This window comes from Cornus florida, unplaced genomic scaffold, assembly GCF_030987335.1.
Source record: "Cornus florida cultivar Cherokee Brave unplaced genomic scaffold, ASM3098733v1 CherokeeBrave_3.0.0_Hap2_Chr05, whole genome shotgun sequence".
Classification (NCBI taxonomy): Eukaryota; Viridiplantae; Streptophyta; class Magnoliopsida; order Cornales; family Cornaceae; genus Cornus; species Cornus florida.
In genome coordinates this window covers 41,380,314-41,452,402 of record NW_026775575.1, presented here as the reverse complement: position 1 = coordinate 41,452,402, position 72,089 = coordinate 41,380,314, and the positions used below count along the sequence as shown (strand labels likewise).

Below are 72,089 nucleotides of genomic sequence, written 5' to 3'. Positions count from 1 at the left end.
ATGAATTTTTTATTGTACTAACGAGCGACCGATGGAGAAGGAGAACCGACTGAAACCATACAGGCTTTTGTCGGTTAGGCTTCTACTTCGAAACCCTAATTTCGTCACTTACCTAAAAAAAAAATTTAATTTTAAATTTTTTAAAAAAATTCCCTAGTTTACCAAGTATAGCACCATAGAAAAAAAAAAAAAAAAAAAAAAAAAAAAAAAAAAAAAAAAAAAGGTAAGTTGATGCTCGAAAAAATGTTAAAATTCGGTTTAAATAAAATAAAAATAAAAAATTTAAATTTAAATACACTGACCTTATATTAAGTAGTTGAATTATTTGACTTCTGTTTTTTTTTTTTTTCTCGCAAGACCATTTTTATGAGATTTGGTTGCTTTTTGAAGTGATTTTACTCATCCACCTTTATTAATATATTGTTAAAAAAATGATGAAAATAACAAAGGATCATTTTGCCCAACACATAATTACACTTGCACTTTGATTCATTTCATTCGCTCTTTTTTTTTTTTTTTTTTTTAAAGTTAAAGTAATTACGGACACACCTTATTTCTACAGAGGTTCGAACCCCGACCTCTCTTTGGGGACGAAGGGTTGATACCGTGGGGCCAATTGGTACTTTGGTCATTTCATTAGCTTTTCGTGTAAGAAGACTTGGACACCTTTCAACTAGGTTTTCTTTAGCCCTTCCTTTCACGGTCATGATCATCATTTGCAGAGGCCCTCTCTTGTACGATCATGTTATTTTTCTTTGTGATATCCCTAATTTCGAAATGCAGGTTGTTCAAGTCATTGCCCAAGAATCGGGAATATCAAAATAATTAGTAATAAACAAACATACAAATCGGATAATAAATATCGCTGCAAAGAAAACTAAATAATAAATAATTATCCTCTGATACCAATACTCCAAATATAAATCATAAACATCCAAAGTACAACTCGGAAATCCATATATCAAGGACCCTAATAAAAATCCCATAACTAAAGATAACGTCTACTGAAATAATAAATAACTACTAAGTGATAACGTTCTACATCAATGATACGGAAGAGTGAAGATGCACGATCTCTAATCTGCACGAATAACTCTAAATCTGGTACTGTAGAGCACGTGAAAAATAAATAGTGGGTTAAACTCACAAACAAGTTCCCTCTACTACGACCCGATCAAAGAATCGACAATCAATACATCCCTAGCTAAACGCATGCACTATCTATATAGTCAATACATACAAATATACACATTAAGACTCCTACTAAACAATAGAGCAGTCTCAACCAGATATTGGGTATCTCATAAAAAATCGCACATGAGATGGTACAAAGTCCCTTCTACCAGGGTACACACATCTTCTATATCTAATTACCCATCTAAACTGTTAATATACACCTCAGTCATAACCACTGAACCCAAGACGTCAAACCTGTATCATGGCTCACATATACATACATATACATACATATATATGCATACACACACACACACACACATATATATATAATATATCATCAATAAACAACGCCATATCTAAAAATGGCACAAGTAGAGTGTCTTGACTTATTAGTCAGCCCACCTACACATCAATCCAACAAGACCATATCTAGCAATGGTGTAAAATATCAAGAAGTCTAACTTATTAGTTATCTCAATAATCTCATTATATACAGGAATAAATCTCATCATAGCTACATCTAATAATGACACAACAATTATAAGTCATAATAGTTCGAATCTATAACAATAAATATGATAGAAGCATGATTAAAATCATAATACCATTTACTCATATCTAACTATGGTAAAACAGATTACTACAACCATGTATCATGCTCATAAATCAAAAGTGATACGGAATATTTGACTAGATAAGAATTCCAAGTGACATGGAGACTCAAAAGGCATAGATAAACGTAAGGAGATCAGGTGACCATCTCATAAGGTAATTAAATAATAAGATTTAATTAATTCAAAGGTTGCACTAAAAATACGATTAACTAATTCCTTCTCTCCCGGAGGCCAATCAGCATAAAAAGGTACGCCATAAATCCCATCGCAGGGGGAATCCTTTCTCGTATATTCAATCGTCAAGTACTAACTTGACCGTCGGAGTGCACTCGGCCGGTACCACGTCGGTCATCACTTTTATTTTATCTTGCAAGAATCGTCACCGACTCCGGAGCATGTAGATTTTTGCATCAACAGTTGGCGCCGTCTATAGGAACTTATGTTTCGGGTCGTACCAAACTCTTATATGCAAACATGTTTGATGAGACTGTCGATGCAACTCAAACACTTCGCCTAAAAATTTGACACTCACGAATTCGATCACCTCCATCGAATTGAGCTTTCAATGAGGTTGAAATTGTTCAGCTGGGTCGCTGTAACACTTCTTGCCGATTTTAAGTAGCGAATGGTTGAAGCTCTTAATGGAACTAATACACAGTGCTCTCATCGGTGCTCATAGTTACCGAAGTTCTGCCTCTCGCTGAAGTCCATGATCACTACAGTTCCGTCTCTCCCCGAAGTTCATGATCACTCAAGTTCTGTACCCTGAGATGACCAGAGAAACGAAGTAAACTTTCTGGTTGGACACTGTTTTAAACCTCACTGGTTGATCATTGTTCTGAGGCTCACTGGGTTTTTATCACACTGAAGATCTCCTCTTTGCCGGCGTGAAGCTCACACACTGTTGCACCAAGATAATAAGTACAAGATGCTCTCAACATACACATATATGTGTCCGGTCAAATGCATTTTTCACAATTTCTTCTAAAAAAGCACTACCCCACTGTCCACTTCAACAATCAAATTGACTTCTCCATTTGAAGCCGTTAGATCAAGATAATTGATTGGCCACATACTTTCAGGCTGTTGGATCTACACACTCAGTCAATTTACACTGAGCACCAATATGAGGGAAGGACTTATCAGACATCAGGTTTTCCTTCATACTCAACTATCAATTTAATATATATATATATTTCTTTGCAAACAAAAATTTCATTGATATTGACCATTGTCATCTCAATTAGTGTATGGATATTAACAATGATAATGCTGTTAAATGGCGACCTTACCTTAGCCCAGGCTATGAATGGTAATATTCATATTACTAATGATAGTGTGCCATTCTTTATTGATTTTGTTATAATATTCTTGGAATATTCAAAAATTAAATTAAGTGCTAATTGTTTTGCCATTATTGATATGATATCTCATATAAAATTTACAATATTGTGAAATAGTCAAAATCTAAAAAATAAATAAATATGAGTAGCTAAAAGAATTCATTTTTCATAGCCATTATCGGCCTTGTTTGTATATTGTAGTTTGTCCATTCTACAATGTGCCATTCTTGGTAATCAAGAACTTGGAAACCAAGTCATGAAAAGTGTTCTTTGCAATTTGAATATTTGAAATTGGAACTTTATCGAAAATAATTTTGCTTATCAGCAAGAATAAAACTTAAAAATTTGCATATACATGAGAAATTGAATACACTAAAATTTTAGTAAAATATGTGCATTTAGTTAATTCTAATTCTGGTTCATTGTTGTTCTTATCATTTAGCAACTATATTTCATTTATGAGAATGAGATATGAATTTTGATTAGATTGAGAAGAAATGCAGTATGTTTCATTACTTTCTTTCCTCCTTTGAATGAATTAAGACAATGTTCTTATTTAAGAGGGCAAGTTACTCATTTGCTTTAAGTCTGATTAATTTTTCTTCAACCGAAAAAGATAATAGAGTCAACAAAATAATAATAGGGTCCATAAAAAAGATTAAGTGCTGAAACGCTCATCTAACACCTTTTGATCTCCAAATTTGATTGGATTAGATTGTTGGGCTCATTCCCTAACATCTTTAGTCTTCGGAAGACCCAAAATTCTATTGTGGTATTAGAGCTTTTGCTTATTGAGGCTGCACCTGTGAAAAAAGTTGTGGAGATCTCTATTTGTTTATTTACTTTGAAGTTTGAAGTTTGTTGGTCAAGCAATCTCATTAGGACATCAAGATCTATCTTTGCAGATCATTATACGCACCACCATTGAAGGTGCTTCTTCTCACAAGAGCCAATATTGTTATAGTAATATGGGCTTTATTTTTGTCGGTCTTCTATGATATTTACAGTAATAATTCATATTTCAATTGACATACTAATGTGATTACTCTAGTACAACCATTTATTAAGAGATTGATTTATGCCAAAGAGAGGTCCGTCAAAAAGCACTTTGAAATTCTCGATGCTTGACAAGCAAGCACGAGAATGGGGGGCGACATGATAAGGATAAAAATAATAGGCAGTTTGAATGTGGATAATGAGCAACTCAAATTCAAATGAGAAATGAGATAAGGATAAGGGATTTATCCTCCCCAAAATCTCTATGGAATCACAAAAAATCTCTCTGACGGTTACCATACGTAACGACAGTTACCATCTCCCATAAGAAGGTAAAGAATCGACTTGAAAGGTATGAGATAATTAATATATTAAATCTTGCTATTATTTCAGAGCTCTAGTGACTAGCTTGAAAGTCGGAGAGCTCTTGGCAGGCACCACACTGGTGTTGTCAAGGTTCATTGTTTCTCTTTGCAAGAAACGATGTCATTCTGGATCGTACAGAATCTCGCTTCAACAGTAAAGTATTCCCTACTTGGATATGTTGTTTCAAATAATTCATTATCATTTTGATATGTTAAGATATTCATGTTAAATAGATGAGCTGAGTGAAGCTCGTATTAATCTACTTACCTTATTAAAGAGACGAGCTGAGTGAAACTCGTTTTAATTTACTTTCCTTATTAAAGGGACGAGAGGCCGACTATACCTTATTAAAGGTTTCCTTATTAAAAGGATGAAAGGCCAACTACACCCCTATTCCTTCATTAAAAGAATGAGAGACCGACCACACCTTCTTCCCTTATTAAAGAGACGAGAGGTTGACAACACCGTCATTCCTTCATTAAAAGGACGAGAGATGGACTACACCTCATTTATTCATTAAAAGGCGAGAGGCCGACTACATCTCATTCCTTCATTAAAAGGACAAGAGACCAACTACACCTCATTCCTTCATTAAAAGGAATGATAAAACGACTACTCCCTCTACACAGAAGAGTGAGATAATTAAAGTTTCCTTCATTTACTAGAGAGATGAGACGACTACCTCTTATATTAAACAGGTCACCCTCATTAAGACTACACATCTTTCCCCCGTAAATGAACGAACGGTCAACTTCATTTTCTTCCCTCAATAAAGAGACGAGGGGTTAACTACTCCCTTATTAAAGGGTGAGCTCACAAAGCTCGAGCAAATCCACTCCCTTATTAAAAGGGGCAAGAAAGTAATCATCAAGCATGCTTAACTTGGACGGACTTGGCATTCTCGAATCTTGACAAGCAAGATTTCGGGAATGGAGGGCTACTGATACAGAATATTCGACTAGATAAGAATTCCAAGTGATATGGAGACTCAAATGGCATAGATAAACTTAAGGAGATAAGGTGACCATCTCATAAGGTAATTAAAGGATAAGATTTGATTAATTCAAAGGTTGCACTAAAGATACGATTAACTAATTCCTCCTCTCTCGGAAGAAAATACGGAAACGACAACTTTAAATTACTATAAAAGTGAGGCCAATCAACATGAAAAGGTACGCCATAAATCCCATCGCAGGGGGAATCCTTTCTCGTATATTCAATCGTTAAATATTAACATGACCGTCGGAGTGCACTCGACCGGTACCACACCAATCATCACTTTTCTCTTGTCTTGCAGGAATTATCACCGACTCCGAAGCGTGTAGATTTTTGCATCAACAATAAGTATATCAGCAATAATGATTATAATAATGAATCTAATAATTACATTTAATTACACAAATTAAATATCACGAAAGATTAAATTATACTTCTTAATTAATTCAATCATTTTCATCCAACATCAAAACACGAGGGTGTATTACAAATTTATATATATTAGACTTACGTTACTGTCCCCAATACTTATAAACATTTTCGGGATCATTTATACTCAAACAGGGGTCATTCGGAGTACTTTTAAAGAAAACAGGTTCCTAGAACTTGAGCACAACCTCCATGTACTCAAACGCAACCCTGTGCTAGAGTCTAACCCCTAGTGCTTGAGCACTGGGTGTCGGAACGGTGTTGTGCTCTAGCACAAAGTCGCGGAAATAGATCATAAGGTCTGTTTTAGGTATGTAAATCCATCGTTCAGGTCCTAAAATATGATTTCTAAGTCCCATATGATCACCAATGATATAAACAACGAAAATACACAAGATTCAAATTTTAAAACAAGTTTTAGGCATTAAATCAAATAACCCAACAAGTTGAAGAACGAACACATGTGAACACGAAAACAGTTCATGCATAGCAATTAATTATCTGATTTAAACCCTAAAGTCTAGCATGTTGTGATACCCCTGGATTTCAGATGCGGGTTGACCAGACCTACGCCCGAATACCTGAGGATATAAAAACAAATCGGTACTAATCGAACACAGAGTACAAAATAGATAAATAAGAATAAATAAATTACTGAAAGAAAACTAAAATGATAATCCTTTAATTGAAACCTCAGAATAAAATTTCATTAAATAATAAACTATTCTGATACAATTAATCCTCCAAACAATACAACTTAGAAATCCATACCGTGTGGAACTCTAGAAAATCTCAAAACAAAAATCAATAGTAAACAACTATCTACTATTAGATACTGAATCATTAAGGAAACTCCTATGTAGACAATCCAGAAGAATGAAGTAGATGATCCCTGCTCAGTACGAACAATCCATACTCCCGACGAATACATGAAAAATAATGGTGGGTCAGGCCCACAAATAAGTTTTACTCTACTACAGTCCAAGCAGAGATCCGATACACGTATACATCATAATCAATCCAACAATAACTAGTAGTTCGTATATATATATATACACACACACACACACTATAGGAATCTTACTAGACTATAAGGTTGTCTCAACCTGAATATTAGACAACATGCAAAAACGCACATGTAGTGAGCATGAGTATCTAGACCTACCAGGGTATACAACTACACTATATCTAGCTACACATCCCTAACAATATACACGCCCTAACCACTGATACTGAGACTCAAGCTCATATCATAGCACATAATTATATATATATATATATATATATATATATAATCCATCTTATCCATCCATAAGTAATCCAGATAGGTCATTCAACTTGTTCAGTTGAACTGATACGAATATAAGTATGACTTAACATTTTAATTAATCCATTCCCTTATACAAAAATATGTAGGACTTAACTTCTTTGGTTAATCTGTCCCTAAAATGCCATCGTCCCATACCGGTGCATTTAATATATCATCCTTGTATATACTTAAGAAAAATAACAACTCTAAGTAACATGCATTTAATTTTTACAATATAATAAATTAACATGCATCTTAAATAGATTGTTTTAACCTCCAGGACGTAATTAAACTTTTTAAATCCGATTAATTAATTAAATTAGTTTAATGCCAATATTCATCCATTTAAATTGCTAAATTAATATTAAGCAATTAAATACTTAGTTAACAATATGCACATTTATTTAAAACTTCATATTGTTCAAATCCATAGCATATAGTCATAGATTATACATTCCGGTTATTAGTCCAATTTATTTAACTTATATAAATCACCTAAACTGAATTAAATATCATTAGAACCACCCTAACAGTCAAACAGAACCTTTAAAAACCAAAATCTACTAGTTCTCAGTAATGGAGTATGCTCTCATTTTGAGAGAGCAGGCTCTGTCCTCAATGAAGCTGGCTCCCTCCAAGAAGGAGCATGCTCTCGGCCTGAGGGAGCCGGCTCCCTCTTCCACTCATCTTTTTCGTCTCCGGCAGCCTCTGATCACTCCGACCACCTCCGTTAAGGGTCCTAAACATTTGTTCTAAGTCCCAAATCAATCCCAATAATTATAAGAACTCTTTATGCATCTTTTACACAAATTAAAACAAGTTTCTATGCAATAAATTTCAAGATCAAACAATAACACATATCCATAACTAAAATTAGTTTTAATTTAATTCAAGCATGCATACAATGTCAATTTAATATTTGATTAATCCTGGAATTAACCTAGGCATGTATAGAACACGAAATCTAAGGGAAAGAGTTAGAAGAAGAACTTGCCTTAAGGTTTCGGATTGAAACCTTCTCTTCTTCTTCTTTGGTTTTCCGGCGACCTTGGTTGCCGTCGAACCCTCTCTGTTGCTCTTGGTTTTACCTGCGAACAAACCCTCTTCTTTCTTCCTTGGTTCGGCCTTCAATCCTTGGCTAAAAACCCTAGCTTTCTCTCTCAATTTTATCTCATGTCTCTAAAAAGTGGTGTGAATAGGGTTTCTAAACCCTTTAACAGACTATCACACTGTATATATAAACTTATATCAAATCATTTTCCAAGTCTAAGTCTGCTAAATAAAAAGGAAAAAGGAAAAATACAATATATACATATACATCTTAAGTATGATACGTGATATACATGTATATAAATATAACATATAATTAACTTATAACTATAAATATAAACCGACTATTATAACTATTATTACTAAGTAATAATAATTATTATTATAATTATAATCCCCTTATATACATATATACCCATATATATATTTACCTCCATCCATCAGTAAATAATTGTACTCATTAGCCTCCTATCTAAGTAGTCCATGCTACCCATTGGGTTGGTCCATTACTACTATCTAAATCCATCATTTAAAATAAAAATAAAATAAAATAAAACATAAAACAATTATATTATTTAATCCTAATAATTAATTGCAATTAAATCACACATCATTTAAGCAAGCAAAACACCCAATTAATTCATCACAAAGCACCCAATTTAAATCAAATAAATTACATAAGCAATTAAGACAAATAAACATATAATCATGTAACCACATAAGCACATAACCACGTAAGCACATAAAATACAATAAAATAAATAATTAAATCCCTTTTATATTCTTTTGAAAATTAGGAGTATTACACATGTGATGGAGAGATTATAGATTCGAAGGAGAAGAGATAGATAAAGAACTTGACTAATGACTTTCAGATTGAAAATCAACTACACAAGCTCTTCGAATTACTATATATATACAGATATATATATAAATTAACATACACATATTTGTATATATTTATATATACACCTTCTCATGGGCCATAATTCTATATAACTTATCTAGGCCTTTTTCAATTAGCCTAAATCCATTTTTTTTGGGTCAAATAAGTTAAAGTCTAAACTATAGTTAATTAAAATAAAATAAACCAATTAATTAAACGGGCAAATTAAACATAAACAAATAATGACAAGTAATGCACATTAAATAATTTAAAATAATATAATTAACCAAATTAATCAAATAACCACTTAATCATTTAATAACAATTAGCCAAATTAAATAATTAAAAATGCAATTAAAATAATAAATGAAATTCTTTAAAAATTAGAGGTATTACATTCTCCCCCTTCACCCCAACCCCCAACAAAGGAATTCCGTCCCCGAAATTCACCACGTACCTTATTTAAATAATTCTGAAAATTTTGAACAAATTTCATCTTCCGATTTCCAAGTGGACTCGGCCTCATTATGATGGCTCCACTGAACACGCACAAGAGATATAACTTTAGTGTGAAGCACCTGATTCCTACGATCTAGAATACGATAAGGTGGCTCTACATATATCGTATTCGACTGCAATTCTATTTCACCAACATCTATACACTGATAACGATCATCATCTCGCAAAATTTTTCGCAACATAATACCAACATGGATCATAAATGGGCCTACGAAAACTTATTGACAACATCATTTTCTTCTCAAAGCGCACCACTCCCTTCATGGGAGAAACTTTGAGCAAAATTTAATCCCTAACCTGAAATTATAATGAACGAGTACAATAGTCAGCATAACTCTTCTGTCTACGCTGAGTAGTGCGCATACGATCTCGAATAAGAATAATCTTGTCAGAGGTATCTTTAATGAACTCAGGACCCAAAAATTTACTATCACCAACCTCTAACCAAGAAAATGGAGATTTACACGGTCTACCTTACAATACCTCAAAAGGTGCCATACCAATAGTCTTCTGGTAACTATTATTATAAGCAAACTCTGCAAGTGGCAAGTAATTCTCCCAATTGCCCTTAAAATCAAAGACACAAGCACGAAACATATCCTCCATGATCTGATTGAATCTCTCAGTCTGTCCATCTGTCTGAGGATGATAAACAGTGCTAAGATGCAAATCTGTACCCAAAGCATGCTAAAAGCTTCCCCAAAATCCTGATATGAAACTCGAATCTCTATCTAAAATGATGGACAATGGTATGCTATGTAACTTCACAATCTCTGCAATATAAAGCCTCACCAATTGTTCTGAATTGAAATCAATGCGAATAGGTAAGAACTGAGTGGACTTAGTTAATCTATCAACAATGACCCAAATAGAATTGTGGTTCCTGTTGAAATTAGGCAATCCTTCAACAAATCATGGAAATACTCTCTCATTTGCACTCCGGTATAAGAAGTGGCTGCAAAGCACCTGATAGTCTCTGATGTTAAAAATTAACCATCTGACAAATACTACACTTGGAGACAAAAATAGCTATGTCCCTCTTCGTACCTGCCCACCAAAACTAGCGCTTCATGTCTTGATACATCTTATCTCTACCTGGATGGATAGAGAACTCAGTTTTGTGAACCTCAACCATCATATCCTTTCTCAAATCGTCAGCAGAAGATACTACTAAGCGTCCCTTATACCTCAAGACTCCATCTGTCCCAACAAAATAAAATAGAACATCCCCATAAGCTAACTCTGCAATTCTATCAATGCACTGATGATTTGTAAACTGTGCCTTAAGTACGTTGTGGATGATAACAGGTGTAACTAGACAACTCATCCATTGTCTTCGAAGCATCCCGTTTTGTAGCGAACGATGTGGAAAGACAAGCATAAGGTCGACGGCTGAGTGCACCCGCCACTACATTCGCTTTCCCTGGATGGTACTGTATAGAGAAGTGGTAGTCTTTCACAAACTCCAACCACCGATGCTGTCTTATATTCAGCTCTCTCTGTATGAACAAATATTGTAGACTCTTGTGGTCACTAAACAGTCTAAAGGACTATCCCAACAAATAACGCCTCTGATCGCCTCCCTCGGTGTTGAGCAAACTTTAATATTTATAAACTTAACAAAATGAGATATTTTTGGCAAAGTAATAAAATGATGCAACCAACAATCTCAATGTCAAGTATCCTACTACAACTACATAGAGTAGTGTGCGTGAGGGTTGAAAATAAGGACTATGGGCTTGAATTAAACTTAATATCAATGAGCATTTGATTGTTTAAATGATGGTTTGGTTGAATTGATTTCAATACTATAATTAAGGTAAGTGTAATAATAACTAGAGATGTGCATGAGTTAAGTAAAATGGAATCAAAAGAGAAAAGGACTTGGGGGACTTTATTTATGAGGTGCACTTGTATAATTGTATGTGTATGTATGTTGTGCAAGTGGGGTTGAATGGAGAGAGATATTTTGTGGCATTGCTGTGATTGAAATGAAAATTGATGGGCATTTTAGTCAATTGGGTTTCCTTGACTAATGACTTTGGATTATTCTAGAAGCCAATGACTTGGCTTAATCTTGGTCCTCTCATTTTGCTTCCCTCAATTTCGAATCTCTTTCTCTCTCCACACTTCTCATTCTCTCTCTATATTTCTCTCTTACTTATTTCTAGATTTTCTTCATGTAAGAAGAAGAATTGGTTTAAGCCGGAGTTTGCAAAGTTATAGATCGTTGCAAAGGCTTCATTTTAGTACCGATCTTGCATACCTTTGGAGGATTTCGAATTTGGAGTGCTTGAGCTTAGTTTGCTATCTTGAGGTAGGGGAAGTTTAAATTACAAGTCCTATGGTTTTAGTGAGTTTTTATTTACTTTCTTACATGAAAATCTTAATGTTATGAAGCATGCTTAGTTTGTAAATTTTTTGTTGTGATGTTAAGCATGAGATAGTGTTGATCTAATTGTTTGGGTTGAGAATATGATGGTTTCTTTTACTTGTGCCAAGCATGCTATTTTTCTATGATGAAATGTGAAAGTATGATTTGTATGATTGATTTCATGTTTTGGATGTTTTGATATGATGATTATGATGTATATCATGGATATTATGTAAATGAATGGTTGTATGACTTGCATATTCTTGGCATGGGATGAGTTGAGAGGATGAATGTTTGATATGGAAGAGAAAGTTAGAAGTAAGATGATGGTTTTTGTTACAATTATTTTCAGGTGTTCGTCAGGTGTAGAGATTGTTCGTTCTGAGCAGGGATCAGTCTACTCTACTCTTTCGGATTATCTACATATGAGTTCCTTTATGATCCAGTATTTAGTTATTGATCGTTGATTATTCAGTTTTGGATTTTTTTGGGGTCCATATGGTATGGATTCCCGAGTTGTATAAATTGGAGGATTATTTGTATCACAAGAATTTATTAATGGAAATTTATTATGAGGAATTATTGGATTATCATTTTAGTTTCTTTTCAGCATTTTATTTATTCTTATTTATCATATTTGTATTCTGTATTCGATTATTGCCGATTTGTTTTTTATATCTCCAGGTGTTCGGGCGCGGGCCTAGCCAACCCGCATTCGGAAATCCGGGGGTATCACATATTATGTCTCAGAAAATTGTATAGTCATTTACAGTAAAATGTACAAAAGGTCAATATAAGTTAATCATGCACAAAAAGACAAAATATGAACATTTGCATGTAATATATGTGTGTGTGTGAGTGTGTGTGTGTGTGTATCATACTAAAATCAAAGGCACATGATTATTTAAATAACTTATAATTTATCTTTCCATTATTTGCAAAAATTCAGGTTTGTAAGGGGTACTCAATGTAAATGACTTCAGGTCAAAGAACTTCGGATTCATTTGAACTTCAGGGCAACAAGTTTTGCGAAACTTCATATTTGCAAATAATACCAAGTATTCGTGAAACTTTAGGCTTACGAAGAGTATATTAATATATGTAAAATTTTGGGTTTGTAAAGATCATTAAATATAAATAATTTAGTATTTGCGAGACTTCGAGATCAATAATTTATTTTTTTGTAAAGAATGAACAAAAATATTATAATATAAATAAATAAATAAATAAGCATTTGTGAGACTTCAGGCTCAACAATTTTAATTATTAGTAAAGTATGAAAATAGCAGTTTAATATAAATAATTATTTTTCTTACTATTTGAAGTGAGAAAGAAAAATAAATTTTTTTTCTCAGTTGGCAGAGTCTCGTGCTCGTGCGTCTTATAACTATAGAGCTAAATAAATATGTGAGCTACAAAGTACACAACAAGGGAGAGAGAGATAAGATTAGTTTTTATATATTACATTTGTTTAACACCCTTCACGTATTTACATACAAATTCACTACTTCACATTTCAAAGTCTTCTTTCTATTTCCACAAAGTTCTAACATAAACAAGAGATGATTCACATATATACATTGCATTTGTATGGAATTTTTGTTGGAAACGGGGTATACAAATAGAAACTTTGGATGAAATTTGGAATAGATTCCGCTAAGAATTTTATACGAATCTATAGATAGAAGTGTTCTGTATATTTATTTTCTCAAATCCGTTTCCGGGTGAATGAGAAATTAGCTCCAAAGTGTGGTGTTTTGATAAGCCTAAATGGGTATGCAAAATGTGGGAAGTGCTTGTTCCACATAGAAAAAATTGTTGAAACCAATTGAAATTTAAATAAGCTAAGTTTAGGATTTGGGCTTGGGCTTGGGCCTAATTGTAAAGTCCAGATTATTCTTTTTTGGATTTTGGATTGGGCCTAATTTTGGGCTGGGCTTATTTAAATGGGTTTCACAAATGGGTGGGTTTTTTGGATGGTTGGTTTTTTGAATTTAAATTAAAAAAAAAAAACCACTTTTTAGTTTTTCGAAAGGGTTACACCTTTTAAATTAAAAAAACCCACTTTTAGTTTTTCCAAAAGGTTACACCTTTTAAATTAAAAAACCACTTTTTAGTTTTTTCAAAGGGTTACACCTTTTTTCGAACCATCACAACACATGGTTGCACCCACCCAAAAAGGCACCTTGCTACCTATAAATACCCCTATTTGGATCATTTGTAAAACACACCAAATTTAGAGAATTCTTCTCTTCTTCTGAATTTTCTTCTTCCTCCTCTTTTTACTCTGTGGGTTCGAGCCTTAGTATTTGGATTCGAGCCTTAGTCAGTCACTCCGAGTTCGAGTTCGAGTCAAAGAGTACTACACTGAGTCGGTTCGCCTATTCCTTTGGTTTGCGATGCTACTACCGAAGGAAGACAAGTTGTTGTATCCTGGGAGATAGACGCCATTGAGTCCGTTAGCACCATAGCGGGGCGAATCTGTCTTAAGGATATAGAATCAAATTCTAGCCTCGACTTTTAATCGGGTTCTTTTATTTTATAGGTTTTATTTTATTATATTAAACTATATATTATAACAAATTATATATATATGTATGTATGTATATATATATACATTATATTTTTAGATAATATTTAAATAAATAATACTATAGTATATTGTATAGTTAAACCATATTTTTGGACAACAATCTTAAGACAGATTCTGTTTATACTATAGTTTAATTATTTAAATATTGTTGTTGTTTTATTTCTTTAATTTTGACTGTGGTCTGTATATTTAATATATATCAGACGAATGGCAAGTACGAGTACTACTATGCCTAATGTTCCCGTCAGTCATGGGGAGAAGCTCGAAAAATTCAATGGGGCGGAGTTTAAAAGGTGGCAACAAAAAATGATGTTTTACCTTACAACTCTGAATCTAAGCAAGTACCTAATTGAGACTACTCCAATACTAGAAGAGGATGAGACTGACATTACAAAGTTAGGAGCTGTTAAAGCATGGAAGCATGGAGACTTCCTATGCAAAAACTACATCCTTAATGGATTGGACAACACTTTATATAATGTGTACAGTCCAATGAATACTGCTAAAGAGCTCTGGGAGTCACTAGACAAAAAGTATAAAACAGAGGATGCTGGCTTGAAGAAGTTTGTGGTCGGACGATTTCTGGACTTTAAAATGATAGACTCCAAGACAATCATGAGCCAGGTGCAGGAGCTCCAGCTGATCCTACATGAGATACATGCTGAGAAGATGACCTTGAGTGAATCCTTTCAAGTAGCTTCAATCATTGAAAAGCTGCTTCCTACTTGGAAAGATTTCAAAAACTACTTGAAGCATAAGCGCAAGGAAATGGGGATCGAAGACCTGATTGTCAGGCTAAAAATTGAAGAAGATAACTGCACATCTGAAAAGAAAGCCGTGAATTCTTCAATGGTATCAAAGGCAAATGTAGTGGAAGCTGGACAGAAGAATAAGAAGAGGAAGTACTTTGGCGAAGGTCCCAGCCAAGGAAACTACAAGAGGTTCACTGGGAAGTGCTTCACATGTGGCAAGCTAGGATACCGAGCTAAAGACTGTCGTAGCCGCAAAACACAACACAGCCCCAAGAAAAAAGACCACTGAGGTGCACATTGCTGAGGAAGATAAGTTGATAACTGATGTATTAGAGCTAAATCTTTCAGCTGTGGTTTCTGAAATCAACCTCGTGAGCAACAATAGAGAATGGTGGGTGGACACAAGAGCTACTCGTCATGTTTGCTCTGAAAAGAGGATGTTCACTACCTATGAAGTTATAGATAATGAAGAACAACTCTACATGGGGAACTCTTCTACTGCAAAGGTTGAAGGACAAGGAAAGATCAAGCTACTAATGACCTCAGGGAAAGAGCTCACTCTTAATAATGTGTTGTATGTACCAGACATCAGGAAGAACTTGGTCTCTAGGTCACTTCTAAGCAAGAATGGGTTCAAGCTGGTCTTTGTATCTGACAAGTTTGTGCTGACTAAGAATGAGGTGTATGTAGGCAAAGGGTATCTAAGTAATGGACTATTTAAGTTTAATGTAATGACTGTTGTACCCAAAGCTATTAATAATAATAATAAAGCTTATGTTTCTTCTGCTTATATGATTGAATCATCTGATGTGTGGCATGGTAGGTTAGGTCATGTTAATTATGATACGATTCGTAGATTAATTAACATGGAATCTATACCTAAATTTAGTATTGATTTAAATCAAAAATGTCAAACATGTGTAGAAGCAAAATTGACTAGAACCTCATTTCACTCTATAGAGCGAAGTATTGAACCTCTAGCATTAATTCACAGTGATATATGTGACTTTAAATCTGTGCCAACTAGAGGTGGGAAAAAGTATTTCATTACTTTTATTGATGATTGCACAAGATACTGCTATCTATACTTGTTAGGAAGTAAAGATGAAGCCTTGAAAATGTTTAAACATTACAAGAATGAGGTTGAGAATCAACTTGGCAAAAAGATAAAGGTGTTTTAAAATGATAGAGGTGGTGAATACGAAGTACCATTCGCTGACATTTGCTCAGAACATGGTATTATTCACCAAACTACCGCTCCTTATTCACCGCAACAGAACGGTGTTATTGAACGCAAAAAGCATACCTTAAAAGAAATGATGAATGCTATGTTGATAAGTTCTGGTTTAACCCAAAATTTGTAGGGGGAAGCTTTGCTCTCTGCTAATTATGTTCTCAACAAAATACCTCAAAAGAAAACAAGTGTGACACCTTATGAATTATGGAAAGGTCAAAAACCTTCCTATAAATTCTTAAAAGTGTGGGGGTGTTTAGCTAAGGTTGCGGTTCCTATTCTTACGAAAGTTAAGATATGACCAAAAACCTTTGATGGTATTTTCATAGGCTATGCACAGAATAGCAGTGCATATCGTTTCCTTGTGTATAAATCAGACATTTCTGACATCCATGTCAATACAATTATTGAGTCATTTGGTCCTGATTTTTTGACATATATATTGGAGAATGAGCCACAAAGCTATAAGGAAGCTATGTCTTCTCCTGAAGCTCCTTTATAGAAAGAAGCCATAAATAGTGAAATTGAATCCATCATGCAAAATCATACTTGGGAGCTGGTGGATCTTCCTCCTGGTACTAAACCTTTAGGGTACAAGTGGATTTTCAAGAGGAAGATGAAGCCTGATGGTTCAATTGATAAATATAAAGCCCGACTTGTTGCTAAGGGATACAGGCAAAAGGAAGGCTTGGATTATTTTGATACATATTCACCAGTCACAAGAATAACATCCATTAGATTGTTACTAGCTATTGCAGTATTGCAAAATTTAGAAATACATTAAATGGATGTTAAGACTGCCTTCTTGAATGGTGAATTAGAGGAGGAAATCTATATGGAACAACCTGAAGGTTTTATAGTTTCAGGAAAAGAAAAGAAAGTGTGCAAGCTTGTAAAATCCTTATATGGATTGAAACAAGCACCTAAACAATGGCATGAAAAATTTGACAAAGTGATGTTGTCAAATGGTTTTAAAATTAATGAGTGTGATAAATGTGTTTATGTGAAAAACACTCAAATTGGATATGTCATTGTGTGCCTATATGTGGATGATATGCTAATAATGGGTAGTAATGATGTTATAATCAAAACTACTAAAAAGATGTTGACTAAAAATTTCGATATGAAAGATTTAGGTAAAGCTGATGTCATTCTGGGAATCAAGATTTCTAGAATATCAGATGGTCTAGTATTATCTCAATCTCATTATATTGAGAAAATATTAGAAAAGTTTAATAAAGAAGACAGTAGTCTAGTAAAGACTCCTGTTGATGTAAATATTTATTTATCGAAAAATACTAGTCCTAGCATATCACAACTTGAGTATTCTCGTATTATAGGAAGCTTAATGTATTTGATGAATTACACACGACCAGACATAGCATCCTCAGTTAATAAATTGAGTAGATATACAAGTAATCCAGGAAAGAACCATTAGACTGCAATAATTAGGGTTCTAAGGTATTTAAGATATACTATAAGTTATGGATTATATTATTCTAGATATCCAGCAGTACTTGAAGGATACAGTGATGCTAATTGGATATCAGATACGAAGGATTCTAAATCCACAAATGGCTATGTCTTTACTATTGGAGGAGGTGTCATATCTTGGAAATTTTCAAAACAAACTTGTATTGCCAGATCCACTATGGAATCTGAATTTATTGCTTTGGATAAAGCTGGTGAAGAAGCTGAGTGGCTTCGTAATTTCTTAGAAGATATTCCAAATTGGCTTAAACCTGTGCCCGCTATATGTATATATTGCGATAGTCAATCAGCAATTGGAAGGGCACAAAGTAATACGTATAACGGTAAGTCTCGACATATACGTTGACGACATAATACTGTTAGGCAATTGCTCTCAAATGGGATAATCTCAATAGATTATATCAGGTCAAGAGATAATTTAGCAGATCCGTTTACAAAAGTTTTGACAAGAGAGCAAATGTATAGTTCATCGAGGGGAATGGGATTAAAACCGAAAGCTAATGAGTCATTTTAATGGAAACCCAACCTAATTGACTAGAGATCCCAAGATCTGGGTTCAAAGGGACAACAGAAATTCTGAATGGCTCACCAGAAGCACTGGGAAGATTTAATCTTCTACTCATTTCTATGATGAGACAGTGCTACCTACAGCGTTGAGTAGGATAAACTATGCTTTTAATGACTCTTATACCTTGAAAAATTCAAGTGGGGTATAGTAGGATACTCTTAATAAGAAGTCACCTATATGAGTGTGAAGTGGGGCCGCTTCTATGTGAACTTCTAAGGCTAAGTTTTCTAAAAGCGCTCATGAAATACTAGGAGTTGTTCAGGGCCATATGAACACAACTGTGAGAACCGACTTTGTGCGGGAAGGAACTGTGTGTTTGCTATTGTCTTGGTTTACATCAACGGCTGAACAGTTCAAGACATCATGTTCACTGGTTAGCTAGTAAATCCGATAATAATACACTATGGAAGGCTCAAGGCCAAAAACTTCCTATCGTGATGCAGTTACTTTCTAATAGTACTCTCTCTAGTGTCTGTATCTTCGTCATTTACAATTGACGCCAATTTCCATTCATGTGGGGGATTGTTGGAAACGGGGTATACAAACAGAAACTTTGGATGAAATTTGGAATAGATTTTGCTAAGAATTTTATGCGAATCTATAGACAGAAGCGTTCTGTATATTTATTTTCTCAACTTCGTTTCCGGGTGAATGAGAAATTAGCTCCAAAGTGTGGTGTTTTGATAAGTATAAATGTGTATGCAAAATGTGGGAAGTGCTTGTTTCACATAGAAAAAATTGTTGAAACCAATTGAAATTTAAATAAGCTAAGTTTAGGATTTGGACTTGGGCTTGGGCTTAATTGTAAAGTTTAGATTATTCTTTTTTGGAATTTTGGACTGGGCCTAATTTTGGGCTGGGCTTATTTAAATGGGTTTCACAAATGGATAGGTTTTTTGGATGGTTGGTTTTTTGAATTTAAATTAAAAAAAAAAATCACTTTTTAGTTTTTCCAAAGGGTTACACCTTTTAAATTAAAAAAAAAAAACCACTTTTTAGTTTTTCCAAAGGGTTACACCTTTTTTCGAACCATTATAACTTATGGTTGCACCCACCCGAAAAGGCACCTTGCTACCTATAAATACCTCTCTTTGGATCATTTGCAAAACACACCAAATTCAGAGAATTCTTCTCTTCTTCTGAATTTTTGACTTCCTCTTTCTCTTTTTACTTTGTGAGTTCGAGCCTTAGTATTTAGGTTCGAGCCTTAGTCAGTCACTCCGAGTCCGAGTTCGAGTCAGAGAGTACTACACCGAGCCGGTTCGCCTATTCCTTTGGTTTGCGGTGCTACTACCGAAAGAAGACAAGTCATTGTATCCTGGGAGATAGACGCCACTGAGTCCGTTAGCACTATAGCGGTGCGAATCTGTCTTAAGGACATAGAATTAAATTCTAGCCTCGACTTTTAATCAGGTTCTTTTATTTTATAGGTTTTATTTTATTATATTAAACTATATATTATAACAAATTATATATATATATATATAATTATTATTTTCAGATAATATTTAAATAAATAATACTATAGTATATTGTATAGTTAAACCATATTTTGGACAATAATTTCTTTAAGGCATTTAAGGTGCAATGAGTAAGTGAACTCATTTTCTTTATATTAGTTATGGAGTGGACCCCACCTTTATAATAATTGTTAACATCTATGGTGGAATGGTAGAGGTATAGTGTAACGGGTGGGCATTTGCCCATTTACCTAAAAGTTTAAGCTATTAGGTAATGCTGCATACCCACATATTTATACACATTTTACTTTCCATTCGAATCCGATGTGGAACAAGTCTTACCTTGTAACATTCTCCCCCACCCAAACTCGCAACGCTCTCGTTGCGGTTGGGCTACTCTGCATACCCTAATGGCACACCTGAACGCCTTCCGGGCTAGGCGGTTGGTGTGGCACCAGATGAAGGACTGGGTCTGGCGCTGATACCAACTGTAACGGGTGGACGCTTGTCTATTTACCCAAAAGGTTAATCTATTGGGTAATACTGCATACCCACCCATTTATATCCATTTCACTTTCCATCCGAATCTGATGTAGGACAACTCCCCCTTGTAACATATGGACACTAGTTGTTATATCTTGACAATGCTTTTAGTCAATAAATTATTGGTTACAATGATGTACCACGTCATTGGTACAACCAATCAATACAAATACACTATTAAAATAAAATGATTGATTTTTTAATAATTTACTAAAACGGTTGTGGGACCACTTGACTTTAATAATGTTTCTATTAGTTAGTGGTAGCAATGCCGTGTGTATTTGTTCATTTGTTGTAACCAATAATTTCTTATTTTATTCACCATTTTCTTATGGCCTATTCTTGCAAATTAATACTATGTTCGGTAGGAAGGAAAGAAGAGGGGTGGAAGGAAAATAGGAAGGAAGAAACAATTTTCCTTCGTTCTGTAGAGAAGATATAAGGAAAGAAATGATAATAGGAAAGATGAGTCATCCTTCATCATTCACAAATTTTTATCCGCCTAAATATAGGCGGAAGATAGGAAAAAAGACAAGTGAACATATTGTAGAAGTTTTAAATTACTGCATCATCCTTCATAAATAAAATTATCTTTCTTTTTATCCAGATCAAATTAAATTGTCAGTTTTTTTTTTTCATTTTTTTTTCATCCAACCGAATAAAAAAAGAGAAACACTTAATCTCTTCCCCTCTCCGTCATTCCTTCTTCTCTCCCTTCCATTCCATTTTTTTCTTTCCTATCGAACTGGACATAAATGTTTTAAAACACCTAAGATGGCTCAGGTATTAGTTTGGCGCACACAATTTGTTGAGTTGCTTTGAATTTATATACAAATATTTCAAACGTAAGATTTATAAATCGGATTGAAAATTGTTATATACAACTTATTTTTTAAAAAAGGAAAAGGAAAGTTTTGACTGTAATTTTTATAATATTTTGGGTAAAGTACAAAACCCCCCCTTGATCTATTAGCTAATTGCATGAAACCCCCTTGAATTAATAATTACCCCCCAAACTATCAAAATAGTGCACTTTAAGGACAAAACCAAAAATTGCTATCATTAGAGACCACCGGAAATGTTTGATTACGAAATTACCCTTTAGTGAAACTCTGTCGTTTTATTGTTTTAGTTCTGATGTTGCTGATGTGGCAAATGCAATCTAAATAGCCAATAGTATTGTAATAGCACATCACCTTATCGCAATAACCCACTTAACACTTAAAAAAAAAATAATAACCCACTTTACATTAGCGCCAAACACGGCCTAACTAGATTACACTACATATTTTAGGGCCAAACATGGTCTTACGCATAACTCTTTCTCTCTTTAGGCTCTCTTACGAGCTTGTTCTCCCACAGCTAAAGATATTGTCGACCAATCACATCAAACCCCCCTGATCTATCTAACTCCCGCAATGATAAAAATTGAAGAAGACAACAATGATCAGTGAACAAGGTGAAGAGGTGAAATTTTTGTTCGGAACCCCAAATTATTCAACACAAAATGAACAAGAACGATTAAGAGGACGAAGATGAAGCCGACAATCAGATTCAATCTATTTTCTGATCTTCAACTGTGATTGGCTTAAAGGTTATGCTGGAAGTGAAAAGTCTACTCCTTCCGCAGCCATTCGATTCTTCTCCACATTAAATTGTTCCAATTCCAATAGTTAATTCAACCATTGGTTTTTTTTTTTTTCGGTGATAAATTTGATTGTTTGTTTCATGGAGTTTGTATTGAAATAAATAAGTTAGGGTTTTGGCTCTTTACATATTACACGAAATTATCGAATTAGATTCTTGATTTTTTCTATTGAAATTAGGGTTTTGATTTTGTTTGAATGGTGGTGGCAGAAAGAATTGTAGAGGGAGAGAATTGTCAAGGTTACCAGATTGAACGAAGGTTGGTGGTAGGATATTAATTAAAAACGGGTAAATCCAATGAGTATGGGTTAACCAATTATATATGGGTATGTCCTAAATGTCATAAAGGGGCAAAATTGTCTATTTTAAAAAAATTGGTTGATCACCTGACCGGAGCCATAGCAGCTTGGGGTATTTTGCAAAAAAAAAAAAAAATAGTTTAGGGAGTTATCTGGCAAAATAGTAGTTCTGGGTATGTCCTAAATGTCATAAAGGGGCAAAATTGTCTATTTTAAAAAAATTGGTTGATCACCTGACCGGAGCCATAGCAGCTTGGGGTATTTTGCAAAAAAAAAAAAAAAAAAAAAATTGTTTAGGGAGTTATCTGTCAAAATAGTAGTTCAAGAAATCCTTGAGGGAGAAGATAATTTAAGAAGGTTTATTACACTTTACTCTAATTTTTAATTTATTTTGATAAATCAGTGACGGTAATGTTTTCTCACCCTCTCCAAATCCATACCAAAAAAAAAAAAAAAAAAAAAAAAAAAATAATAATAATAGTGGCAAACCTTAAAAATAAATCTCTCTCTCCCCCCTACAAAAGCCAAAGAAAGGAAAAAAACGGTGTGACAAAGCTGAGCTCCACATATTTAAGTAGTTCTATCCATGGCGACACTCTCAAACACACTACATGGCTTTCACTGTCTCTCTTCATCTTCCACGCCATCTTCTTCTTCGACATCTGTAGTTCATTGTTCTCTCTGCTCCCTCACATCTCTTCCGGTACAAATCCCCACACAACCAGAAATCCCCTTCTTGTCCATCTGTTCTTCGAAATTCCACCTCCTCCAACCCACAAAGCTCTTGATTCATCCCATCCTGTTGTTCAGCGGGTTTGACAGACCTCTCGACACCCAGACATTTCTCGCCACCATTAGTGTTTTGGCCGCCATTGCGCTCTCACTCTTTCTGGGTCTCAAGGTAATGGTAATTTTATTTATTTATTTTTTTAAAACATTTGTTTGAAACATATTGAGAAATTTTAACTCTTTTCCTTTGGAACTTGGAATTATCTTCCTCTGAAACCAACAGAGCTATATACAATTTAGAAATATAAAAATGAGGGTTATATGTTGTGGTTTGTGATGAATGTTTGGTGTGGGTTTTTTTTTTTTTCAGGGTGACCCTGTTCCTTGCGAGAGGTGCGCTGGCAATGGTAATCCCATTTTCCCTTGATGTGTGTGTGTGTGTATATATATAGGGACTGGTGATCAGAGATAGATACGCACTTTCTATAAGCTATTCTTTTACATAAAGGAAAAAAAAAGGCAACAAAGTATGATTAGAATCGTTTAAAATGCATAGAGTGATTTGTCTCTGTTTTATATGTATATACGACGGTTTTCTTACATCTGACCATGGTAAAGGCTTGCAAAGCAAAAGATTTATGATATATTGTCATCTATTGTGATTTTTGCATTTTAGGGCGGTTGTCTAGTTCAGCAGTATAACGATTGAGCATTGGTGCCACTGGTACCAAGTTCAAGTCTCAGTGCATCCAATTTTTAAACATCAAAGCTTAAGTTTGTCTTAAGGTCCTTCCCAAAACCTGTCGTGGCGGGATGAGAACTGGGTAATGTCATTTGATTTTGACATTTGTGGATTTGTACAATTTTAGGGTACACAGCCTACAATGACAGTGACAATTGTACGGATATCTCTCAAAACTATTTAAACCCACACAGCAACATGAATTTAGTATGACAATCATTACATTTACCATTGTGATTTCAGCATTTGTAAGATTCAATGGGAGAGCCTAAATGCTGTAAACATAATGACAGATGATGGTGATGGTACTACTAGTCTTTATTCTCACCACAAAACTGTTACTTTGAATGCATTTGCATTTGAGAGAACATTACATGCCTTTAAGATAATCAAAGATAGGTGAATCCAGCCAACCAAATTCTAAAATTTATGTAATGCAGTGTTATAGGAATTTCATTGGTTAAGTCCACTATCTTTAGTGGGCCGGGCCTTAATTTTTAAGGTTTTGTATAGAAGTCAAGAATACATCAAAAGTTCAAAATTTTTTGGTTCTCTCTTTCTGGTAAAGCTCTCCTTTACGTTTATGTACTCTATTGTGTGTCTGTACACACACATACGGTTGTGTAAAGGGAAATGTCTTGAGAAGCATGCAAGGACATCCTTTCGTTGGTCTTACAGTTGAAGTTGTATGAAACTGTGCTCTCGTACTGGGTTATTTTTCCTAGTTGAAACTCACACACCCACTTTGACCCTATGGGGACTTGAACCCTACAACATTTGGTGTCTCATACTAGGTTTAAATTTTAATGTCTCTTATCACCATGATAATAGGTGGTTTAATAATCTGAGATGTCTTAAAAGTTATTATCATCATGGGAGCGTTTGTGCTTGAAATTCACTCTTTGCTTGGTGAACAACTCCAAAATTTTGATGGAAAATGAGGTTGTTGGCAAATAAGGGACACATCTTATATGCTTTCTGATGCAAATAAGGAACACATGTTATGTGCATTCGTCGGTTCATGAGATTATTTCAGATTGATGAAAGTTTTCAAAAGGGAGTGATGATAAGTCCGACTCAACTTTTAAGGCATAATTTATTTCAAGGAGAAGGGCGTCATGGAGGAGACCACTTTAATTGTTTCCTCTCTTTGTTTGGTGCGTAAAAAACATGTATTTTATCAATGCCTTGACCATGTTAATCATTCCACAAGTAATTGTTTTTTCTAGTATGTTGTTTGTGCGCTTGAGTTTGCCATTGTTATTTTAATATTTGTGGAGTTGAAGCACAACCTCACAAATGTTGAAATCACAATGGTAGATGTAGATAATTTCCTAATCATTTCGCAGGTTAGCCTACTTTTGCATTACCATAATGATTTTTCCAAGTATAAGTATGGGTGTCCAGTAATTGATTTAGAGGTTTCAGAACGCAATAGAATTATACTAAGATGATCATTTGTGAGTTTTAAGAGTAAACCATAAATGTTGAAATAACAATAATAGATATATGGTGTTGATGGCCATACCATTCTTTCTTTCCACCACCAAAATGTTAGCATCAAATGCATTTTCATGTGAGAGAATTTAAGTGTGCTTGAGATCACTAAAGATTTGTGTGCTCGAATTATTAAGTTTCACATTAAAAAAAAAACAAGTAGGCATTTTAGGATTATGATTGGTTGATCAACTTGTCTTTGGTCATGTAGGTCCTGATCTTTTAGGCCTGCTTTTGGTGTTAAAACTAGTTCACAGGATGTTTGGTATGGAGGAAAAATGAAAGGATGGCTAAGGACGGAAGAAAAGGAAGAGGAATAGAGGGAAACATCTTCTCTCTCTGGAGGATAGAGGCAGATGGCAATTGCTCGAGGTGAGGGCTCTGGCTTACGTGGGTGTTTGGAAATTCATTCGGAAAGGGTGGGATGAATTTTCAGAACATATTCAATTTAGGGTGTGAAGTGGTAGAAATATCTATTTATGGGAAGATTATTGGTGCAGGTAAGCTGGTGAGTGCTTTCCCGAGACTTTTTCGGTTGAAGTGGATAGGTAGGTGTTTGCACCCAAATTGGGAACCAATTTGGTACCCATGGTCGTGACCATAGGTCCTAGTTTCTTCGGCTCTAGCAACAATTCCATGAGAAACTAAAACCGATATGTATATGGCTAACCTTGGGCAACACCCGCTATTTGGCTAATGCTTGTTCTTTGGGAAATGTCCGTTGTTTGGCTAAAGCTTGTTTTTTTGGGCAACGCCCGTTGTTTGGGTATTGTCATGTAAATGGTGCTACACTTGATACTGGATATAACTTCTTCTTGATACGTATACGGTCAATCCTTGTGTCATACTCGATGACGCCTGTTGACATGTATTTGGCTAATTTTCGGTCACACCTATTCATGGTGCAACACCAGTACGTAATGCAACACCTGTTGCTGATAACGGCCGTTAAGGTGTTGGGATGACAATATAAATATATGAATGCTAGATATGTATCATTCCAAAGGTCACTTGTTTCCTCAATGGGTTGTTAACTGTGTTTATTAGGTAATGGGTTGTCACTTACTTGTCAAATTATCCATGGAGTAAGAGGAAACTCATTTGACTAAGCAGCCCAAGGATTGTCACTTGTCAACCTTTCCATCGTGGATACGGGGGTGGTGCATTTGGCCATAACATTTAGTCGATCATCATACTCCTCATCATTGAAATCTTCATTCCATTGTGAATATGGAGATAAGGTATAAGAATCATTGGAATGCACACACCATTGCTTCATTGTATTTTGATTTAAGGGACACAACTGTAGAGAGAGAGTTACGTTACTTGAAATTGCATGCAAATTAAAGGTACAATTACATGAAGTAAAGGCATGAAATGTAAATTACATGGAAAGTAATACACAAGAAAAAATGAGTTGTGGGAGTTTCAAGGACAAAAGGTCACGGGCTAAAGCTTAAGAAAACTACCAAAATTCAAGAGATAAGTTGCAGGAGCTTGAGGAGATAAGCCTTGGGCTTATTGATAGTGTATGTGTGGATCTTCGCTATTGGATGAGGAGACTTGTATTTATAGAAGACAAGTGGGTGGACAAATCTTTCAGAAGTGGGTCTCTTTATATGCAATGCAGATGGAAAGGTTGACAAGTGGTAGTACTTGAATTGCTTAGTCAAATGGGTTTTCCCTTGGTCCATGTAATTTGACAAATGGCAGCCCATTACCCAATAAACATGGTTGCCAACCCATTGACGAGACAAGTGACCTTGGAAATGGTATTTTATTAAATGCATGTCTGACATTTATATATATATATATTTTCAACTCAACACCTTAAATCCATATCATCAATGGGCGTTCAACCATCAACGATCGTTACACTATGCATTGGCGTTGCACCATGAACGGGCGTGACCCAAAATTAGTCAAATATATATCAATTGGCGTTACCAAGGGATGAGCGTTACCCAGGATGACGTAAGGATCGACCGTACACGTATCAGGAAGGAATTATATCTAATATTGGGTGTGGCACCATGCACAATCGTGACTGGGTGTTACCGAAACAACAAGAGTTGCACGACGTTACCCAAATAATGGGTGTTGCACAAACAATGGGTGTTGCCTAATAAACAAACATTAGCCAAACAATGGGAATTGCCAAAAAAACAAGTGTTAGCCAAACAACAGGCATTGCCCAAGGTTAGCCGTATACATATTGGCTTTAGTTTCTCATGGAGTTACTGCTAGAGCCGAAGAAATGACCCATGGTCGCGGCTATGGGTACCAAATTGGGTGCAAATAGTAGGTCTCAGACCGTTATTAGCTTGATAACAGTAGGCTGATGGGGGATATGCAGTGAGGCCCTTACAAGATTGGGAGTTGGAGGATATCTTTTAGCTTCTGGCGCTTTTGTATGGTCAGAATGTGAATGGAGTGGGTACCAATGAGTGGGTTTGGGTGGCTTTCTCTTAGGGGAGGTTCGATGTGCTCTCTTTTTATAGGAGGTTGTTAGGAGCTTTGCGACCTTCTTTTCTAGAAGGCAGTATGGCGCACCAAAGCTACTTTGAAGGTGGCTTTTTTTGGCTGGACGACAACTTTGGGGTGTATCCTGATGATTGATAACTTGAGGAGGAGGCAGGTTATTATGAATTGATGTTGCATGTGCAAAAGGGATGAGGAGTATGTGAATCGTCTCCTTCTGCTCTTGTTCACTGTTGTTAAAGGCGCGCCTAGGCTCCAGGCTCATACAGGTGCAACACTTGCGCTTGTTGTGTGCCCAAGTGCACCTTTGACAACATTTGTGCCTTTAATATTGAATATGAATATGCTTTAATTGTAATTTAATTTTTCAGTTGTGCACCTTGCTTCACTCAAGGCCCGCCTCACCTTGCGCCTAGGCTCCAAAGGACCTCTAGCGCCTTAGTGTGCCTTGGGCCTTTGATAACACTGGGGGCAATTGTCCCCACTTGACTCTATGCTGGGATGACAAGTTGCTTGAATGGATTGCAAATATTTGAAAAGCGCTTTGCACTTTATCAGTAGATCAAGCAATTAGGCTAATTTCGGACTTAAGTTATTGGTCGATAAGATTAGACAATGAAGAATCTTCATATGGTTTTATTGAACTAAAACACCCCCTTATGGTAGGTCCTTAAAGGAGATAGTATCAAATAGAATTGTAGATGTTATTAAGGACATGCACAATGCCACAGTCTTTGCTTTGTAAATAATTGGAGAGACGGGTGTATTTCTTCGCCATTAACCTACCGAATGGTTACTGATACTTGAATGATAGTCAGTGTTCATTGGAGGTTAATGGAATGGATTATTGAGGTGCTTCTATTTATTGATATCCAGCTAGTAGCCATTTATTAGGGAAGTTAAATGTTTTGGTATGCCATTATGTGATGCTGTGACCCGAATTTCAGTCTCTCTTTCACACCCGCTTACGACCCGACAACCCGTTTGTGAATTTTTTTGACCTATTTTGCTCATGGGTCGTGGACCCTAATTAGTACTCTCTTGTAGGCTTGTAGCCCAATGTGTTTAGGGTTTGGATTGGGTGTGAGAGAGACACTGAATTTCATATATAATTGAGAGTGAGGGACTGGAACTTGTAATCTCCGATTTTATACATAGTGAAGACTTTCGCCGGATCTCCAGCGTGGACGTAGGCTTTGCCGAACCACATATAAATCTTTGTGTTCTTTGTGTGGTGTATTATTTTTCTGTCGTGTTCCATAATTGTCGCTTGGTTCACTGCGTTTGTCGTAACACATTATTATGTGCCTTCCTATTTTCATGAATAAACTGGATAATTAACCAAACAATTGTGTTCCTATGCTCCATACTCCAGTGTGAACCTATTTTTGACGCATTGCAATTAAACATTTTACCCAGTCTATGTCACGCCTACACCTACATGGGTGGTGGGAGGGGAAGACTAGAGACGAACCTAACTTCGACATTAGTTTTGCTGCTTTTCCATAAAGCGGCAGCTCTCAAAAATTGAATTTGTGTTCTTATGCTTGTCAATCTGAATTTTTATATCATTGCACTATAAATGCCGTGGATGTCTTGTTTTATTTTTTCATGAAAACTAACTTCCTTTTTGTGCCTAATACATATTATATATTTTTTTCTTTCCATTTGCTTTGATGAAAACTTTTTGGGAGAAGATTTGCTTGAGACTTAAAAAGATAAAGTGTAAAGAGTAAGAATCTTTTCACCAAACGTAGTTACAGAAACTTGATAGATATTCCTCAAGCTTCATCTTAAAAAATCAATAAATGGAGTCCTCAGCAAAAAATTATCTGGAAAATTCTCTCTAGAATTATACATGAAGAAAAAGATGTGAATTTTGTTATCGAAGCAAATTGACTTCTGAAATTATAATTCTATTACTAGGTTATATGTGGTCTTTGATTAGTAACTGATGCGGAATTGTGAAGAGATCACATCCCTTGTATATGGTTCCTGGCAACAATAGTTCCTTTACCTAGCCACGAAAGAAACAATAACAATTCCTTGTGTTTTTCTGACTTTTTGGTTGGTGTAGGTTTCGTCTGTAAGAGATTGGCAGTCAGACACTCAGTTTTGTTGTAAAGCATTGGAAAAATGGTTAACGGGGGCACTTAAGTACTTGAGATCAATTCTTCCTGTACTCTATGTTGCACACATATTTCATGGTTTTCAATAGATGCCTAATCAATTTAAGGGTTCACATTTGAGTCCCACTGCGGACATGTCAAAACCAAAGGCATTCATATTTGTGCTAATTCTCAATTTCTGCACTCTTTCCTCCAATCACATTAGTCAATATTGCATTTTTTAAAAAATTTTTGATATGCAATTTAACCAGTTAATAATGCTGTTGAATCCTAAACTTTGGTGGTTGGACACTTGGACTAGCTTTGTGGAGACCCAAAAAACGGAGAACTCTTGGTTAGCTTAAGAAAATCTCTTCTGGTTAGCTCGGATATGTACTAAATCATGGCCTGTGCAGGCTAAACTGGCTTGACTGCCACACAGTTGGATCTCCTGACCTGATTAGTGTTCTTATCATAATATGATAATTTTAGTGTCTGGGCTGAAATATATGGCTAAACATAATGCTTTACGCCAAACCACTTCAGGATTCTGTAAGAACCTTTCTGTTAATAGTCTACAAGAACATATCATGCCCTTGTGTTCACCCATAAAAAAATGAACTTGTCTTCCCACTTGGCATACGTGTTACTTTGGTGCCATTAATCTTTCAAGGTCTTTCTGCACAGGTCTTCTAGAACTTAGTCCAAGAAAGGGAAGAAGTAGATTAATCAACGTAATCTTTTGGTGTCTTTCAATGGGAGGAAACCTAAGGATTCCTGAAAGCAGTGAGTTCTTGAATGTGGGGGTAATGCATTTTGTTTTTTCAGTCTTCTGTTAGAAATGTCTGAACAAAGGTCACTTGTTCTTGCTCTTGATTGAATTGCTCTTTCTCTAAGCTGAATTAGTTTTCTGTATATGCCATTTATCTGGTTAAGTTAAAATTACCTTGTCAGGAGAAGTGTTTAAAAGAAGAAAGAAAAAAAAACAAAGAAAAAGAAAGAAGAAGAAGAGAATATGATACCAACATGAAGTGCTGCGGATAATAATTTGAAGAATGGTTGTGCTCATCGTGTAGATTCTGTAGCGTGTTGATACCAATTGCTCATACATTAGTACCTTTCCTTTATCGATGATATAAATTGGTTTTGTGCATTGATATGTAAGTTGTATACTTTTTTGCATGTGGTGGTTTTGCTATGGATGGATCCTACCTAACATAAGTTGAATTGCTTATTCAATTATGCTGAGAACAGAAAATTCTTAATCAGTTTTCTAATAAAAATCATAAAAACAAGTTGAACAAGAAATGTATCAATCATATGGCATGGTGTTTGTTCTGCATTAATACCATGATTTTTAGACTGTCTGAATGACATGCAATTAACTTTAGCGGAAGCGATATACATATGTAGTATAATATATATATATATATATATATATATATATATATATATATATATATATATATATATATACAATGAGACAATGATCAAGAAATCACACAATAGGATCATTTCATCCAATTGTATTACGTAGGCCAGGGTAAAATGAAGCACTTTGTTGCAATGGGAAAATGTTGGAAATTATTGGTTTTAGAATTGTTCAGCACTAAAGAATTCTTTGTTATAAGTGAAACCTACTATATTGTGGGAAAATGTAAGTGTGCCAACTTTTGAAGCATAGCTGTAATCCATAACAACTTCGGGACGCTAAAAACATGCAATCAATTGTCAAATTGCTGATGTTACTATTTTAAAAGCAATTTTTTTTATTCCTCTACTTGCTAAATAACTGTATTTTAATTCAGTAGTGTTGTATTAAGGGGTCAGTTTCCAAAATAGATATGCATCTTTAACTAGTGTGTGAACAATCTACAGTGAGCCAATCTGTCTTTCTAATGGGTCAGAAAAGAATTCGTCACTTAGAACTGGGCTCTAGACTTCTGGCAATCTTATGTTCAATTTGGTGTTAATGCATCCTCTCCTAAACTTTTCTTCTGTTCTCTTACGTTGTTTCTTTCCTCCTTTTGGTTTGATAGTTATGTCTTATATTGTTCTTTACCCTTTCAAATCAATGTTTCTTCAACTCTGTTGGTTGGACAAAACAACTGATGCCCCCTAGTTTAGTGAATGAGATTCCCTTTCTGAAGTACGCATACAACCTGTTCTTTCGGAAAGTAGTTAATCTCTAGGAATTGTTTTCTGGCAGGTCTCTAAGCCATCTTAAGATTAAGGAAGGGGCTGTTATACATCATGCGATCAATTATTTATCAATGATTCTTGAACACCAATAATCACATTTTCTGCTCATTCATTATATTGGCTGTTCATTTACAGTCTATAGACGTGTATTTTAAGCTTATAAAGTGGTAGATAGATTACGCACTCTTGTACACTAGTAAATTTTTGCATTGAAACATTGGAGCTAATTATTGTTATGATTTTGTAAGGTTGAGCTCCTTTAGATCGTATATCCTTTCAGCCTCTTTTAATTTGTTAGTAATTTGAATGTATTGGTGACTTAATCCCTCTTGGTTTTGAGAACTGAAACTGCTGGAATGACGTTGTGTTTCGAGTAACTACTGATTTATTTATTAAGTTATTAAAAGTTCTCCTTCTTGGTGGATAGGTGGCACAAAATGCGTCTTCTGTAACGATGGTAAGATGAAGCAAGAAACAGGCTTGGTGGATTGTAAGGTGTGCAAGGGTGCAGGTATTTTTCAGTTAGATGGGAATTCGATTGTTCAATTGAGCTATGTATAGCAGTAAATTATGAATTCAAACGTCTGTTTTAATGTGCCCAATATAAGACAATTCGAATTGTTATAAATATTCTCAAAAATAGCGATTTCAAGATGAGATACGTTTTTTTTTTTTTTTTAACCTTTCAAATGCATATACATATGTGTATTGATTGTCTAGGTCAATTTATTTATAGTTCTCTTGTTCTTTCTTTGTTTCCTGTGTCTGCAGGTTTAATACTCTGCAAGAAGTGTGCAGGTTCTGGATATTCGAGACGTTTATGAACTAAGGCGGAATTGTCCATCCCTGTATTTTTAATCAAAATTATTATTTTTCTGAAGCTAATTCTTTCTTCTAAATCCTTTCTGTTCTTCCTATTTTGGTCAACCTGAACTTACTGAAATTTTTTGATGGTTGTAGATGTAAATGATATTTCAAAGTATGATGTATCATATTTTAAATTTTAGAAGATTCAAATTCTTTGTTGATTGATGTCATGGATGAATGGATTTGATTATTAGTGAGATGAACTTATTTAGGCGCCTTTTTTTTTTTGGACCAAATTTAGGGTGCTAATAGACATCAGGAAGAGAGGAGATAAAATTATATGCCATTCATATATATATACACACACTAGTAAAATGCACGTGCGATGCACGTGTTGAATGTTTTTTCAATAATGTTTAGAGTGTATTAATTGTCATCTCAATGAATTCGTAAACTATAACTCTTTGAAAATAAAAGTATTCATATGAACAATATTTAGAGAGTAATAATTGTTACCTTAATGAATTCCTAAACTATAACTCTTTGGAAATAAAAGTATTCATATGAATAATGTTTAGAGAGTAATAATTGTCACCTCAAAAGAAACAAAATAAGGTTTTTCATTAATGAATGAATGAAAACTATAAACATTTAAAAAAATATATATGAAAATTAAAATTTTATAATTTACAAAACATTCATAAATAAATACTATATAAAAATTCTATATATTATAAAATCCGAAAGGGTACCAACAATATTTAGATTGTAATAATTATCACCTCAAAAGAAACAAAATACATTAGAAAATCCAAAACTATAACTTTTGAAAATAAAGGCATTCCTAAATTATTTATTTCTCAATCTTTATCTTTTTTGCATATCTCATTTCTTCATGAAATGAACCATTGTCAAGTGTCAATTCTTTTAATTCTTCCACCGCAAAATAAGTTTTCACGACTTGCTGTTGAGTATTGTCTATCTTCACCAGAAAAAGAAAAGATTTCCCTTTGCAGCTTGTCACTTTGTTGCTGAATTCATCCATGTCCTACAGAAAGAAGAAATATAATTTAGAGCTATTGAGAAATTCAAGTAAGTATTATTATTATTTTTTTAATTTAATTAAAATTTTATGAATAAGGGTGGGAAATTACCTCAATTTGTAATTGTAGTAAATCATACAGTGAACAATTTATTAATGTTTGGCAATCATTGAACACTGTTAGGGTTGCAAGTGTTGCAATATGTTCCATACTTCGCACTTTAACTATCATCATGAATCTGCATATCAGTAAAAACAAAGAATTATGTATTTGCAATATTATTAAACCATTGAAATAAATACAATAATAAGGTTTTAGGATATAATAATACTTTTGAATGCATTTTGGGTTTGTTGTGTTGCATCAAGGACAATATACTCTATCTTTTTCAACTTTTATTTTCTTGTTGCATTTCTCACAGGCGTCGTACCACGGTTCGCGGTCATTAACGACATTTCGAATTGTTGCTTCGAAACAGTAATTTGTTTTCTGCAGGTTGTGCAACAAAATATAACTTCTCAATATATGAATTGAATATAAAAATGTAATATACAATTAAGAAAGATTAAGAAATATACTGAAATTCAATACCTCAAAGGACATTGCAGATTTTCCAATTATGTCTTGAAGTTTAACTTTTTCAGCACCATTGAATTTTTGATCTTTTGTACTGGAAATCAAACTTCTTATATCTTTGTTATTAATATTCTCCTTGGACCTGTCCACATATAAATTATCTTGTAAAATAATTAAATAAATAAAACAGAAAAACATGTTCTCTTTCTACAAATAGTGTATATTTTGCACCAAGAAGTCTGCAATATAAAAATATAAAAACAAATATCATTTAGCATATATGTTTAGTTATATATGAACATACTCAAAGAAAAGGATTATATGTAACTTTATGAATATATATATATATAATGTAAAAGAAGTTGGAATAAATAACGAACCAATGTCTTAATGCTTTGACACTTTCAATATCCATATTGATTTGCAATGTAGATCCTTTTTGCGTTTGAAGAGACAGACCTGGAAAATAACAATATTATTTGTAAAAGTTTGTTATTATAGATTTACTTAATAATATATAATGTAAATAATATCAATTTGTATGATAATTTACCTTTGTAGGTATTGATTGCCACATGTGTAACTGTGATAATAGGTCTTTCTTGTATTAGTTCCATGATAAAGTTTCCTTCATTCTCAGCAAGATCCTCCCATAACGTCAAAGTAGTTGTCCTTGAACTATAATAAAGATTAATTACTTTAGTCATTATATTATATTGACATAATTATGATCATATATGTAATATAGTAATGACGTACCTCATATCCATTATAATGACTTCCCGCTTTTTGGTTGTGCCTTTGTTGTTCTTCTTACATATGTTCAATGTAGGAGATACCTCAATAACAATTCCCAAAGCATCTAGCCAGATTAAAAATAAAATAAAAAATAAGAAATTTTAATTTTAATTTTATATGTGTACAAGAGAGAACATATATATGGAGAGTTGAGAATTAAACGAAAACTAACCCATATTTTCTTTTGCATCAGTGTACTTGTTCAGCTCCTTAAAGTCCACAAAATTAAAGTTTATTGTTTCCAAACTTACTACTTCAAGCTCTTCAACTTCAATTAAGGTATTATTAAGAAACTTCAATTCATACTCCTTGTGCACACTCCTATATATAGGATTAACGTCTTTTACAGTTACACTAGAAATTCTGTATGTCTTGTGAAGCAATAGTGAATCACTGAATTTGGTGACAAGCTCGTTAAATAAGACACCTTGAATTTGTGTTCCCTAAAAGAGTAAAAAAGATGTGTAAATGGATTAATAGATCATTAAATAACAATGTTACCATACAAATATAGATGCATTTAATGAAACTAACAGAAATAGCCGATGGTATACTTACATCATCATCCATCAAAACTACTTTCAACATTGTTCCTGATGTGTATTCCTCGATTGCTCTTCAAAGTACAACTACTTTTATTGTCGATTCTGTTTTTAAACTAACAAGTGAATTTATTAACTCAAAGCTTTGGTGACCTTTCTTCATTTTCATGACTGTTTCTGCATGATGAAAAGAAAAAAGAATTAAGGTTAAAAAAAATAAAAAATAAAAATAAAATTGTGAAATAAGAATGATCGAGTATCAAAATAGAAATGAAAAAAAAATGTATACATCAATAGTAAGTTAAATCGAAGTTGATATTTTTTTATGTTTTTAAAAGAATAAAATTGTGAGTGAAAGATTTAAATATTGTAATAATTGGTAGCGAATGTGTGGTACCTTTACCCTTCGAACAATGCAAAATAATTTTGGAATGGGAAGGCATGGATATTAATGTGGGTGTATCCTTACCTTTCAGACTGGAGAACCTCCTTATAGACAACATTTTTAGTGTATGTACGACCTCTAATGTTTGTTTGATCCTTCTTAACAAGTACTTTAGTAGTTGACATTGAAGTTCCTCTAGATAGTGCGACATATAATTGTCCATGGGAGAACACGTGCTCAGGTAGATAAACTCCAACATAAGGAATTGTTTGGCCATGTGCCTTATTTATTGTCATTGCAAAACTCAACCGGATTGGAAACTGTTTTTGTGTAAAATGGAAAGGCGTAGCTTCATTCTCTACCGGGAATAGGGGTATTCTTGGAATCAGTACTTGTTTTCCAGCATGTTGTCCATGGATGATTTCTGCATTGATCACATTGGCCTTTGTTCCACGACAGATGAGCCTGGTACCATTACACAACCATTTGTCGGATCCAAATTTCTCAGCAACATTATAGGAAAATCGACTTTCAACGTTAACTTATGTGGCGGGAGGCCATTTGGAGCCAATGAATTAAGGAAATCTTCTTGGTAATAGGTCCCCGTATCATCAGTAGCTTTGTCAAAGCTAAAATACGTAGTGGGTTTGCTTGGGAATTGTTCAATAAGATTCTCATTCAATTTGTCAACGAAATCATTTTTGGTTGCCAAAATTGCTCGATTTGTAATATATTCCGCCGAGTGTGCATTTTCGATAAGGTGGGGGAAAACGGCATTTATCAATTCTTTTTCTAAATCTTCCTCATTTGTAGATTTTATTACCATCTCGTCTGGCAACTTGATCATGTTGTCCACCAGAACTGGTTCTTCCCCACTGCCAACACGTAGTAGAAAATCTGCAAATGAAGGATCAGTTCTTGCTCTCATATTCTGTTTCAGCTGTATCTTTTTCATCTTCTTCCATAAGTAAGATTCTACCAAACTTACTCCAATTGTTTCAGCCCGGGTCCCTCGAGGTACAACAGGCAATACTTGTCGAAAGTCTCCACCAAAGACTGCTACTTTTCCTCCAAAAGGTTCCGTGGTACTAAGGAGATCTTGGAGAGTCCTGTCAACTGCCTCAATTGCATAACGTTTAGCCATTGGTGCTTCATCCCAAATAATGACACTTGCTTTACGCATTAGCTTTGCTATTGAACTTTGCTTTGAAATGTTACAAACTGCGGACTCGTTTGCTAATATTGGAATTTTAAATCTTGAATGTGCGGTCCTCCCACCAGGTAAAATCGAAGATGCGACTCCTGAAGAAGCAGTTGCAAGAGCTATCTTTTTTTCGGACCTGACCTTTGCTAGTATTGCACGATATAGATATGTTTTCCCAGTTCCACCCGGGCCATCAATGAAGAAGATGCCGGGTTTGTTTGAGAGAACACATTCCACTATCATATCATATGCATTCTTTTGTTTAGCGTTTAGAGTCGCCACAGCATTGTAATCTTCAAAAGGCGTAACAATGGCATATTCATCGTCAATCTCTTTGGTAAAACTGTGATTACATACATCACGGGACACTATATTTGGCAGGTCGAATTGTTTTACACTTCGCCCCATGCTTATTAAGTAGCCATCTATACTCTTAAGAGCTTCATTGGCTCAATAACTTGCAGATGAAGTACTTGTGCATGGAAAATCTTCTGACATTACATCAACAGAGTCATCCCATAATTTTCTGACATTGCTGGGCTCACAATAAACCAGTAGAGTAGCGAAAAGCCGACGGAGTGCCGTTGGCATTTGAAAACACACGGCGTCGTCAAGACATTCTACAATGCTGTTGTCGCTTTCAAGAAGACCCCTTATTTGTGCTGATTCTTTAAATGTAGGACATTTCTCCCCGTTAACAGTTAATAGATCGGCATACGATGTTGGTCCACGCACGTGGTTCAATAACACTCTCAAGTAGTACCGTTCTCCTTCAGAAGGGTTGGCTGCGTTGACTCTCCCAATTACCTCTTTCGCTTTTCTAGCAGTCCAGCGCTTGGTTTGCTTGTTCCACACAAAATGCTCTGGGATTTCTCTATATAGAAAAGCTCTAGATTCTTCGCACGTGGAATTTAGATGGAAGAATTCAGTTAACATCGTCTGTGATATACCATTAGAACGAACTACATATTCGAGATTCTGCTTTTCCCAATACCATACCATATGTTTATTGGGGAGATGCAACTGAAGGTTGATAACAGAATGATGTATCTCATTTAAATTGAACTAAAAAATTCTCCACATTGCTTCATGTGGTGATACCCACCTTGCCTCTTGATAGTCTTTTATTTCATCAATAATGTCATCACTATCAGTGTTTGATAAGTAAACTGTGGCTCGATCATGCCCTTTGTAAATATATTTATAAAGGTACTTGATTGCTAACAACCCTGAACATATCTCAACATTAATATGACAGTCGTACCTCTGCAGAAGATATGGATTATAGGGAACAACCCATCTATTATCTAAAGTTGCATTACGCACACTAACTGTCGGACCATCTTTTCTTCTTCTGTATATAGGGTAACAATCTTGACCTTGTATCGTTTGCTCATTGAACTGTCGAGGATAATGATTTTTACATTTACCATCCATCATGCAAGCGTTCTTTACGTTTAAATCTCCGCAAGGCCCATGCATCATGTGTTTAACTACTTTAGCATAAAGTGTTGGATTCTCATTCTCATTTGTGATTTCGGCATAGACAAACTTATCATAATGATCTGCATTTGTAATCTTATGCTCAGATTCAAATATAAGCAACATGTGTGCATGTGGTAATCCTCTTTTTTGAAATTCAATCACATAAACATGTGCAACCACTTTTCCAAATATGAGTTTTTGAAATAATTGTTTCTTAAGGTCATATAGCTTTGCTCGAAACACCCTTGTTGTTAAATCTGGTCTATCCTGAGCTAACTGTCCCGATTTCAGCTCCTCTTTGATCTCATTCCAATCAGGATTGCATGTCATTATGATGAAAAGGTCTGGCTTTCCAAATCTTTGAACCAAACACATCGCATCATAATATCTCTTTTGCATGTCCCTAGGCCCTCCAATGAAGGATGAAGGAAGAACCACTCTTTTCCCAACATTATTTCCTCTATTTTCTCCGGCCACAACACTATCAACAATTCTTTGATATAGCTCGGTACGAATATGTGATTGTTCAGTTCGATAGTAATCCAAACGTGTTGTTTCAATCTTAATGTACATATCAACACTATATTGTTGCAACAATCTCCCGGCATATAAGAGAATTGATCGGTCCTGGTTGCGGATTTGAAGCTTGTAACAATAATATTGTCTGCATGAAATTTTTTTAGCTCTCCTTCCTTCGACACCTACATGTTTAATTTATATAAGAGTTAAAAAAAATTGATATTTTGAATTGTATGAGAGTTTTATTTTTAAAATAAATAAAGCAAAATTGATAATTGTATTTACCTTCTCTAGATCCTGTCATAATGGAATCATCGAAGATATCATCTTCATGTGTAATATCTGTCCCAGGGTATGGCTGACGACGATTCTTGATATTACGATGCCATCCGATCTCACCATATGGGAATAGTAGAGGATATTGCAGTGGATCATAACATCCAAAATAGTGTCTCACTCTGTGTTTTCTGCCGGAGTGTGCAACGACAATTATGTCACGCTCTAAGCGCATGTCAGGGTATGCTCCTTCTATCCAAACAGCTGCAACTTGGTCTGTTGTTGGCGAATTGAAAACCCTTTGATCAAGTTGAACATCATTTTTAATAACAATTTCATGGTTGTCTGAAACGGGAATATCCTTTAACCTACGAAGGAACTGAGCATTCGGATTTGACGACAATATGTTCATCAACTTTGCAACAATAGGTTCACTTAAGTTCGAGTCATTTAAAATATTCATTCTATTTTGTAACTCATTGTCAGTGTCATAGAAGTATAACTGGAGGTAACATGGAGATCTGTCTTGTATTGAGAGTGAGGGTAATTCATGATATATTTGACCTTGTGCTCGGAAAGTATATATACCACTCTTCATAGTTGCGAGATTTTTGTCAAGACGGACTCCGAAAGATGTAAAAGAAAAAATGCTATTATATGCACGTATGTATCGACGAAGTCCTTCGCGAAGGCATCAGTTTGGGATGTGAATAATTTGTACAACTCATCTGGGACAAGAGTAGATGTTAAGATCACATCGCCATTTGAGCAACAAAAAGTCGGAGGCTCGTGTTCAAATTTCTTTGCAAGACAGTGAGAACAACTTGGAACCTTCTTTAACGCCTGAGATGGTGTATGGGATAACTGTCCCATGTCTCCCTTTCTTCTTTTTCTTGCATGTGTTACACCTTGAATTTTGTTTTGTCTTTTCTCAGTAGATAAATTTGCATAACATTTTCTATTGAGTGAACTCCTTTGTTTTTTTACATGTGTTGATTGTTCGACGTCTCCTTTTTTTCTTTTGGCTGCATCTTTGACTTCTTTAATCCTCTTCTGTCTTTCCTCGGTAGATAAATTTGCATAACATTTCCTGTTGTTTAAACTTCTTTGCTCTTCTACATGTGTTGATTGTTCAACGTCTCCTTTTTTTCTTTTGGTTGCATCTGTGACTTCTTTAATCCTCTTCTGTCTTTCCTCGATAGATAAATTTGTATAGTATTTACTGTTGTCTAAACTCTTTTGCTCTTCTATATGTGTTGATTGTTCGATGTCTCCTTTTTTTCTTTTGGTTGCATATGTGACTTCTTTAATCCTCTCATGTCTTTCCTCGGTAGATAAATTTGTATAGTATTTTCTATTGTCTAAACTCCTTTGCTCTTCTACACGTGTTGATTGTTCGAAATCTACTTTTTTTCTTTTTGCTGCATCTGTTACTTCTTTAATCCTCTTCTGTCTTTCCTCGGTAGATAAATTTGCATAATATTTTCTATTGTCTGAACTTCTTTGATTTTGTTTATGTGTGGGTGCCATTCAAGTGTGACTAACAAATTTAAACATATGTATAGATAAAGAGATATGTTAGACATGCTTTTATAATAAAAAATGTAAAAGATGTTTAGCATTAGAGAGACAATGAAAAAAAATAAAAAAACAACCTTAGAATAAAAAAAATATATATATATAGATATATATATATATATATATATATTCAAATTTAATAAAAAAAAATTCCCAAATATATATATATATATATATATATATATATATATATATAAAATAAAAAATTAATGAATTACTCTACCAATAGGGGGTGGGGGTGAAATGTACCTTGCAAAAAAGGCTTCGATCTTGGGAAAACTTGGACTAATAAGAAGAAGAGAAAGATAATTGATTAGGTTTTTATTTTTATTTTTGTATACATTAAATGTAGCAATATATATAATAAAACAATGCATAATCAAAACATAATATTAATAACAATAAGAAGAAGAGAAAGACAATTGATTAAGTTTTTTATTTTATTATTATTATTATTTTTTTGTATATATTAACTTACAAAATAGCACAAAAGTTAGAATAGTTATTTTTTCTAACCAAATATCATGAAAAAAAAAACTTTTTGAATTTGTTCAACTATTAACGTATAAAAAGAGTGGAGTTTTTTTTAAGTCTTTCCGAATAATGTGGAGCAATTACCTATTATTAGTAAAATGCAATTGTATTTACAAAGAAAACATATAAGTGGATTTATTAATAACGTAGACAAAAAAAAAAATTCCAGGTAAGTTAGTCAATTAAACAGTTACCTACTTAAATTAAGGTAAATAATGTAAAGAGCAGTTTACCTATTATATTATTTACCTATTATTATTAAAAGCAATCGACTATCTATGTACGTTCGGCTTGTGTTTGACGTTTGAAATGACAAACAGCCTTAATAAATTGTTGACAATTACGTTTAAATAAATAAAATTTAGATTAAATTACACAAAAAAAAAAAAAACCTAAACTTTCTAGAAAAATGATAAACATCCTAAATTGAATTTTCTGATTTTTTTTGGAAGACGTGACCGTTGATTTGCTAATCTGGTCTCTCTCTTTTTAATTTTTTCTTTTTATTTCTTTATTTCCATATCTTTTTATTTTCTCCTTATTTTTTGTTTGATATAGAAATTATTCTTTCCACGGCATATCTGGATTTAATATATATATTTTTTCTTTTTTGAAAAAACCTAAATCAAACGTTATAGAGTTTTGTCTTTTATGTAACTATTTACAAACAATCAAAATATATTTATTCTCAGTTATTACAAACTCTTATAATATACCATTCCTTTGCGTTATTTTATTGAAAAGACAAATTCTCCTAGCTTTTTATCAAAACTATGGTAAATTTAACATATATATCATGTATATTTATATATATTAGGAAAAGAACAATAACAATATTCAAATTTAATAAAAAAAAATTATAATTACAATCCATAAATATATAGATATAATAAAAAATTAATGAATTACTCTACTAATATGGAGTGGGATGAATTACTTTACTAATATGGAGTGGGGGTGACACGTACCTTGCAAAAAAAGGCTTCGATCTTGGCAAAACTTGGACTAATAAGAAGAAAAAGACAATTGATTAGGTTTTTTTTTTTTTTTTTTTTTTTATATTTGTATACATTAAATGTAGCAATATATATAATAAAACAATGCATGATCAAAACATAAGATTAATAAGAAGAAGAGGAAGAGAAAGACAATTGATTAGGTTTTTTTTATTTTTGTATACATTAAATGTAGCAATATATATAATAAAACAATGCATGATCAAAACATAAGATTAATAATAAAACAATGCATGAGCAAATAATAAAACAATGCACCTACCTTGAAAATTGATGTGATTAGATGAAAGTAAAAAAGGACTTATATATAGAGAGAGAATATAGATTTAATTAAATTCAAAATAGACTCTTTTTCTCCCTTGCCAAGAATCCCTTCCTGCTGCAATTGTGTTAGGTTTTGAATTCCTTCCTGCTGGGACTGTTATTATAATTTATTATATTTTGTGTGCTGCAATTGTGTTAGGTTTAGTAGTAGTAGTATAGTATAATTTTAATTTTAATTTTAATTTTGAATATAATTTGAATTTTAATTATTATATGTTTTGAATTTTAGTATAGCAAAAACATGCAAATAAACCAAACAAAGCCATCCTCTGCTTTAGAACTCTTCTTCCGAGTTCTTTTTAAGTCATGAGAATTATTTTATTTCACCTTCAATTCTTGTCTCATCCTTATACATAGGCTTCCAAGTTCCAACCAACCCAAAAACACTTTAAAACAACCCTTTTAATAAGTAAATTATGAGTAAGTCAATTCTCAAGCCCAACAAAAAAACAATAATTCTATTTGTTGTTTTCATATGAATCCTTGTGTTATTTCAAAGTTTATATATTGGAGAAGCCTGCAAGGTGACTCAGTTTGGCTATTCTTAGGGTTTGACAAAAACATAAGTTTTGGAGACATGTATCTTAACCTCTACCTGTTTTTTTCTTTGCCCGTGGTTACATGTGACTCACATACCGCAACTTAGAAGCATTCCATGATGTCTTCACAAGTAAAAACAATTGAACAACAACGACAACGTTTTAAAATTTTCTTTGAAAAAGCATTCTACCATGCTTTTATATTTTACACTCAGTTAATATATATAGTTTTTTTTTTCTGTAAAAAAAGTTGCATCCAATCCAGTGAATCAAAATATATTGTTTCTCAATTATTACAAACTCTTATAATATGCCTCGGTCAATATATATATATATATATAATTAACCTTGTTTAATTAGATGCAACAGATGGATGATATTAAAGTACCCAAACCAAGTATGCAATTAATTTTCTGGTTTGTCTGGTGTGGTGCTCATTATCATCAGTAGGTTCTTTTAATGGAGGAGTTTGTTATATGATATTCCTCACGTACTAACTTTTTGAGTGCTTAATTTCTCTATATTTTGTTAATTTGAATTAATTTAAATTTTATTAGGTAATTTTGAGTTTTATAGAATTTATATCAATTAATAAATAAATACTGAAACACAAAGTAGTATTACACTTGATTTTAGCCAAAAGACCAAGAAAGGTTAGCCGAAAGGCCAACCCAAACAAAGGCCTAAAAAGTAGTACTACACTTGATCTTAGCCAAAAGACCAAGAAATGTCTTAGCCAAAAGACCAAGAAAGGTTAGCCAAAAGGCCAGCCTAGAAAGTAGTACTACACTTGATCTTAGCCAAAACATCAAGAAAGGTGTGATACCCCTCGGATCCGAGACACGGGTTGATCAGGCCCAGGCCCGAACCCGAGGGAATATCTAACAATTAATATTTTATAATGAACACGGAATACAAAATGAATTAAGAAATGAAATTAAAGCTGAAAGGAACTAAAAATAGAATCAGTAAAATAATATAATTATTAAAATCCATCAAACCCAAACTCCAAAACTCCATCAATTTACAACTCGGGAATCCATCTCTAGTGGACCCCTATTAAACATCCAAATGGAAAATAAAGCAACTGTAATAAGCATCTAGAAATAAACTATGGAGAGAATCCTACATCGTCGGAAGAGTGAATAGAGACCTCAGCTCAGCACGAATACGTCTAAGCCTGGAATTGTCGTGTACCTGAAAAATAGAAGTGGGTCAGGCCCACACGCAAGTTCTATACTATTACAATCCAAATAGAGGCCCGATACGCATGTACATCCTAAACAAATTAACAATAACTAATAGTCCGTAAGTGTATATATATATAGTCACACTAAAGGACTCTCACTGGACTACAGGCCGGTCTCAACCTGAATAGAGGTAACATGCTAAAAACGCACACGAAGTGGGCATGTGTACCTAAACCTAAATAGGGTACACCTCTAACCATCGTATCCAGCTATGCATCCCAATGCATATATGCTCCCTAACCATCGATCCTGAGACTCAAGCTCATATCGAGGTACCATAATAGTAATATATTTAAAATCCATTCAAAATCCATAGTAGTGCCGCTCAACTAGTTGTTGCCATGACACTACAAATCCATAGGATTTAACTTTTAGTTAATCCATTCATTAATCCAGAATAGGTAGGTTTTGGTATTTTGAAACCAAACCGTCCCTAGTATACCACCATCCCATACCGGTGTATACTATCCAACCATCCAGCAGTTGATAATATCGGCAACTGAAGCGAATATCAACTAATTCCATACATCCAATAATTGATAACAATAGTAGTGATGTGAGCATCAATACGTAAAGTAAACATAGCCAGAACATACTGTTACACAAAGTCCGATATAATACTAAGTTTAAATATTAATAGTATTCCACATCCAGTAGTTGATATCACAGACATTTGGGGTAAATATCAACAAGGTCCATGCTCCAAAAATTAATACTAGCAGTACTAATGAAAGCATCAAAACAAAACTTTAGCATATACATAGGCATGCTTAATCTCTAATGTTTCACAGACTCAGTAGAGTCCACATCCAGCAGTTGATATCACAGACATTTGGGGTAAATATCAACCAGGTCCATGCTCTAAAAATTGATACTAGCAGTACTAATGAAAGCATCAAAACAAAACTTCAACATATACATAGGCATGCTTAATCTCTAATGTTTCACACACTCAGTAGAGTGCCAAGTATGTTTAAATCTTAATATCACTCAACTCCAATGCATCCAAAACCAATATAATTCAAACATATGATCATGTTATTTGGTGACACATGTATTAATTATATTATTTGTCTCTGAAGAATACAGAACATAAAGGATTAAACCAATCTAACTCTTCCGACCCCAACTACAGTGTTTTAAATTGTTTAAAACATATACTGTTCAAGTGACAACCATAGTTAGGTTATTAACATGCCTCCTGAAGTCTTAGAATTGTCTCCAAGTACCATCCATACACCTCACACACAGCCCTAAACCCAACTGGAACCACAGAGAACCTACCACTGCAACTAAAACTGCCTGAAAACGAAAAAAAAATTAAAAATTGCATAAAGGAGCCGGCTCCCTAAAGTTAGAGCCGCCTCCTTTAGCATTGGAGCTGGCTCCAAACTAAAAGGAGCCGCCTCCAACTAACAAAGAGCTGGCTCCCTCTTAGGGAGAGCCGGCTCTCTCCCTCTCCACTTCGTCTTCTCCGATTCCAACATCCTTTGCACCTTCTGCACCCTACTGCTATGGTTTCCAGAAGTTATAACCCAATCCCAGAATGTTCCCAGTCCATGTTTAAGTCTTAATTAAATTCCATACATAGGTTTAGACAGAGAATTATGCAAGCAAAAATTACGTTTTAACAGTTTTAGCAAGCATGCAAACATATTGTTATAATTCAAGTTGTAGCATAAATAAATAACGTTTTCATTGCTTTAATCAATCCTAGAATTATTTAGGAATGCAAAGAACACGAAGCCTAAGGGAGAGAGTGAGGATAGAACTTGCCTTTGAGATCTTTGTTTAAAATCTCTACGCCGTCTTCTAAGACCTCCGGCGAACACAATTGTTGTAAACCTCCTCTGTTTCTCTCTCTGCTACTTCCACAGACGTGTGCTGGTTTTTTTTTTTTTTTTTTTATTTGTTTGTATGCCAAACCCTAGGTAGCCTTATTACGTCTATTTATAAGGTTACACAAAACCTAAAGCTCACTGAAGCCCTAATGTGAAACCTATTCGGCCCATAACACCATCTAAATGAATAAGCATGTCGGTTACTTACCACCAATCCTACAGTAACGTGAATTTAGAAAAACAAATAACTTTAATTTATTCTAATTACCAATTAACTAAAAACTAAATAAAACAATTAACAAAGAATTAAAGAACACAATTTAAGCAATTAAAACATTAAATAAAACAATTAATGAAAAGAAAACAACTAATTACACTTAAACCAATTAAAACATTAAATAACACAATTATTGAAAAGAAAACAATTAATTACACTTAAACCAATTAAAACATTAAATAAAATAATTAATGAAAAGAAAACAATTAAACAAAATACCGAGACTATCATTTTGAAAATTAGGGGTATAACAAAAGGTCTTAACCAAAAGATCAAGAAAGGTTAGCCAAAAGGCCAAAAAGGTGTGATTATAATTTTTTTAGCTCTATAGTTTTTATAAGAGGCTTTCATGTAATCTTTTTTACTTAAAAGCAATGTGGGACTTTGTAATTTGAATTAAACTCTTTTTATATTTTGTTAATTTGAATTAATTTGAATTTTATTAGGTAATTTTGAGTTTTATAGAATTTATATCAATTACTAAATAAATACTGAAATACTTAATTATTAAAAATAAGTAAATTATGAGTAAGTCAAATCTCAAGCCAAACAAAAAAACAATAATTCTATTTGTTGTTTTTATATGAATCCATGTGTTATTTCAAAGTTTATATATTGGAGAAGCCTGCCAGGTGACTCAGTTTGGCTATTCTTAGGGTTTGACAAAAACATAAGTTATTGGAGACATGTATCTTAACCTCTACCTGTTTTTTTCCCTGCTCGTGGTTACATGTGACTCACATACTGCAACTTGGAAGCATTGCATGATGTCTTCACAAGTAAAAACAATTGAACAACAACGACAACGTTTTAAAATTTTCTTTGAAAAAGTATTCTACCATGCTTTTATATTTTACACTCAGTTAATATATATAGTTTTTCTTTTTCTGTAAAAAAAGTCGCATCCAATCCAGTGAATTGAAATATATTTGTTCTCAATTATTACAAACTTTTATAATATGCCTCAGTCAATATATATATATATATATATATATATATATATATATATATATATATGAATTATATATAATTAACCTTGTTTAAATAGATGCAACAGATGGATGATATTAAAGTACCCAAACCAAGTATGTAATTAATTTTCTGGTTTGTCTGGTGTGGTTGTCTGGTGTGGTGCTCATTATCAACAGTAGGTTCTTTCAATGGAGGAGGTTGTTATATGATATTCCTCACGTATGTAACTTTTTGAGTGCTTAATTTCTCTATATTTTGTTAATTTGAATTAATTTGGATTTCATTAGGTAATTTTGAGTTTTATAGAATTTATATCAATTAATAAATAAATACTGAAACTTTTTACACAAAGATCGAGAAAGTAGTATTACACTTAATCTTAGCCAAAAGACCAAGAAAGGTTAGCCAAAAGGCCGACCCAAACAAAGGCCTAGAAAGTAGTACTATACTTGATCTTAGCTAAAAGATCAAGAAAGGTCTTAGCCAAAAGACCAAGAAGGTGTGATTACAATTTTTTTAGCTCTATAGTTTTTATAAGAGGCTTTCATGTAATCCTTTTTATTTAAAACCAATGTGGGACTTTGTAATTTGAATTAAACTCTTTTTATAGTTTGTTAATTTGAATTTTATTAGAAAGACCGAGAAAGTAGTATTACACTTGATCTTAGCCAAAAGACCAAGAAAGGTTAGCCAAAAGGCCGACCCAAACAAAGGCCTAGAAAAGTAGTATTACACTTGATCTTAGCCAAAAGACCAAGAAAGGTCTTAGCCAAAAGACTAAGAAGGTGTGATTATAATTTTTTTAGCTCTATAGTTTTTATAAGAGGCTTTCATGTAATCTTTTTTATTTAAAACCAATGTGAGACTTTGTAATTTGAATTAAACTCTTTTTATATTTTGTTAATTTGAATTAATTTGAATTTTATTAGGTAATTTTGAATTTTATAGAATTTATATCAATTAATAAATAAATACTGAAATACTAAAACATAAAGTAGTATTACACTTGATCTTAGCCAAAAGACCAAGAAAGGTCTTAGCTAAAAGACCAAGAAAGGTTAGCCAATAGGCCGACCCAAACAAAGGCCTAGAAAGTAGTACTACACTTGATCTTATCCAAAAGACCAAGAAAGGTCTTACCCAAAAGACCAAGAAAGGTTAGCCAAAAAGCCAGCCTAGAAAGTAGTACTACACTTGATCTTAGCCAAAAGACCAAGCAAGGTCTTAGCCAAAAGACCAAGAAAGGTTAGCCAAAAGGCCAAGAAGGTGTGATTATAATTTTTTGAGCTCTATAGTTTTTATAAGAGGCTTTTATGTAATCTTTTTTATTTAAAACCAATGTGGGACTTTGTAATTTGAATTAAACTCTTTTTATATTTTGTTAATTTGAATTAATTTGAATTTTATTAGGTAATTTTGAGTTTTATAAAATTTATATCAATTAATAAATAAATACTGAAATACTGAAACACTGAAACACTTTGCACATTTAATAATAGTATAGATATAGATATTATATTATTTTTTTTTAGGTATTTGGAGGAGTTTGAAAATATTTTGGCATATTCTTGTCCCCAAAAGATTTCATAACGATATTAAACGTGTGTTAACGTTGCACTTGATTTTGTGCACTTCAATTATCTCAGCTTTACCCTATTATCATCTCAGCTCTATATACATGGTTATGGTATTTGTTCACTCTGTGGTTCTCTTTATATTTTTCACTTCATTTTTTGTTTTTCTATTTTTGTTTTTTGTTTTTTTGTTCTTTATCTCTCTCTCTTTCTGTTCAGTTCTAACTTTCTTAGAAAATCGTTTACTCACTTTATACTTAATTTCTTATACATTGTGTACAACTAACCCACCACATATACATACATTAGGGGTGGCAATCTAAGTCCAAATTCATTAAACCATCCAAATTCGCCCATTAAAATAAAATCATTTGGGCACCCAAGTTTAAGTAAGTGGGTAACAATGGGTAAAAAGTAGGTATTCATACAATTCAATGACTAATGATGGGTTAAAAGTCGGTACTTATTTTAACCCACTCAAACAAAACCCTCTTTCTTTCTCCTCCATTTCTCTCTCTTTCATCTCCGATTCCTGCCTCTTTCCTTCTCTTTTATCTTTTTCATTTTTTTTTTAACATTTTTTTCTCTCTCTTCTCTCTTCCCCTCCTTTTCATTTTTTTTTTGGGAGAAAAATCACATAACCCCTTTATACTATCATTTTCGTCCAAAAACCCCCTTGAAAATTAAACACCCCCCTGAACTATAAAAAGTCATCACATTGCCCTATTTCCGTTCAAATCCGTTAACCCGTGCTTATCAAAAAATAAAATTCCCTAAAATACCCCCCCCACCTCCCCTTCCCTTTTACTCTTTGTTTATATATATATATATATATATATATATATATATATATATATATATATAATCGTGTGTGCTAAGGATCCATCTTTGAAATCAGAAGCTCTGAAGGACTGCACTACGCCACACAAAGGTCTGCACTACGCCGCGAAAGTCTACACTATGCCGCGAAGCTCTGAAGCCCTGAAAGGAAAGGAAAGCCGTAATCCATCTTCTTATCATTCAACACCATAATCGAAACCCTAATTGAAGGTACACAAATTTATTCTCAATGCATACTATTATATTAATCACATATACTGAATCGTTTTTATATATACATATATTCAAATTCAATTTTGGTATGATTTGTAAATTTTAATCATATAATGTCAGCCTCAAGCATTCGATCTGGTTGTGGTCAATAACTGATGTATAAGAATGTTTATTGTGATTGTCGGGAATTGACTGAAGTATTGGTAACAGGGAAGAACGATAATAGCAACTTGGGAAAGCTGTACTATAAATGTCACAACAAAGAATGTGGATTTTGGAGATGGTGTCATCCAATTTCATCATAAACCATTTAGAGTGAAGGCAACTAATTTGAGACTCGGCAACATGTTGAAAGGGTATTAGAATATGATATTACTCAGTTAAGGTTGCATGTAGAAGCCATGGAAGAAAGAGTGAAATTTATGATGATTCTTATTGCAGCCTGTATCATCTTATGTGTTTTTGCTGTGGTATGTTCTTTGTTAAAGAGATAAAGAGTTGTTGTTTCTGTTTATCAAGTGGTGGAATGGAATCGTTTGTACTATGTTTCATGTTTTATGAATGTAAGAGGTAGAATGAAATGGTTGCACTATGTTGTAATTGAACCATTTACATTGCATATGGCATTGTTTCATTCACATTGCAATAACCTGCTCAAAATGCACAATATCATCATAACATTGCATATGGCATTGTTTCATTCACATTGCAATAACATACTCAAAATGCACAATATCATCATAACATTGCATATGGCATTATTCCATTCACATTGCAATAACTTGCTAAAAAATGCACAATATCATCCTGTTAATAATTGACAAGAGGCATTCAAAAGGACTATGTATCATACAAAAATAACATCATCCATTGCAAAGTTACAACCATCTATGAGGTCCATAAAAATAACATCATCCATTACAAAGTTACAACCATTACTTTAAGATCCCTCATACAAATATTACATCAATCAATAAAGAGGTCAATAAACAAAAACTATAAGGTCCATCTTGCAAAAATATTGAGGTTCAAAAAGGCAACTATGCACTTGCAACTATGACTTTAAGATCCATCAACATGCAAAAATATTAAAGGCAGCCTTCAGTTGATGTTCCATCATCAACAACCTGAAAAAACATTTATGTCTTAAGGCACTTACTTACCTCATTCACAAAAAATTTCTTCAATCAAAAATCAATCTTGTGTTCCTTATGTTGATGGGAAATCCATTTCAACCACTTGATGTTGGTGGCTAGATGATGATGCCTATTAAAACAAAATGATTTTTAAAGTTACATGAAGCAAACTTATATATCGAACAAATTGATAGTTACAGATTTTATATAGCTGTGAATGATCACTAACATCATATCTTATGCTAGAGCCACCTCTTGCTGCCCTAAAACCACCTGCAACCCTAGTAGCAGCCATAGTATCACTTATACCCCTTATAGCACCATAAATCCACCTGCATTCTTAGTGGCGGCCATGAAACCACTTACAACCCTAAAACCACCTGCCCCATCACTCGCAGCCCTAACTGCAGCTCTAGCAGCATTAAAATCAACTGCAGCAGTGGCAACAACACCACTTCTACCTCTGCCACCCCTAGCAAGACCTTTACCTTTATTTTTACTAGCACTTCTTCCACCTCTACCTCTACCACCCTTGCTAGTACTAACAGAGTCACCTGCAACACTGGCACCACCTCTTCCAGCCCTAGTACTAACAGTCTCAACCTACCACCACCTATACCACCTGTATGCCTCTGAAGTGGGGGCCTTCCGCTATTACTTTACGTAGTCTTTTCACAAGTTCAACTACCTTATAAGTTCTTACATTGTGCCCCTTTTGAAGACATCTAGTGTACCTCAACTTTCCTTTTTTCTTCCCTATAACACTCATTTATCATTCAAAAAGCAGCTTGTGCCGGATCGTTAGCTTCAGCGATGCATGCCTCTTGGTAAGCGCTTGAGAGAACTAGTTCTCCTAGTTCCCTAGGAGTCAGTCACCTTTTAAGCAGATGGCATTTCTTATTTACGAGTGTATAGTTCTCGCCTTCTAAGCGAACCGAGTGGAGGGTTTGTCGAGTGGGTACTACTATGAAAATGGGTAAGTTGATATAGAATGCTCATTTTTGGACAGTTTGTTCAAGATTGACTCCATTTTACATAATACCTACAAAAGGGTGTCAATTATTCTAAAGCGCGCACGTCAAAGTGCTTCTAAAGGCGCCGCCCAGAGAGGAGGCGACGAGAGAAAGAAAGAGAGTTTCCCCAGTAGTCCCCATAGATGTTCTACTAAATAAAGCCCCTATTTGACATCGGGCATTAAGCTCAAAGGAGTGAACAAAAGTGGATTGAAAGGCTTGCAGGCATGGGAATGTCAAGCTCAAATGTTGTGTAGAATCAGATTCCCCACTGCTGCCCCCCGTGGGAGTCCGGGCCGTGTCTCAGTCCCAGTGTGGCTGATCATCCGAAAAGACCAGCTAAGCATCATCGGCTTGGTAAGCCTTTACCTCACCAACTACCTAATACTATGAAGGCTCATCACTGGAGGGAACTTGCTTACAACTTCTTTAATTCGATTACGTTACGTATAGAAGTGAAAAACAACACCAGTATTAAGGCCCTCGGTTGGACCTCTCTTCCTGTTTTTTTTAAGTTCCTGGTTAAGGCCTAATATGTGGTGGCAATATACGAGAAGTACCAACTTCTCTTCTCATATTCCTCAATGAGACTGGTATTATCACATGACCATAACACTTGAAGTAAGAGTCCTTGTAGTAGCTAAGGGTTAACATATGTTTTTGGGTCATCCCTTCTAAACACTGCCACAATAAGTGCATGGGGGCATGGTATGCCACTCATATCCCAATATTTACATGAGCATGTTCTATCTGAGACATTCACATAATCACTAACCCCTGCATCTTGGTATGAAATGTTATCCACCTGATACTTGCCATTACTAGTAGACTCAACATGCAATCTTCTTACATCTTCTGAATTCTTTTATAACTTTTCCACAATCTTTGGGCATAACAATCTATTTACCTTATCCATTAGGTGCCTATTTTTTTTCAAACCTTATCATTAGTTCTTTTCTAATATTGTCAAACATATACACTAAGGGTTTTAGCCTTTCATTGCCAATGTAATTGTTGAAAGACTCACACATGTTGTTAACACATAAACTGCTCTTACTTTTCCCAGTATATGATGACCTTGCCCACACCTTCTTAGGAATTTTCATTAACCACTCAAATGCATTCTTGTCAACAGCCTTCATTTCTTTCATTGTAAGATCAAACTGAGAGTCAGTGTATGTAGTGACTGCATTCCAATACAAAGTCCTTACTCTTGCATCTCTAAATCTCAGTTTGAAATTATCATACAAATGCTTCAGGAAAAACCTAATGTCTACTCCAGGGTACCTGTTTTCAAATGTTTTAACTAATCCCTGCAAAAACATAAATCAATAAATAAACATATGTAAGAGTAGAATATATGATATTAAAAATAACAAGTTGGATACCTTCTGTCTATCTGAGATAAATGTGAAGTATTCATAGTAGCCAACCAAGCCCATCAGTTCATTTAAGAACCATTTCTAAGAGTCTCTACATTCTGACTCAACACAAACAATTGTAATAGGGAAGAAGCCATTGTTTGCATCCCTACTAACTGCACACAACAGGTGGCCATGATAGGGTTTCTTAAGGAAACATCCATCCAGACTAATAAATAGTTTACATCCTTTTTTGAATCTTCTCTACATTGTCTCTAAGAAAAAAAAAACATCTTATAGAATGAACAACCTTCATCACTATATGGCATTGTTCTTACATGAGCAACATTTCTAGGATTTGTTTCAAGAATCAACTGACAATAATCTCTAGCTCTTGCAAACTGTTCTTCATGGTTCCCCTCAATAATTTATAAAGCCATCTTCTTTGCCCTTTCCACTTTCTGTTTACTCACAATATAATCAAGATCTTTCTAAACAGTATATTGCATTCAATCAATATGCAATTAGAATCAGCCCTAACTTTCCCTACATAATGCTTAGCTTTGTAAGAATATGTCAATTGTCTATTCACCCTTACACCATTACAATTATGCTTATCATTGAATGTTCTTTATTTTAAATGAGTAATCATCATTGTTTACAGATCCATGAATCCTCCATCCACATCCTGACTTGCATATCACAGTCACTCTATCTCCATCATTCCTCTTAAATGCCAAGTCAAACTTTCCTTGTATTGCTACATACCTTACTGTTTCTCTGAATTCAGTTACGTAACAAAATTTCTGACCAATCTTAAGTTTCTTGATTCCCAAATCCTTACTAACATCAAAGTATTGATGAGAAGTTGTAGTACAACCATAATCCTCCTCACCACTTGAACTTGCTAAACTTAACTCACTTGCAACATACTCAGACTATTTATCACTGTTTCCATCTTAAGCATTTTTATCATAAATAGGTATATATTCATCATCAACATAAAATTCATCTTCAACATCTGTTGCATCTGCTGCATTTTATTCAATTTCATCTCCATCTGGTGCATATTCAACATCATTTTCATCTGTTGCATCTCCTCATCCATCAAAAAAGTGCTATCATAAAAGTCAAAGAAATCAGCTTGAGTTGTAGCATTATTACCATCTACTCCATTAGCATTCCCTTCATCACCATCTACTCCATTAACATTCCCTTCATCACCATTTGCTCTATTAACATTCCCTTCATCAGTCTTATTTACTGCAATCATTTCAGTACTCCCATCTACTTCTATAATTTCAACACCCCATCTACTACAGTCCCATCACTTTGTGGCATATGCTCATCTTCAGTTGGTGAAACCACAAAAAGCTTAATCAGTGAGAACTTTTTATACTTACTTGCCATGTCAATAAAATCCTTGTCAGTAGTTAATTTTGTTATAGTCCCATCAATGAAACATCTGTAGAACAAACCACTTTTTCAAGGACAACCAACCAACTCTGAAATACATTTGAAATTTATTATTGACATGCGATCAAGATCTACTCTATCAATGTTAATAACAAACCCACCAATATAATTCATTTCCTTGGTGTTATCGAAGTTATCACCATAGTGGACTTCGAGGTAGTGTAATTTAGACAAAATAGGAGTATAACCTAAATCACCACAAATAAACAAACCCAAATTAATTTAAGCAACTAATTACACCAGAACATTAATACAAAAAACAATCTTAATTCAAAAAAAGGAAAATTAGACTTTGGTGACCAAATTCTAACAAAATTGCTATATAGTGACCTTAAAGTTGAGAAAAGATAAATAGTTACCAATTTTAAAACTTAATTGCTAGCAAGTGACCATTTGATGGTTTATTACTTAAATATCCTTCTTCTAATACATTATTTTTTAATTAAACAAATTTACCTTACACATTAAACACAATTAAACATATTACATTATTAATTAAATTATTATACATATACTGCTTTACCAAAATAATAAACTGAGATGTTAGTATGTTACTAGGAAAATGTGATGACTTAATGTTTTAATTGGTAAGTTTGCAATCTAAAAGAGAAAAAAAGTGAAGGTTGGATGAGAAAGAGAGGATGATGAATTCAAGGGCAATTTTATCATTTAAAAATTATTTTTAGAATGTGTAATAAATAAGTCATCTTTTCTTGACTTTGGGGTCACATTTGAACAAATTTTTTTAGGTTTGGTCACCAAAATTTAATTTTCCCTTCAAAAAAACCAACATACTAATCACACTGACATAAAACCCTAAATAATTAAACAACTAATTACACTATTTATGAAGCAAAAATCCCTACTTTATTAACTAACAAATATTATAAAACCCTAATTTAATATAAAAAAACCCCTAATTTAATCAACTAATTACACTAATAGATTAGGAAACAAAAAACCCTAGTTAATTAATCAATCGGGACTACAAATATTATACAAAATTACAAACCCTAATATTAAACAACTAATTACACCAGTAGAAAAATCATAGTTTTTTTAATCAATCGGGACCACAAAGTTATTACAAAATTACAAACCCTAATATTAAACAATTGGGACCACAACCTTAATACAAAATTACAAACCCTAATACCCAATCTATTGGAATCATACCCAACACAAAAGACCCACTTTGAAAAAAGTTGCAATATAAAATCCTAAATACTACCCAATAAGATAGTCGGTCATACCTGACAACATCTTGTCGAACAAAGGTGAAACACCTCTCGCTTTCTTGACCCATACAGATGAGAATCCAACAGGCATAGTAATGAAGAAGATGGAACACAATCACTTTCTTTGTCTTTACAAAAGGGTTTGGTCACTTTCTCTGCCTTCGGTATTTGTGGTGTGTTTAACGAGACAAAGGGTTGAAAATGGTTGTATAATATGACCACGTTTTGTAACACCATATTTGGTGATCAAAACGTGGTTGTTTTGCTGCCTCCCCATATTGTCTGCAAGGTTACAATTGTAATATGCAAAATAACATTTATTTCGTATTTAAATTTCATATTATATTATAGGGGTATATTTGTCATTTCATACAAACTTAATGGATTTGAACGGAAATGGGGCAATGTGATGATGTTTTTTTTTTTTTTTTTTCATGTGATAACTCTCTCACTCCTCACTCTTTCTTCAAATTTTGTTTTATTTTATAAAATAAATGACCAACAATTAATTAAAACTCTTGCTCAAAACTCTTTTTTTAAAAATATATGTAATTAATATTGTTAAGTAAGATGTATAGTGACTTTTCCAAAAAAAAAAAAAAATTGTAGCTCTTGAAATCAAAAAATTAATTAATATTGTTGTTTAAGTTGTATAGTGACTTTTCTCAAAGGAAATTTTTTTTTTTTAATGCTTGAAATCAAAATTAATGTAAGAACAAATTATTAATTTTTTTTTAGCCATGATTGGTAGGAAAATAAAAAAATTGCAAAAGTAAAAGAAAAAAAAAAAAAAAAGGGTTTGAATGGGTTAACCCGTTTTGACCTGCCCATTTGAGCCCTTACCCATTTATGACCCATTATTGGCGGATTGTGAATGGGTTACTGACCCATTCATGCCCATTTTAAACCGGCCCAAAATCCATCCAAACCCACCCAATTGCCACCCCTATCATACACACGTGGGCATATATATATATAGGCATTATTTATTTTTTAAAAGGTCCGTATGGTTTGGAAAATGAAAGTGAAAAAAGGTGAAGTAAGAAAAAGAAAAACTAATTTTTTGACTTGCATTAGGTAGCATAAAATGTTTTTAAGAAATTTGTAAGTGCATCATTTCATAGTTTGAATAGTATGAAAGTGACAAAAAAATGTAATAGTTTACCTAAATTGTCCTTATTTTTATTGAATAGGATAAAAAGGTCTAAAAAAAATTGTATTGAATATGTATTGCCTTAGTTTATAGATACTGTTGGCGTAAAAAATACTCTATAGGGAAAACCCTAACTGGCGATAGCATCTAGGGTTTCAAGCGGTGTCGTGCATTATGGAGGAGGGGGTTCCCCTCTCTTCACTGCCGACAAGCTCTCCGGGCCAGCCAAATAACTCGATACTTACTTTTACTTCTTCTTCTTCTCCCCCATCGCCACCCTCATGGCGTAATCTTTTCTCTTCTTCGTCCTCAAAATCTTTTACTAATCTTTCCTTCCTTAGTGCCAGTCGTGGTACAAAGGTATCCATCGCTGAATCAGTTGTTGCAAAAGAGATACAATTCTGGAAAAATTCGGTGGTAGGGTATGTGATAGGAAAACGGCCATACTATCATCGTTTTAAGAGTTTTGTGGAGAAACACTGGGCTAAGAAGGTTACTGTGGTGTACCTTAAAGACAGTTTTTTCATTGTTCAATTCGATTTAGAAGATGAAGTGTTGCAAACGTTATCACATATTCATACTTTTGAAGGCAGACCTATTATCATTAAATAGTGGGACAAGAATGTTAATCTATCAAAGGAGGTTTTGGAGTCAGTTCCTGTCTGGTTACGTATTCATAATTTGCCAGTTCATTGTCATAATGCAGATGCAGTGTCGATGGTTTGTTCTAATTTTTCTAAACCAATTTTTATGGATGACCCAGAGTTATACCGCGATAAGGGTGATTATGTTCGTGTCATGGTTGAGGTTGGGGTTAAAGAACATTTACCAGAGTCTTTGGTGGTTGATATACATGGAGATGATTGTTCTCTTGATCTTGAATATGAGTAGTGTCCCAAACTATGTGCAGTGTGCAAGAAGGTGGATCATTTGGAAGATCGATGCCCTATAAAATCTTTGCAGGCAAAACCTAAACCTAAGAAAGGAGTAAATCAATGGGTGGTTAAGCATAAGGGAAAAAATGTGATGGTAGATGAGGTGTTTTAAGTATTGCCTGTGAAGGCTTCAGTCTCTACGTCACATGAAGTAATTCAAGTTTCTAATTCATTTGCAATTCTGGAAGAGGAGAGAGGGATGGTTAATACTATGTCCAGTACTCCGGTCTTTAATCCCAACTCTCAAGTAGAGGAAGGGGATGGGTTGGTTATTGCTAAGAAGAATGCTCCTTTGATTACTAAATCCAACTTTCATGTTTCTCTAGTGGAAACTACTGTGGCCATTGATACTTTAGCTGTTGTACAACTTGCAATGGAGGAGGTTGATGTTACTATCCTACCACTGGTGGATGGTTTGGCTGAGGTAGAGGAAATAAGTCCTTCAACTATAGACAGAGGAAAACAGATTGATCAGGATGGTGTTTTTGCTGACACTACTGAATCTGTGCAAAAAGTTAAATCCAAAAAGGTTGGGATTGAGGCATCAACTAAGGTTACTAGAAGTAAGGTAGGGCAGCTGCCTCATTCTTCCCCTCCTACCTAATGATAGGAGCATGGAATGTGCGAGGCTTAAATAAGCCTAGAAGACAGAAAGATGTAAGAAATTGGATTGTCCGAAATACCTTTCAATTTGTCTATTTGTTAGAAACTAGAGTTCAAGCTAGTAAGTTTCCTTTTATTTCCAAGAAAATTAGGAATGATTGGTGTTGGATTAATAATTATGATGCTCATCTGGGGGGTCGTATCTGGATTGGTTGGAATCCTGTGTTGTTTTCAGTTTTTGTGTTGGACAGCAAGGATCAATGCATGCTACTCAAAGTATGTGTCTTACATTCTGGGGATGTTATCCATTGTACTCCTGTTTATGTAGCCAATCAGAATAATGCAAAGGAAAGATTTATGGAAGTTTATTACACATTATTCTTCTTTGATACAAGGGCCTTGGATTACTTTTGGGGACTGGAATGCAATTAGGTTCCATAGTGATAAAAGAGGTGGGGGTTCAGTTCCACAAAGGTTGTTGGATGATTTTAATACTTGTTTGCAGGATTCCAATTTATGGGAACTGTATCCTATTAATGGTGAATGGTCGTGGTGTAATAGACAGAGGGTCAGAAGGAGGATTCATGTGAAGCTTGATAGAGTTTTTCTTAATGATAAATTGATGGATCAGTTTCCTGGTGTGTGCCGTCGATGTACAACCAAATTTGTGCAAAATAGTGTGGCCAAGTTTTAAATTTATAAATGCCACTACTACCTCTAACTAAAAATATAGCTAGGGTGAGTAAGGATCGTCCCAAGGGATTTTTAGGCGTACTTGCAATGGAAACAATGTATAGGGTTAGTAAGTCGAGTGATCAAGAGATGGTGTGTTTGGTTGATTAGATTACAAACTAAATTAAACAAGTTCAATGTAGAATAAACAAATTAAAAGAAATTTAGAGAAAACAAGAGAGTGAGGTCTTGGGGTTTAGAGGTCACAATTAAGCATCACCATTCTAGACATTCAATGCATAATTAACGAAGGGAAACATGTGTTACAATTTGAGAGTGTGTGATTGATTGTTTCAACAAGTATGGATGACCAATTAAGCATATATTGTCTAAGCAACCCAGTGAATAGTACAATACATCAAATTAAGCCATCAATCCTTCCTTTAAGCTCACAATCCAAACACATCACATGATTAGAGAATAATACTACTTGCATTCATAAGCATGGAATATCAAACAACAAGTATGGATTGTCCTCCCATCTAACAACTAAGGCAACTACACTACAACTAAGCTAAGGGCATGAAAATTAAACTAGAGAAATTAAGGGAGATGCAGAAACCATCAAGATATGAGTATGAACCATCAAATAAACCACAGTAGTATTCCATTAAGCACTATGCCTTAATAATCTCTAGATCCATAGCATCAACACACATAGACATACATCAATAACACAAAAACTAGAGATAAACACATGAACATCTATTCTAGCATACATAGACATATGGATAGAATGAAATAATCAATTGGAAGTATTAAACCACATAAATCATTGAATAAACAAGATTCATATATAAAATAAGTGTCAAGACAAGATTACAACACAAATCCCCTCAAAATTCAAAGCATTAGAGTCTAGAAAGCATGCTTAGGGCTAACTCTAGCCCTAAGAAGATGTTTAGCCACTCATTGAAGTAGTCATCCAACCCTCAAGGGCTATCTCTATGGTAGGAATAACCTCCTTCTTGATGGAAACCCTAAAAAAATGGAAGAACTCCCAAGAATGTGTCTCTGGCTTCTCCTCCTCATTTTTCTTCCTCTCTAAGAATGTTTCTAAGACTATGAAAATGATATATGAGATATGTATGAGATATGTTGTAAAAGAGGCTCAAAATTCTTATATAGGTAGGTCAAGTGTCACACCCAATGGTCTGGATTTGTGCACTATGGTCCTTGCAATGATTGCACCATGAGCCAACTTTTAATGAGCTGGAACTAATTTTTTTCGGACTTGAGGAGGTTCGATTGATCGAACTATTATGAGATCGATCGAACTGTGCTGAGATCCACCGAATGCTGCAGAGATCGATCCATCCTTGGCGGCGCCTTTTTGAATAAAGACAAATCTCTGAGATATTTTGGGAGAGAGACAAAAGTGGTAGGTGTGGATAAGATCAAATATGTTCGATCGATATAAGAATGGTTGGATCGATCGAACATTGTAAAATCTTTTGGATAAGGACAAGGGCTTGGATCCATCTTGAAGTGTCCAGATCGATGTTGCTTCAATTGATCGAAGTGATGTTGAGATTGATCGAACTTGCTGATTTCCACACTTTGCTTCATTCTGCTTCCACTTTGCTCATTTCTTCCATCCAGCTTGAGTTAGCTTTTTTAATGCTCTTATTTGGCTGAATTAACTTATTTTTGGGATAAGTACCTGAGAAGGGCAATAACATGAAATTAGTCTAAAACGGGAACGTAAGATAGATAAAGGTCCTAGAATACCTAAGCTTAAGAGATTTAATTGCTCACTTTTCAGTGCTCATCACACCCCCAAACTTAAATATTGCTTGTCCCTAGCAATAAACTACAAAGTAAAGGAATGAAATGAACGACTATACAAGTACGAACTAAAAAGCAATGAAATGATAACGCCACTTTCGTAGGGAACATGATTGCATTTAGCATATGCAACAAGCCTTTTATACCCATAGGTTACTCCTAGTGGACGAGTGAAGTCTCGTGAGGGTTTCCAGAAATGATACCCACAAACATTAAGCTCATTATCACTAAAGAGACACCAATATTGTAAACAAGCATTGGGAGAAAACTACCTCAAGTATGCAATTTCTTAACCATTTCCAAGCAATCTCCCAAAATTTCAACAACAACAAGCAAGTATGGTCCTCCACACATCAAGAAAATGATCATGCAAATAAAAAAAACTCTAGAATTCTTTTTGAGTGGACCGGCATCAAATATATTGCTATCTAAGCCAACTAAAGAAATGATCACATCCTTACCCTCAAACTAGTACACAAATCTAGTACCGATCATCAAGACAAAGAGTAGACCTTTTATTAAAGCTTTATTGTTCTAGGTGCGCTTATTCTTTTCACTCGATTTATTTTATTATTATTATTATTTTTTATTTTATTTTATTTTTACTAATCCTAAGGATTAAAGATGGAAGCATGGTGCAATGTGTTGATCTATTAAGCTTTCTAGCGATCCATGAGGTCAAGCATTAGGTCAATGACTCCCAAACCAGACGCTTTAGGGCACTAGGTGTTCAAATACCCCTAAGGACTTACAAGCTCAAATCAACTAGGTTACAAATCAAAACAACTGCCATCTAATCATTTCCCATTTCTCACTTTTTGGGAGAAGTCCTCACTTTTATTGTTTTTGCAACTTCTTCTTCTTCTTTTTTTTTTTTTTTTTTTTTTTTTTTTTTTTTTTTTTTTTTTTTGTAGAATTCAATTATTAACCTAAAGTTTGGGCCCTCCACCTTTCGGCGCGAGAAATTCAGTGCTTGATGAGGCTAGAATCCCGGCCACTCAATAAAAAGGGTTTGTTATCCACCTTTATCAAGAATGAAAACTTTCAATGCACTACTAGCCCATTGGGATATAACCAATTCAATAATCAACAAATCATGTACCCCACAAATGAATGCTAGTGTGTGCCTGTGCTAGTATAGAATTCTAGAGTGAATCTCAAAACAATCATAAAATTAGGATGATGTAGACCATAAGTGCAAGCAAGATATCAATCTTTCGATAAAATTTACTCCTAAATGGCATCCACAAGGCATACAAGGAGTATTAGACTCTTAAGTCAAGCAATTTTTAAATTTTAAGCAATATAGTCAGCTAGGGTGAGTAGGGATCATCCCAAGGGATTTTTAGACGTACTTGCAATGGAAACAATGTATAGGGTTAGTAGGTTGAGTGATAAAGAGATGGTGTGTTTGGTTGATTAGATTACAAACTAAATTAAACAAGTTCAATGTAGAATAAGCAAATTAAAAGAAATTTAGAGAAAACAAGAGAGTGTGGTCTTGGGGTTTAGAGGTCACCACTAGGCATCATCGTTCTAGACGTTCAATGCATAATTAACGAGGGGAAACATGTGTTGCAATTTGAGAGTGTGTGATTGATTGTTTCAACAAGTATGGATGACCAATTTACCATATATTGTCTAAGCAACCTAGTGAATAGCACAATACATCAAATTAAACCATTAATCCTTCCTTTAAGCTCACAATCCAAACACATCACATGATTAGAGAATAATACTACTAGCATTCATAAGCATGGAATATCAAACAACAGGTATGGATTGTCCTCCCATCTAACAACTAAGGCAACTACACTACAACTAAGCTAAGGGCATGAAAATTAAACTAGAGAAACTAAGGGAGATGCACAATCCATCAAGACATGAGTATGAACCATCAAATAAACCACAATAGTATTCCATTAAACACTATGCCTTGACAATCTCTAGATCTATAGCATCAACACACATAGACATGCATCAATAACACAAAAAACTAGAGATAAACACATGAACATCTATTCTAGCATACATGATAAGCGCCGAATAGTGTATATTCAAGCGCCCTAAATTACATTAACAAAGTCCATTAATTGATTATTTTATATAGATTATCTCCATTTGCATGTTTTTGTACATTTTCAGGTTAAAATGCAAAAAGGAAGCAAAAATGATGCCTTGTGGAATTTTGAACAAAAAGGGTGCCAATTCTGAAATTCTGGCAGCAGTAGAACATGACTTTTGTCGCCATTTTCGACCCTACAAACTCAAGAACTGGACTTCTATCATAACATGAAAGATTTAGAGCTCTGAATCAGATTTCCAAATCTTTAAGCGGTTTGTCATTCGGAGTTCGGAGAAGAGAGTTATGATCTTCTTACCAGAGGTGCTCAGAACTGCCTGGCAGCAATGAAAGTCTGCCTTGTTCTTCAAGTTCGACCAACCATACCTGAGAATTGGATCTCCACTAAAACATAAAGTTTTTAGAGCTCTGAATTAGCTTTCCAAATCTTCAAACATTTTGTCATTCGGAGTTTGGAGTACAAAGTTATGGCCGTTTTACAAAAGTAGGTCTGGGCGGAGCAAACCAAGCATAGGGCATTCTGCCCAATTTTTGAGTGCTCGAGGCCCTATTTCGAGCACTCGAAATTAGGGCAGAATTCTACACGACTTAGCCCACTTGTGCTCAGATTTTAGCCCTTTTGGATTGCCTCCTTTATGAAGTGGTTGGAGATGTTGGTTGGTAGCTTTTGGGGTGGATAAGTGATCTAGATAAGGGAAGCAAAGCCACTCATTATCTCTTAAGCTTCATTTTGAGAAGATAGGGGAGGAGGATAGACAAAGGAAGGAGAGTTCTTGGAGCAAGAAAGGGGAGCTCGAAAATGGAAGGAGGATCCATGGTTCTTCTTCATTCTAAGGCTCCCATGTGTAACTAACTCCTCCTCTAGGGAGGTAATGGAACCCCTCATTGTAAGCATGCTTTACTTTTGATTCTAGTTTGGGAAAAATAATGTATTTTTGTGGTGATTCCATAATCTAGAACTCTTACTTGATGTAAGGAATTGATTTTGATTTAATGATCATGTTGGACCTACTTTCTTATCTTAGAATGTATGTTTTCATGGTTGTATGGTTTACATTTTCATGGTGACAATGAAGATGAGATTTTTGGAATGGTTTTAATGGCATGTTGTTGAGAGATTTGATAGGCCATAGCTTAGGTTCTTCCTTTGATGGCTTATTCTTAATTCTTAGCTTCATGTGCTCTTATCATGTGATTGATGGTTTGACAATTTCTAGCTTAGTGAACATGTCTTAAATTACACTTTAGTTTAGGTAATTGAGCATGTAAAATCTTTGATAAATTGTTCTTGCCTACTGATTCCATGAATCCTTTGAAGGTAATGTAGTAACCATGAGTAACTACTTATCATAGCCACATATTTATGTTGTTTTTCCCCGAATGAATCATATTCTAGCATGTTTATATTGTAGGTGGTGAAGTTACTTCCCTAGTCTCTTTTACCCACATTTTATCTCTTTTAAATTCTTGCAAGTTCTTAATTTATGCATCTTTACATTCCTATCTTTAGTGACAAACAAACACTCTATACCCCTTCATCATCCTAAGAATGACTCTAGACACTTAGGTTGCCTTAGACTAGCGCAGTCCCAATGGTTCAACTTACTCAACCAATAGCCTTATTTTACAATGATTCGTGCTATTGCGAAGGTTGATGTTTAATTGACCAACCGATCAATACATAGACATATGAATAGAATGAAATGATCAATTGGAAGTATTAAACCACACAAATTATTGAATAAACAAGATTCATATATAAAATAAGTGTCAAGACAAGATTATGACGACGGCCGCTCTAATATGCCAAACTGAATGTAGTGAATGTGTGGTTCAAGAAAAGCCTTTTATGTCAAATTTAAATTTATAAAAACCACTACCAACACCACTACTAACGTAGCAAGAGTGAGTAGGGATCGCCCCAAGGGATTATACGTGTTGGAATTTCAACTTCGACTCTAGCGTACCAAATGATTGCAAAAGAGAGTTGGGTTGGTTGATTACTTCTAGAAAAGAATTAATTAAAATGCAATAAAATAAAGAGTAAGTAAGAAGGAAAGGTCTTGGGGTATAGAGATCACCACCAAGCAATACTTTTCTATACCACTAACAAGTGATCAATTGAGGGTAATGGATGTGTTGCAACAATGTTGTGTGTGTAAAAGACATTCAATTGGTAAGGGTGACTCAACAAGTGCAAATTGTCTCAATCAACATGTGTGAGGCCACAATACATCTATTGGTAGAGGAATATATTGTCTAAACATCATGTGAAGATAACAAAATAACAATTCAAGTCATTGAACCTTTCATTAAGCTCATAGTCCAAGCAATCCATAAGGATGACTTAGTTAAACATGCATTATCTAAACATCATGTGAGAGGTACAAAATATCTATTGGGAGAGGAATAAATTATCTAAACACATGTGAAAGATACAACATATGTGATACCCCTTGATTCTAGAGCCACGGGCGATCAAGTCCGGGCACAGATCCGAAGGATACCAGACAATCAATACATAAACAAGCAGGATCTGAATTAAGAATAAAATAATGATATGCTGAAAAGAATTCTAATTGTAAAACCTCCTCCAAAAATAAAAGTTTTAATATAAACTAACTTTCCAATCCGTACAACTCGGGAATCCAACTAGTGGACCCCTAATAATCTCAACTGATAAAACTTTACAGAATAAAATCCAAAACTAAAACCAAAAAGAAAAATCCTATTTAGTCGGAAGAGTGAGTGACTGTATCTGTATCACCACGATCAAACCCTAAGCCTGATACTCACGAACACCTGAAAAATAAAGGTGGGTCAGGCCCACATGCAAATTCCATCCTACTACAATCCGTACATAAACCCGATACGCAGATACATCCGAGATAGCTCAACAATAGTTACAATAGTCCATAGATATATAAATACACACTATAGGATGCTCACTAGCCTATAACATAGTTCAGCCTGGGTAGAAGGTGACCTATAAAACACGCTTTTCAGCAGCCAAGTACCTAGACCTACCAGGGAACATTAGCTATATCTAGCTACTCAACCTTTGCAATATACGCACCCTAATCGTGATCAGGAGACTCAAGCTCGTATCACGGTACCATAAATATATATATAAATTCTTTCCTAATGCAGAAAAATAAAACAAACATCCGTTATGTCGTTCAACTGTTTTAGTTGACAGGACATGCATCCATGTAGGATTTAACTATTTTAGTTAATCCATTCTGTATGTATGAAAGGGGTAGGACTTAGCTTTTTGATCTAATCCATCCCTGATATGTCACCGTCCCATACCGGTACATATAATGCATATGATCCACACATGATGCACACTCAAAATGAACATCAAGTATATCTAGAACCAACATAATAGAAATTAGATATAGATAAGCCCCTATCATGCATCCAGTATATGATTATATTCATAGATCCTCCTTTTAAATTGTTAAAATAAGAATAAACAATTTAAACCATCCATTTCCATGTAATTGACAGAACAGAAATTAAGACAGTTCAGCAATTATCCTTCATAACATAATATAATGAATATCAGAATTTTAAACTGCACATTATACTAGAATTCCAAAACAACACATCCATACTAGTTCGTTTAAAATGTTAAAATGATGACTAGCATTTAAATCCTCCCATATCCTTTACGGCATGCAAATTTATAATTAAATTTCCTGGCATCTATGTAATTCCCCATTATAAATTCTGTGTCGGATATAATGACACTTCAAAGTTTAAGTACATCATATGAAACTTCAAAAAGTATTTTATATGAGTTCCATTTAATTTGCTAACACAAAACTAGCAACTAATCTTCCACTACTCCCGACAATATGCAGCTTATTAGATAAGGGTACATGACGTCATAACCAACATTCGTGGAGCTGAACTATGCTAAATATATCATTGATATAAATTCTAGCAATAACTACAATGTTAGTCCAAATTAAGTTGTCAAAACAACTTAGCAAAACAAGCATTTCTCCTTCCTTGACAGTAGGCCTATTATAAGCTTATGTTTTAAGACATGCATTTAGGTTTAGCACCTTAGCATAAACCAACTATTTGAAGGCTTTAACAAGTTAATTTTAATCATTTAAAACCCCCCATCACTTTCCAATAATTACCTTTAAGCCCCTGAACTTCAGAAAAATTACAGAAAACACCCGTAGGGATTTTTTTTCCATGGGAGCCGGCTCCCCTTTATTGGAGCCAGCTCCTAGGCTTCTAGAGCCAGCTCCCCCTCATGGAGAGCCGGCTTTCTCTTCATGGGAGCCGGCTCCCACCATTCGGGAGCCGGCTCTCCCCCCTGAGAGCCCCTTTGCCTCGTCTCTACTTCGTCCGATGATTTTTCTGCGTTTCCGGCGAAGTCCGACGTTCCTGTCCCAAGTATTTTAACATTCCTAGGGTTCAATTTAAATTCTTAAAGCCCTAGAAACTTCTCACCATCCAGCATGCATTAATTGACAAAAATCTAAAACAAAAACAAAACCGTATCCAAAAACGCCAAACACAGTTAACTGAACATATGAACAATCTAAAGTCTGATCACATGTGTCAAAATTCCATTATAAAGGTTAATGAACTTCCTAACCATCCTAACAACACCTCACATTCCATTATGAATTAATTTACAGAGGTTTAATACATAATCTAACAATTTATGCAAGGAAAGCCATCTTCAGTTATTATATGTTAACCAAATTTCAGACTAAACTAATATGCATAAATTTTTTTTTAAAAGTTTTAATTAAATTCCTGGAGTCTATTTAGAATGCACGGAATACAAGTTTACAGGAAGGAGAGAATGAAACTTGCCTTTAGATTTCGTTTTGAACCCTTACAGCCGCATCGTCTCTAAGTTTCAGAATTCTCTTATACTGCTCCCACCTCTGACCATTGTTCCATTCCTCTGTTCTTCCTCCTTAGCTTCATAGATTAATACTACGTGAATAATGTTTTATTTTAACCCTTGCAGACTACACAAGAATATACACATTGAAGTGTATACAACCCTCTCTATGTATCGCTGTTTTTCCTCTTAAATTACCCCTACGTGAATAGGGTTTTCTCCCAAAAACCCTTGCAACATATATCGTTATATATATATAGACTCCTCTGAAACCCTAATCCCAAATCTAGTAATCCTAACCCTAAGTCCAGCCCAACTACAAGTCGGCTACCTAATTACTTAATCATAACACCTTAAACCTAATTATCACCCAACATGGTAATAAACAAGTGACCACAACAGTTACGTTCATTATACATATATCTGGAATAAAATTAACTAACTAATTAATTAATTACCCTTAAACATAATTAAGGAAAATAAATAAATAATTATGACTAAAAATCACACAGAACACACATAAAATTTCAAGTCAAATGAAAAATAAAATAAAACACACTTAAACAATATTAATTTAAACATACAATTAATCAATCAATTAATTTAAACAAATACAATAAACACAACTAGTCAAATAAGTACATAAGTCACTTAGATAATCAAAATTAAATTCCCATTTTATCCTTTTGAAAACTAAGGGTATTACAACATATCATAACTAGTCATTAATCATTCATTAAGCTCAAAATCCACATACAACACAATGAGGAATATGCCATTTGGACTCACAAGCATAGAACATCAAACATCAAGAGTAGATTGTCCTCCCATCTACCATTACACTACCACTACACTAAATCTACACTACTAGCATGAAAATAAAGCTATCTAGACTAGGGGAGAGGCACAAACCATCAAGAATAGGCATAAACCATCAAATGAACCAAAATAGCATTCATTAAGCATATCATCTTGATAATCTCTAGATCTATAGCATCAATACACATAAACATGCGTCAAAAACACTAAATCTAGGGATAAGCACATGAATATCATACTCTAGCATACATAGACATATGGATAGAATAGAATAGTCAATTGGAAGCATTAAACCATACAAACCATGAAATAATCAAGATTTATATATACATGAATATCAAGATGTATCATACAACACTAATCCCTCAATAATACACAAGATTAGAGTATAAAAAGCATGCTTGGGGCTAACTCTAGCCCCAAGAGGATGTCTAGCCACTCATGGTAGTGATGATCCAACCCTCAAGGGCTAACTCCATGGCTGCTCCTTGTTGGTGAAGATCTCCTACAATGGTTGCTCTAGCTTCCTTCCTTTCTCCTCTCCAAGAATAGCCTCCAAGATGATTTTCAATGTGTGACAAGAGCTCCCCCCAAAAAGTGTATCATATTCCTTATATAGGTAGGTCAAATACACCCCATGATAAGCTGTGGTCGTGCAAGGCATATTCTCCAATGATTGGATGAAGGACGGAATAAATGAGCTGGACTTTAACTTTTTCTCGCTGGAGGAAGTTCGATCGATCGAACCTTAACTTGGATCGATCGAAAATGGGTTCGATCGATCGAACTGCATCTTGGATCGATCGAAGTGGTCTGACTCCTCCGGATAAGGACAAGGCTGAGATATTTTTAAGATATTTATGGGGAAAAGGACAAAAGTGGTTGGTAGGCGTACAACTATGGATAAGAGCAATCATTTGAATAGGACAAAATAGGTTTCGATCGATCGAAGGTGATGTTCGATCGATCGAACTTGGAATTTCAGCAAAGGCCAAGGTTGGATCTATCGAGAAGTACTGTGATCGATCATAGATTTTCGATCGATCGAACTCTAAGTTGGATCGATCGAACTTTTCAGTTACACAACTTTGATTCCTTTTTGCTCCTTTCTTTCTCCACTTTGCTCCCTCCTTTGGTTTATCTTAGGATTGCTTCAATTAAGCTCTTATTTGGCTGAGTTAGCTCAATTTTGGGATTAGTGCCTGAAAATATAAATAACACGTAATAAGTTTAAAACGGTAAAGTAAGATAGATAAAGGTACTAGAATGCTTAAGCTTAACGGGTTTAAATGCGCATTTTTCAGTGCTCATCAGATTACAACTCAAATTCCCTCAAAATACAAAACATTAGAGTCTAGAAAGCATGCTTATGGCTAACTCTAGCCCCAAGAAGATGTTTAGCCACTCATTGAAGTAGTCATCCAACCCTCAAGGGCTATCTCCATGGTAGGAATGACATCCTTCTTTATGGAAACCCTAGAAGAATGGAAGAACTCCCAAGAATGTGTCTCTAGCTTCTCCTCCTCTCTTTTCTTTCTCTCTAAGAATGTTTCTAAGACTATGAAAATGATATATGAGATATGTATGAGATATGTTGTAAAAGAGGCTCAAAATCCTTATATAGGTAGGTCAAGTGTCACACCCAGTGGTCTGGATTCGTGCACTCTGGTCCTTGCAATGATTGCACTATGAGCCAACTTTTAATGAGCTGGAACTTATTTTTTTCGGACTTGAGAAGGTTTGATCGATCGAACTATTCTGAGATCGATCGAACTGTGCTGAGATCCATCGAATGCTGCAGAGATCGATTCATCCTTGGCGGCGCCTTTTTGAATAAAGACAAATCTCTGAGATATTTTGGAATATTTTA

General features: G+C 34.3%; 5 protein-coding genes across 7 annotated transcripts in view; 1 reads left to right on the top strand and 4 right to left on the bottom strand.

The window, feature by feature from the left end:
- Positions 1–100, bottom strand: part of LOC132306354 (protein AIR2-like) — a 13,375-nt gene extending 13,275 nt beyond the window's left edge. Inside the window, exon 1 of one of the 2 annotated variants that reach the window (XM_059803715.1) lies at positions 1–100. This exon is cut by the window's left edge and continues 424 nt beyond it. The gene's annotated coding sequence lies outside the window, so the exon portion shown is untranslated. The other variant, XM_059803716.1, reaches the window with a different exon arrangement.
- A 23,025-nt stretch (positions 101–23,125) lies between these two features.
- Positions 23,126–33,416, top strand: LOC132306353 (protein disulfide-isomerase LQY1, chloroplastic). Of its 2 annotated transcripts, none has more exons than XM_059803714.1 (4): positions 23,126–23,549; positions 23,748–23,784; positions 32,835–32,902; positions 33,179–33,416. In XM_059803714.1, exons 1-4 carry the CDS (start codon positions 23,235–23,237, stop codon positions 33,182–33,184), a joined length of 426 nt encoding a protein of 141 aa, XP_059659697.1. In that variant the 5' UTR covers positions 23,126–23,234; the 3' UTR covers positions 33,185–33,416. The 2 variants fall into 2 exon arrangements, with proteins under 2 accessions (XP_059659697.1, XP_059659696.1); XM_059803713.1 differs by having other exon boundaries at positions 23,149–23,549; positions 32,835–32,918.
- Positions 33,417–34,067: 651 nt separating this feature from the next.
- On the bottom strand, positions 34,068–36,219 carry LOC132309194 (replication protein A 70 kDa DNA-binding subunit B-like). The gene is made up of 9 exons (XM_059807526.1): positions 36,166–36,219; positions 35,804–36,074; positions 35,593–35,695; positions 35,387–35,511; positions 35,214–35,292; positions 34,849–34,975; positions 34,691–34,746; positions 34,369–34,495; positions 34,068–34,262 (listed from the first exon to the last, which is right to left on the bottom strand). The coding sequence occupies exons 1-9, from the start codon at positions 36,217–36,219 to the stop codon at positions 34,068–34,070; spliced, it is 1,137 nt and encodes a 378-aa protein (XP_059663509.1).
- Positions 36,220–36,991: 772 nt separating this feature from the next.
- Positions 36,992–38,170, bottom strand: LOC132309193 (ATP-dependent DNA helicase pfh1-like). Its single transcript, XM_059807524.1, has one exon. The coding sequence runs from the start codon at positions 38,168–38,170 to the stop codon at positions 36,992–36,994; it is 1,179 nt and encodes a 392-aa protein (XP_059663507.1).
- Positions 38,171–38,827: 657 nt separating this feature from the next.
- Positions 38,828–40,915, bottom strand: LOC132309192 (uncharacterized). The gene is made up of 3 exons (XM_059807523.1): positions 40,706–40,915; positions 40,052–40,544; positions 38,828–39,948 (listed from the first exon to the last, which is right to left on the bottom strand). The coding sequence occupies exons 1-3, from the start codon at positions 40,913–40,915 to the stop codon at positions 38,828–38,830; spliced, it is 1,824 nt and encodes a 607-aa protein (XP_059663506.1).
- Between the last annotated feature and the right edge of the window lie 31,174 nt (positions 40,916–72,089).

What these genes read in the sequence shown, in the direction of transcription:
- LOC132306353 (XM_059803713.1), top strand. Translation starts at nt 23,235, where the DNA reads ATGGCGACACTCTCAAACACACTACATGGCTTTCACTGTCTCTCTTCA. An exon ending in CGAGAGGTGCGCTGGCAATG is followed by an intron (nt 23,785 to 32,834) that starts GTAATCCCATTT and finishes CTTGGTGGATAG; the next exon opens with GTGGCACAAAATGCGTCTTC. An exon ending in TAAGGTGTGCAAGGGTGCAG is followed by an intron (nt 32,919 to 33,178) that starts GTATTTTTCAGT and finishes CTGTGTCTGCAG; the next exon opens with GTTTAATACTCTGCAAGAAG.
- LOC132309194 (XM_059807526.1), bottom strand. Translation starts at nt 36,219, where the DNA reads ATGTTGAAAGTAGTTTTGATGGATGATGATGTAAGTATACCATCGGCT. An exon ending in GTCGTTAATGACCGCGAACC is followed by an intron (nt 34,496 to 34,690) that starts GTGGTACGACGC and finishes ACTGATATGCAG; the next exon opens with ATTCATGATGATAGTTAAAG. An exon ending in TACTACAATTACAAATTGAG is followed by an intron (nt 34,263 to 34,368) that starts GTAATTTCCCAC and finishes TTCTTTCTGTAG; the next exon opens with GACATGGATGAATTCAGCAA.
- LOC132309193 (XM_059807524.1), bottom strand. Translation starts at nt 38,170, where the DNA reads ATGGGGCGAAGTGTAAAACAATTCGACCTGCCAAATATAGTGTCCCGT.
- LOC132309192 (XM_059807523.1), bottom strand. Translation starts at nt 40,915, where the DNA reads ATGGGACAGTTATCCCATACACCATCTCAGGCGTTAAAGAAGGTTCCA. An exon ending in AGGACTTCGTCGATACATAC is followed by an intron (nt 40,545 to 40,705) that starts GTGCATATAATA and finishes TGTTACCTCCAG; the next exon opens with TTATACTTCTATGACACTGA. An exon ending in TATGACAGGATCTAGAGAAG is followed by an intron (nt 39,949 to 40,051) that starts GTAAATACAATT and finishes TTAAACATGTAG; the next exon opens with GTGTCGAAGGAAGGAGAGCT.